The 72,089-nt window shown below is 37.8% G+C and overlaps 5 protein-coding genes across 5 annotated transcripts in view; all 5 read right to left on the reverse strand.

Moving 5' to 3' along the window:
• Positions 1-998: 998 nt before the first annotated feature.
• LOC137003926 (gastrula zinc finger protein XlCGF57.1-like) lies at positions 999-11,595 on the reverse strand. Its single transcript, XM_067364243.1, has 4 exons — positions 11,517-11,595; positions 4,777-6,004; positions 2,145-2,291; positions 999-1,161 (listed from the first exon to the last, which is right to left on the reverse strand). The coding sequence occupies exons 1-4, from the start codon at positions 11,593-11,595 to the stop codon at positions 999-1,001; spliced, it is 1,617 nt and encodes a 538-aa protein (XP_067220344.1).
• A 5,521-nt stretch (positions 11,596-17,116) lies between these two features.
• LOC137009276 (gastrula zinc finger protein XlCGF8.2DB-like) lies at positions 17,117-19,563 on the reverse strand. The gene is made up of 2 exons (XM_067371346.1): positions 19,292-19,563; positions 17,117-18,112 (listed from the first exon to the last, which is right to left on the reverse strand). The coding sequence occupies exons 1-2, from the start codon at positions 19,389-19,391 to the stop codon at positions 17,376-17,378; spliced, it is 837 nt and encodes a 278-aa protein (XP_067227447.1). The 5' UTR covers positions 19,392-19,563; the 3' UTR covers positions 17,117-17,375.
• Positions 19,564-26,903: 7,340 nt separating this feature from the next.
• LOC137009291 (gastrula zinc finger protein XlCGF57.1-like) lies at positions 26,904-39,078 on the reverse strand. Its single transcript, XM_067371370.1, has 2 exons — positions 38,837-39,078; positions 26,904-29,660 (listed from the first exon to the last, which is right to left on the reverse strand). The coding sequence occupies exons 1-2, from the start codon at positions 38,913-38,915 to the stop codon at positions 28,327-28,329; spliced, it is 1,413 nt and encodes a 470-aa protein (XP_067227471.1). The 5' UTR covers positions 38,916-39,078; the 3' UTR covers positions 26,904-28,326.
• Positions 39,079-46,494: 7,416 nt separating this feature from the next.
• On the reverse strand, positions 46,495-52,651 carry LOC137009283 (gastrula zinc finger protein XlCGF57.1-like). The gene is made up of 2 exons (XM_067371358.1): positions 52,386-52,651; positions 46,495-48,215 (listed from the first exon to the last, which is right to left on the reverse strand). Exons 1-2 carry the CDS (start codon positions 52,462-52,464, stop codon positions 46,867-46,869), a joined length of 1,428 nt encoding a protein of 475 aa, XP_067227459.1. The 5' UTR covers positions 52,465-52,651; the 3' UTR covers positions 46,495-46,866.
• A 17,179-nt stretch (positions 52,652-69,830) lies between these two features.
• LOC137009299 (gastrula zinc finger protein XlCGF57.1-like) overlaps positions 69,831-72,089 on the reverse strand; it is a 7,472-nt gene continuing 5,213 nt past the window's right edge. The window contains exon 2 of the mRNA XM_067371382.1: positions 69,831-71,326. Within this exon, the coding sequence (XP_067227483.1) occupies positions 70,242-71,326 (1,085 nt within the window). The 3' untranslated portion in view covers positions 69,831-70,241. The remainder of the gene's footprint in view (positions 71,327-72,089) is intronic.

Genomic DNA, 72,089 nt, shown 5'->3' on the forward strand with positions numbered 1-72,089 from the left:
GGTTGCTTCGAGCAGCGGCACTGATGATTTGAGGGTGACGGTGAGCGCGCTTCCGTCAGGGAACCAACCCCCTAGGAACCCTCACTCCTCCTGCACTCCACAGCTAGTAGAGCTGCCGGGGGAACGCAGTGGACCACCCCAGAGGTGTGTACCATCTGTATCCTTCGGGGCTCCCCAGGATGACAGGATGTCGATTGCTGCATAAGAGGGTGAGCCTGAAACTTCTGGGGATGATGATTCAGCGCAGCCGCCTACTTCTGGAGTGACAACTGTGCCCGATTCGGACCCAGAAATGATGGCTATGCTTTCCCAGGCCGCCAACAGCGTCGGGCTCGTGTGGAATCCGAACCCTCAAGGCTGGTTCTCAGCCCCCCACCCCAGTGCCATTCTTCCCGGAGGTGCATGTAGAACTCACTGGCACATAGATGGCACCTTTTCCTGCCCAAAACCATGTCGGTGGGTCCTCCTCCCTCACCACCCTTGATGGCGGGGCGGCTAAGGGTTATACCCCCTTTGGAACGGACCGTTGCCATGCAACTGTGCCCTAACTCCACCTGGCGGGGAGAGCCGTCTCTCCCTTCCCGGGCCTGTGAGTACTCGTCAGATCTTACTGGCAAGGCTTACCAGGCCTGTGGGGAAGCCGCCTCTGCCCTACACGCTATGGCGTTGTTGCACGAGGTTGGTCATGACCCGCAAGTTCTACAGGAACTTCGTGCTTCGACGGACCTCGCGCTTCGTGCGATGAGGGTCAAGGCGCGTTCAGTGGGTCGTGCGATGTCCACGTTAGTGGTCCAGGAACGCCATCTCTGGCTGTGTCTCGCGGACATGAGGGATACCGACAAAGTCAGGTTCCTTAATTCCCCCGTGTCCCCGCTCGCCGCCCCCGCGTCTCAGCATCAGCCTCCGCCCAAGCAGCGCCGTGGAGCCGGTCGTGGTCGGGGTGCCCAGCCCATCCAGGCCCCTGCCAAGAAGGGCGGCAAAGCCAAGAGTAAGAGGCCCTAGGACGGGCGACCCGGAGATGGAGAGGACTGTTCTTTGGGAGGTGGTGACTGCACCGCTCCCTCCCCCAGAGGAGGGCCGGGTGGAGAATCTTTCTTTAGTGACTGTTTGTGTTTGGTACCCAAATTTTCAATGAAAGAGCAGTTTCCTTCATCTCCGGGTCTGAAGAGGGCTCGGAGAGCAGTGGGAGGGCAAAAACCTCACCACTCTCATCCCCCTCTTCTGTCGCCAGCGGACAGCAGCGAGCAGCGAGTAAACAAAGCCTTGACTGCTCCCTCTGTCCAACCGTGGAACCAGGTAAGTGTTGCCCAGCACACTGTGACGCCGCTTCGGGCCGCCTCGCAAAGAGAGCCCCCCGAGCCGCGTCCCTGTGTTCCACCTCGCTGCCCCACTGTGGGTACGCCGGTGGTCCCTTTGGTCCTGCTTGTACGTTCTCTGTGAGCCTGGCTATGCGATTCATTTCACCCAGCGTCCCCCCAAGTTCAGGGGCGTCCTCTTCACTACAGTGAAAGATGTCGATGCCCCTGTCTTGCATGCGGAGATCGCAGTCCTACTGGTAAAGGACGCGATAGAGCCGGTCCCTCCAGCCGATATGAGGTCAGGGTTCTACAGTCCCTACTTCACTGTACCCAAGAAGAGCGGTGGGTTACGACCTATCCTTGATCTGTCTTAAATCTTGAATCGGAGCCTTCACAAGCTACCGTTCAAGACGCAGAAATGCATTTTCAAATGCATCCGTCCCCAGGATTGGTTTGCAGCGATCGGCCTGAAGGACGCGTACTTTCATGTCTCGATTCTTCTGCGACACAGGCCATTCCTGCGGTTCGCGTTCAAAGGACGAGCATATCAGTACAGAGTTCCACCCTTTGGGCTGGCCCTGCCTCCCCACGTCTTCACGCAAGGAGGGAACGGAGACATACGTCCTGTCGCCACAGTCGTTGTCCTGCTGATGCTGCCGCCTGCTTGGTTTGGCTCCAAGGCGAAAATCTGAAGATGCAACGCACCTGCTACTCATTATACACCCGCACTGCGAGACGAGCAGCTGATGCATATGATTGCATGCCAATGTGCATTGGCTCGTTGTAGTTACACTCGAAGTAGATTGGCCTCTCTAGCGAGATTCCTATTCAGTCTGTCCGACGTACGTCTCGAAACTCTTTCCACACTGAGAGCAGGTGAAAGGCTTTTCTCCAGTATGAATTAACAAATGATCATTAAGGTGTGATTTCTTTGTAAAACTCTTTCCACACTGACAGCAGGTGAATAGCCTTCTGACTTCTGTTATTTGAAAGCTGTTTTGTGAGCAACTGTTTTCAGTTTTGGAGCAACTCAGTGGTTTTTCTTCAGCGGTGTCATCATGAGTTTTCTGAAGCTAATATTTCTCCTCCACTTCATTCACTTCTTCTCTTTCCTCTTTCACTTTAATCAGGCCTAAAATAAAAACATTAAAATGATAAAAATCAATTGGGACAATTAGAAAACAAAAGGAAATAGGCTTAAGTGGCAATTGATGGTGGAGAGTAATAGGCACTATATGTAATGTACTGGTGGTGATAGCCTATTGCGCTGTCGAGGCTCACGCAACCTCTTGAGAAGAATTCAAAACAAATGAAGAGTTATTCAGTTATCAAAAGAAACTTAGTTATCATGTTGCAATAAAAATTAAATATATGGGGTTTTTATAGCCTATTTAGAACATATGATAAAGTTAATCACACAACGAAAAGTGCTGAATTCCTGAATATCACCTTAATTGAAAATGTGACTAATTTCGTACAACAGTTCAATAAACAAGTAGTTAATACTAATCACTTATGTTTTAGGTGCAATCTTGCCTGTTTATTTTATTGTAGCAGTGAAAATGGTCCCAAACAAAGCAGAACCAGCGCATCTCGCAGCTCAGATGTTTTGATTGATTCAGCATTTTAAATGAATCGGTTGAGTGAAGATTCAATGGCCCAATCATAAACAACTGCTTCATTCTCAAACAATTCAGCCTTTTGAAGAATCGTTTTAATAAATGACTCAGTGGCTCACTCATTAAGACAATCACTTGCCGCCATCTACGGGTGGTTTAATTAGAAAAGTATACATTTCCCACCAACATTTCTTATTTGTATATTGAAAAATATTTAAAGAATCTCATTACATTATTGAATGCAGTTGTACTTTTTTCAGTGTAAATTATTTAATTTGGTAACGTCCCTATAATGTCGTACTATTTATATTTATCAAATGTAAGAATTTGAAATAAAAGATGAAACATAAATTTAATTAGATTGGGTATACCCTTTATAAAGGTTAAAAATGCCATTAAGGGTAAATATCACAAATATTCAGATTTAAATTGCTGATAAAACATTGATGAGAATGTTGCTTGCTTCAGAATAAATTATATTTACAACAAGCTACAGACAATCTACTTTTTTACTCAGAAAAGTAAATGACAAATGTAGCTGTCCAAATGACAAGCACAAAACAAGGCTTGATGTTGAGCACTTTTGTATTTATATTCCCTCCTTTAATGGTAGCATCACTCTTATATTTGATACTGATACAAAGGAGAAGGCACAGGCCTACAGAAAGATTTTAATGTCATCAGATGTAGCTTTGCACACTACCAGCATCTATAGAATTATTTTGATCTGCATTTTATTGTTCATAGCAGAGGGCTCTCTCAGTGTGTTATATTTTAAAGTTTTGTCAATTGATACCAAGTCTTTACATGCACCCCTGAAAAACCTGAAACCACAGAGCCCCCAACACACATAACAAATCCCAATTACCCCTGCGCATGACATCACTATTTCCACAAATTTGCATTGTTGTAGTTGTTTCTTAAGTCTGCTCATGCTTCATTTCAAATCCAATTATGTTATCTCTAAAACTATTAATTTTATTAAACATTATATCACACCATGTCATGTGAGTTTTTAGAGAAGGCTGATAAGATGCTAATAAAATATCGTATTACCCTGTAAATGCATTTGCAGTCTATCGTCTAAACAGGCCCAGATTGGCTAATCGGGAGCACTGGGAGAACTCCCGGTGGGCCAGTCTGTTTATTTGCCCGCAAGGGCCGGTGTTGTCATGGCACAGGGTTGAAATATGGATGCTCTAGAAACTGTGGACGCGGCCAAATGTACGAAGCTGAGTAGCCTAAATTTTTCCTAAAAAACCTTCAGTGACGGATTTAGGCCTGGACGACATGGGCACCCGCGCAAGAAACAATAGGGTTTTTACCACTCACTTGCACGTAACGTCACTGATATCATGTCACTCTGTGGGTAAATTAACCTGGTCAGGAGGGACTCGGAGTGTGCGCCCGGAGAAAACAACTCACTCAAAAGTATGCTTCTTCATCGTTTTTATTTTAATCAATTTAAACACTGATTAATACAAATTATTTTCACAAATACATACAGTCTCACACCCACACAAAACAGTTTTGAATTGCGTGCTGGTAATGTGCTCCAATTTCATTCATGCCATATATGTAAACTTGACTGTGTATATATATACATTCAAGTTCACACAACTACATAATCATGGCCTTATATATATCCTCACACTATCAGTGATCGGCACGGAAAGTTGCTTTTATCTTCTTTATAAAAGTCTCACTCTTAGAAAGGTCCTACTCTTTACACTTGCATTGTAAATGCAGCCATTTAGATGAAAACATTATCAAAACCACGCATCTGTGAAAAATATTCTCATGGCGTTATACAGTGAGAGTAGGTGAAATGCCCTTTTCAAGTATGAATTAACATGTGCCTTTTCAGGCTTCTTTTATGTCTGAAAGTGTTTCCACATTGAGAGCAGGTAAAAGGCATTTCTCCAGTATGAATTAACATGTGATTCTTAAGACTTCTTTTACGTCTGAAAGTGTTTCCACATTGAGAGCAGGTAAATGGCATTTCTCTAGTATGAATTAACATGTGCTTCTTAAAGCTTCCTTTATGTCTGAAAGTGTTTCCACATTGAGAGCAGGTAAAAGGCTTTTCTCCAGTATGAATTAACATGTGACTCTTAAAGCTTCCTTTATGTCTGAAAGTGTTTCCACATTGAGAGCAGGTAAAGGGCCTTTCTCCAGTATGAATTAACAAATGTTCCTTAAGGTTTCTTTTATGTTTGAAAGTATTTCCACACTGAGTGCAGGTACAAGGATGTTCTGAAGTATGAATTAACAAATGATTCTTAAGGTTTCCTTTCTTTTTAAAACTCTTTCCACACTGAGAGCAGCAGAAAGCCTTTTCTCCAGTATGAATTAACATGTGCCTTTTCAGGCTTCCTTTATGTCTGAAAGTATTTCCACACTGAGAGCAGGTAAAAGGCTTTTCTCCAGTATGAATTAACAAATGATATTTAAGGTGTGCCTTCTTTAAAAAACTCTTTCCACACTGAGAACAGGTGAAAGGCTTATGTCCAGCATGAATTTTCATGTGATTCTTAATGCTTTCTTTACGCGTGAATGTTTTTCCACACTGAGGACAGGTGGAAGGCTTTTCTGAAGTGTGAATTAGTACATGTCTATTAAGGTGTCCTTTTTGTGTAAAACTCTTTCCACACTGGGAACAGGTATAAGGCTTTTTTCCTGTGTGAATTATAACGTGAGCGTTAAGGCTTTTTTTACGTGCGAAAGCGATTCCACACTGAGAGCAGATGAAAGGCTTTTCTGAAGTGTGAGATACCAAATGATAATTAAGGAGTGATTTCTTTATAAAACTCTTTCCACACTGGGAGCAGGTGAAAGGCCCTTTTCCCGTATGAAGTAACATGTGAGTCGTTAGGCTTCCTCTATGTTTGAAAGTCTTTCCACACTGAGAACATGTAAAAGTTTTTTTGACTTCTGTTATTTGAATGCTGCTTTGTGAGCAACTGTTTTCAGTTTTGGAGCAACTCAATGGTTTTTCTTCAGCGGTGTCATCATGAACTTTCTGAAGCTGATATTTCTCCTCCACTTCATTCAGATCTTCTCTTTCCTCTTTTACTTTCACCAGACCTAAAAATAAAACATTAAAAAGATGAAAATGAATTGAGACTTGGAAAGTTTTTCCTTTTTCCTTACTAAAAAGTTACAGACAACAACATTGTCAAAACAATCCCAACGTCAGTATAGATTACGGCGATAAGGTCCGGAAAAATTACCTCAGGTAATAATCCCATTCGTTTAGATCTGCTGTAAATATGTACAGTAAAATTCCGTCATTTCCTGTTTATCTCTTGTGCATTAAAAAAAAAAAAAAGTTACACATAGGTGCAAAATGGACAAAAATGTCCATGTCCAAAAACTGTCATAAAAATATGATTTATTAATATTTTTTTCCACTTTCACTGATGACCTCTGTTCTACCCATAGATACCAAACATTCATTCATTTTAAGAACTGTAACCCTTTAAATGCTGGTTTGTTTACATAATACCATAGGTGTTTTTTATGAAAAAATTAAAAATAGTAGTTTATTTTCATAAACTAAATGCTAAACAGAATTTTTTTTTTCTTTGCTTATTAGATTCTTGGGTGTGTCAATGAAGAACAACATTAATTTTGAGGCATTTGTATTTTTTTATGTAGTGTCAGAATTTTTACAAAAACTAACAGGTCCATAATGGACAAAAATGTCCATGCCAAAAACCGGTCATAGAAATTATATTAATTTTTTTTTTTTTAATCAGTATCTCTTCTATTCATAATTACCAAACATTCATTCATTTTCAGAATTGTAATGCTTTACAAATCGATTTCTTTACATCCTCAGCTTCTAATGCACCTGTGTGCTCAGTGTCAGTGGGCAACACTAGCTTCAGAGCTTCCTCTGCTGAGTAACGTCTCTTCAAACAATGAAATGATCAACCCCTCAAGCACCACATATTAATAGTTTTGGCTGTGAGGACACCTGTGTGAACTCAAACTTTGTATAAAATCTACCAGACTAAACAGTCAGCATTTTCTTGTGGTGAAAACTAAAACAATGTGTTTAGGGGCTTCTGAACTTCTACTTCAAATTCAAGTGCACCTTTTATCTCCGTACAAAAACAATAACAAGTGAAAAAAGTGCAATCAAGGGTTAAGATGTGTGTTTGGGTGAAAAAGAAAAGCTCATTAACCTTCTTTGCCCCTTTTCATAGTTTTTACATGGCCCTATGACCCTGCCAATGCTGTCATACATGGAGTGGGATTTTTGATTGCCAGTACAATATTTCTTTTAAAATTAGTTTTCTGTGCATTTTTCAAGCAAGGAAGCACTTGAAGAAACATTCACAAGTCTGTGGCAAACCTCAAGTATTTGTTTTACATACCATTCAGAGCAAAAAGAAGAAAGCACTTGTCAAAGGCACAAAACTAATTTTATCTTTAGCTAAGTGCCTATTACCATCACAATCCTATCAAAATTTAATTAATCGTTTAACCAGACCTAACTCTTATAGGCCTAGCTTATATATTTAGATTATGTGTGTTTTGCGCACATGGTATGAGAAAGCAACATATACCCACATGACAACAGGGAAGTCACGGCGGTGCATAAATTGAACAATTAACAATTTTTGGTTCCCAGAACATTCTGGGAACGTTCTCAGAACATACATCCTAACGTTCTCTGTTGGTTAGCCAGGAAAGTTTTCGAGTGGGGGTTCAATCTTCAACTGGCTGGCGGCAGCAGCCACTGACAGGTCACATGACCTGGTGGCAGCTGCCAGTCTGATTCTGGCAGGTCACGTGACCTGCCAGTGGCGCTGGTGGCAGCTGCCAGTCTTGATTCTGGCAGGTCTGTCAGCGGTGGCTGGCAGAGTGTAACGCGTTCCTTATTTCTATCGTTGCATGGAAATACATAATTGTATTATTATTAATATAATCTTATGACTCTATTCTTTTGTATAATTCACGTTTTAGATGGGTTTATCTCAATTAAAGCAGTCAAATGACCGTGATCTCAACTGGTGGAAAATGACGCATAGCCCAGCCAGCCACTGCTGAGACGCGAGTATAACGCGCTCTCTAATCACTCTCTCTGCATGAAAATACATAATTTTATCATTATTAATATCATATTATGACTATATTGTTTTGTATGATTGACGTTTTAGATGGGTTTATCTCAATTAAAGCAGTAAAATGACCGTGATCTCAACTGGTTGCTATGCTTTGCTGGACGCTCAACCATCCAGCCACTGTTGCCTGTCATTCCAAAGAAATCATTCTAATTTGTATGCATACTGCTAATAGTTGTGACGATTTTATGTTTTGTAATAACACAAGTTATGCAATAATATATAGCATAAAAATGGCAATTAAAATGTGAATTATTCTAATAATACGACCCTTTCTCAACATTAATCCTAAATCTGGATACAATCATTTTAGCGGCTGTGGGGAAGTTTAGGTCTCATTTCTTGATTTCATTTTAAAAAGGTGTGTTTGATGTAAATATTTAGATACATTGACTTTGTTCATTTCTTTTAAGGTCACGGGCAGCATAAGCAACATGACCACCTGTAAATCTGCTTGTTTCACAAATATGTTTCACATATTTACAATATTTGGAGGGGACTTGCATGTTTAAAAAGTTGTTGTTGAGTGTTAGCTTGTAAGTAAGTGTAAGATAAAAATTTTGTGGAATGCAGCAACTTTTGATTTACCTAATTATTCATGACTCTTTTTTTTAATGTTAAAAATAATAAAATACATGTTTACATTTTTTAATGTTAATGTAAACAACAGGCGTTTGGGTAACATTTATTTGTCCATTTCTCATTAATTATATATATATCGGAGGATGTACAGTTTGTACAGTATAAATAAAAATCATGAGTCCCAGTGCATGTGTGTATGAAATATGATACCTCAAAAGTATGTGCATGTTTTTGTTGTTGAGCATCATATTTATACATCAGGCTTTTATAGCTCAATTTTTTGAAAATCAATCATAATAGAATGTTCCCCGAAAGCATGCTGTGTTATATTTGACATTTTCCACCAGTTGAGATCACGGTCATTTTACTGCTTTAATTGAGATAAACCCATCTAAAACGTCCACCATACAAAACAATATAGTCATAATATTATATTAATAATAATAAAATTATGTATTTCAATGCAGCAAAATTGATTAGAGAGCGCGTTATACTCGCGTCTCAGCAGTGGCTGGCTGGGCTATGCGTCATTTTTCCACCAGTTGAGATCACGGTCATTTTACTGCTTTAATTGAGATAAACCCATCTAAAACGTCCACCATACAAAACAATATAGTCATAATATTATATTAATAATGATAAAATTATGTAATTTCATGCAGCGAGAGTTATTAGAGAGCGCGTTATACTCGCGTCTCAGCAGTGGCTGGCTGGGCTATGCGTCATTTTTCCACCAGTTGAGATCACGGTCATTTTACTGCTTTAATTGAGATAAACCCATCTAAAACGTCAATAATACAAAACAATATAGACATAATATTATATTAATAATAATAAAATTATGTATTTCCATGCAGCGAGAGTGATTAGAGAGCGCGTTATACTCGCGTCTCAGTAGTGGCTGGCTGGGCTATGCGTCATTTTCCACCAGTTGAGATCACGGTCATTTTACTGCTTTAATTGAGATAAACCCATCTAAAACGTCCACCATACAAAACAATATAGTCATAATATTATATTAATAATAATAAAATTATGTATTTCAATGCAGCAAAATTGATTAGAGAGCGCGTTATACTCGCGTCTCAGCAGTGGCTGGCTGGGCTATGCGTCATTTTTCCACCAGTTGAGATCACGGTCATTTGACTGCTTTAATTGAGATAAACCCATCTAAAACGTCCACCATACAAAACAATATAGTCATAATATTATATTAATAATAATAAAATTATGTATTTCAATGCAGCAAAATTGATTAGAGAGCGCGTTATACTCGCGTCTCAGCAGTGGCTGGCTGGGCTATGCGTCATTTTTCCACCAGTTGAGATCACGGTCATTTTACTGCTTTAATTGAGATAAACCCATCTAAAACGTCCACCATACAAAACAATATAGTCATAATATTATATTAATAATAATAAAATTATGTATTTCAATGCAGCAAAATTGATTAGAGAGCGCGTTATACTCGCGTCTCAGCAGTGGCTGCGGCTGGGCTATGCGTCATTTTTCCACCAGTTGAGATCACGGTCATTTGACTGCTTTAATTGAGATAAACCCATCTAAAACGTCCACCATACAAAAGAATAGAGTCATAATATTATATTAATAATGATAAAATTATGTATTTTCCATGCAGCGACAGAGATATAAGGAACGTGTTACACTCTGCCAGCCACCAGAACCTCTGACAGACATGCCAGAATCAGACTGGCAGCTGCCACCAGGTCACGTGACCTGTCAGTGGCTGCTACCGCCAGCCAGCTGAAGATTGAACCCCTACTGAAGTTTTCTTAACGTAAATAGATCGTTCCCTGTTGGTTTGGAGAACGTCCCCCAGAACCTTCCCAGAACGTTCCCTTAACCTTCATAGAACGTTCCCGGAACATTCCCCTAACCTCTTTTTACTCCGATATAATTTACACTACACTACACAGCTGCTTTGAAACAATTACCAATTGTAAAAGCGCTATATAAATAAATTTGACTTGACTTGACTGACTACACTAGATATCACTCCGCGTCCCATATGATATAAGCGGCAAAGAAAATGAAATGAATGGACGTCAATAATACAGACCATGTCTTGTTTTGAACTTTTATTTAATTCTCTTTAGGTTATAAAAAAAAAAAACTTGCAGGGAACGTTCTGGGAACGTTCTTTTTAGGTTGCAAAAAAAAAAAGAACCAATGGAGAACGTTACCAGAACGTTCTTATTTGGTTCCCACAAAAAATAACCGACCGGGAACCATATGGGAACGTTTGTGTTTGCTGGGAATAGTTACCCCTCCCACTTCTGCTAGTTTTACTGAGATGTCTTCCTTTGCGAATTTGCCAATTAATATTACTGACGTCCTGTGGTAAAACTACTTTACTCCACCTCCCCATGTAAAACTAATCGTCCGAATAGGGCTATTATTGTCCGTAATGATTACTGAGATGGCACATTCGGACGGGACTAAAATCACTGACAAGCTCTGATAATAATTACTTTACCCCCACCTCCCCATGAATAAGGCTAGGGGAATCAGTATGTTACATAAGAGAGCACTTTACAGTGGACAGTGCGCGTTTTGTGGACGAACAAAGGAAATCGGCGCGGAGAATTGAAATCAGGTTAACTTTATGGTAATGAGCTATGACGCGGTTCGGCGGCAACCAATCGGAATGTAGAGGTCCTCGCTTGAAAGGCTTCGGCGGCGGTTTGAACCATAGATATACATAATAAAGGCATATGTCTATATCTATGGTTTGAACGAACAGTACAGCATTGCTGGCAGGGCGGCCAAGGCGAATGTTGACGCTCTCGCCGGCGGCGGTGTGAACGCACAGTAAATGTAGCACAACAGTTATTAAATATGAATGAAGAATAGACACCAACCTCCTTGTTCCTCGTGTTTTATTCTCCAAGGTTCTGGTTTACTCATTTCCTCCTCGCTCTCCTCTTTAACAAACACCATCTTCACAGCAGCAGATCTCATTTCAGTTGATACTCCTCCAGATATTCCTGCTCACTTCAAACCTACCGTCTGTGAGGTATTCACTGAATAGTTTGTGTTATGCCAGTATCCAACACAACACCAGAGATCATGCTGAAACTAAACTTCTTCCTCTGGGGTTTAATGGTGGTTGACAAACACACGCATGTGTCTTACCGCCACCCACTGGACTGGAGTGTGGAGCGTCCATAGGCGGGAAAATAATTTGGCATGGGGGAAGGGGAACCGTTTCTTTTCCTTTTAAAAATATTTGCATAACGAAATGAAAAGGGCTTTGAAGTGTGAGATTTCGGCGGCGACGGGGGTTTGGGACGGGGCCTGATATGAAAAATGACAACATTCGTACAAATAAAAAAATATTTATTTAATTCAGCATTTTTGTGTGTATGTGAGTCAGTGAGTGAGTGTGAGAGATAGATAATGGTAATATAATCATACACATTATATTGTTGTTTTTCCTCAACATTGTAATGTGAAACAATATAAACATGGTAACCATATTCCGACTCTAGTGTACCTTATATGTACGTTACGTTCGGCACGATAACTGGCGAGCTCTGCTTTACCAGTGCTTTTTCCCGCTCGCTGCTTGAGCCTATAATGCTTTTGTTCTTTAGGCCTATATTTTTTGTTTACACATATAGTTTCCCTGATAGCACACGTACATCTCGGAGACGTCTATTTGATGTGCGTGTTTACGTCTGGAAGACGTATTATTTAGGGTGTTTGCTCATCTGGAATACGTCTATAGGACGTATCCTGTCAGATGTCAAATAGACGTTTAGAAGACGTCTTTAAGATGTTAATGATTTAGAATGCATGTAAAAATGACATCTTATAGACGTCTATTAGATGTTTGTAAACAGCAGATGCTTTCCAGATGAAGTGATCTTTAACAGACGTCTTGCAGACGTACGTGTGCTATCTGGGTTAATGTTTTAAACCGAATGAAAACCTTAAGATAAAACACAAACTTGTTGTGTATTACCTAATTATAAGTTTGTTCAGAAATGGTGACGACAACTTGAATAAAAAAATAATCGTAATTTAAAGCTGCTGTCCGCTATTTTTGGCCCTCTAGCGGTTAATAAACAGAACTGCACGCGTCTTGCGGAGGAACATTCTAGCCGGAGCTACTTTTCTCCGTGTATGTCTCATGGTATGTCTATGGCGAGTCCTACCAGTCCAGTCTGAAATAGTCAGAATATAAACACTTATTATAAGTGTACTATAATGATTCAGGATAAGACAGAAACATGGTTTGGAAAATGGATTCATCCCTGATAGCACACGTACATCTCGGAGACGTCTATTTGATGTGCGTGTTTACGTCTGGAAGACGTATTATTTAGGGTGTTTGCTCATCTGGAATACGTCTATAGGACGTATCCTGTCAGATGTCAAATAGACGTTTAGAAGACATCTTTAAGATGTTTATGATTTAGAATGTATAAAACTGACATCTTAAAGACGTCTATTAGATGTTTGTAAACAGCAGATGCTTTCCAGATGAAGTGATCTTTAACAGACGTCTTGCAGACGTACGTGTGCTATCTGGGATGTTGTATATTCTCATTATATAATTTTTGTACATTTTAACACAAAAAAAGTTGCGGACTGCAGCTTTAAATACATAATGGTAAATATTACAATATCAAAGCACAACAACAGTGATCAGCAATAATACAAACAATAAAAATAATATAGATCATAGCAGTCTTAAAGGTAAGAAGTGGATTATCCTTCACCTGAAATTTTTGTCTTTTCATCCAGAAATGCAGGGCAAGTGTTGTATCACACTAATTAGGAGTTTCCACAAATCCTTTCACTGGATTGATATGAGGCTCAGTTCTGCCGTGGCTTTCGTTTGAACAAGAGATGCGCTGATTGCAATTTTCTTGGCTGATTCCTATTTCCAATTTTTGGATAGTGTGTCTGCCGATACCTATTTTTGCCGATTCTGATTTTCTTAACTATAATTGACAGCATATACAAAAAAAAATCTACCTTTCTTCAACGCAATGTTTTATTGGTGTAGTATACTTTGAAAGACGCGCGGAAGTGACTGCGCGCGTGACGCGTCTGGGCGCGGAAAGTGAAGTATACCCGGGGCTTTAAAGGGCACCTATTATGCAAAATTCACTTTTACATGCTGTTTGACCATAAATGTGTGTTGGCAGTGTGTGAGCAAAACCACCATAGAATGAGAAAAATCCACCCAGTGTTTTTTTTACAATCTCAATAATTCATAAGCACTGTCTCAGAACGCCCTGTTCTAAGATTGCTCTCACTGTGACGTAGAATTGCGCTAAGCCCCACCCATGTGGTTTGATTGACAATCTGGTTTTGGCATAGACCCCGCTGTCGGTGATCTGTCAACCATCCTCCATTGTTTCAACGACAGCCGGTAATGTCTCCTAAGAAACATAAGTGTTCTGTTGTGGGATGTAATAATGAACATAGTAGTTTTCACTTACTTCCGACATCAGAGCAACTGAAAACGCAGTGGATGGATTTTATTGACGAAGGAAAGGCGCCACTCAGAATTCCAAAATACGTTTATGTTTGCGCAAATAATTGACTGTTTTGAGAACGAGGGTCAATTCAAAGCAGGTCTTGCTTCAAAGTTAATCCTCAAGTGTGGATTGTTGCCTACTGTTCGCGATCCAACGTCACCTCCAGAAGAAGTAACGTTAAGTGTATTTAATGTTTTTTGAGCAAATAGTCATTTCAGTCGATGTCAGCCAATTCAATAACAATGCGTCTAAAGTTGTTGTCGTCGTCGTAGAATGTCTGTGTATATAATTTAAACCTTGTTTGTATAGTGTTTATCTAACGTACTTAGCAAACGTTATCACAGTATTTGTGTTTGTAGTTTCAAAAAATTGCGCAAACGTTATCACAGTGTGTGTGTGTGTGTGTGTGTTGCACATCCATAATTGCAAAGGGGACGCGATTAAAACTCTATAAGTACATAAATGTATCAAATAACCATTCAGAGACGTCCTGCTCCATTCTCAGTTGTGTTTCTTCTGCCGGAGTCTCTTCATCATCTGGGTCTGATTCCGGTTCAAACATGTACGGCTGAATGCCATACAAAACAGCGGGGGTGCTTCTCAATATCCCTCCTCGTCTCCTCGCTTCTCCGTCCTCCATCCTATGACCCGGAAAACGATCGAGCTCAGCCATCTTGAAGGACATCTCAATTCTCTAATTGCATCGCGAGGAGGCGAGGAACGAGGAGTGAGGAGGCTTCCTGAGGAGTCATGAGCGAGGATACACAGGTGCATCCTTTGCGGAAGTCTTTCTCATCGAGTAACCTGACGCACGCATAATTTCTCCTCCCCCTTCTTATCTGTCACAATAATTTAAATGTATGCTTTACTTTTACAGATTAAATAAACTTTATATCTCATACATTTCAACTAGGCATCTTGCTTTATTAATATTTATTATATTTTTTTAAAATAACCAAACTTTAACAACATGTGATTTATCATTTCACTTGATTCAATTCCTCCGTCCTCTCGTCTTTTCCTTGTGTCCTTCCCTCGCATCCTGGAGGGGTGGAGCTAAGACGCGAGGAAAGGAAGCAAGGAAAGGAAACGAGGATGCACAAATAAGAGGTGCGTTCCATTCGACCGTAAGTGGACTGTGAAGTGGACTTCACACAGTATTTCGCCATCTTAAGTGAGATTCCATTCCGAAAGGAGCGAACATGTTCCGTTCGAAGGGCACTGCGAACGGCATAGGGAATAAGGGAACATCGATATATCACTTCACAGGAAGTAGAGAGGTAAAATTACCCAACTGTCATTGCGCACCACGTCACCATTCAGAACTACGACGAAGCAGAGCCGTTGAAAGAGTTTAACGGCTCTCTGGTTTTGAGTATTCATATTTTATACGAACGAAAGTATGAATGGTTATGGCGACGAGTGTTACATTTGTATATTTTATTGTATGAATAGGCAATGTCCCGTAAATGTCCCGCGGGCCGGCAGTTTGAAACCATTGCTTTAAAAGGTTGTTGTGTCGACCTTTATTTATTGTAACATTAAGGTGTTCAGTTTTATTTTGATTTTATAAAATAAACTTGATTTCTCATCTTACAAATCAATTATTTCTTATTTTCACTGAGAGTCTCTCAGAACTAGTGCATCTCTGAGCCTAAATTCAGCATGAGTAAAATACTTAAGTAGGCTACTATTAAAATCAGATACTTTAAGACTTTTACTCAAGTCGTATTGGAATTGGTTACTTGTAACTTGTAGTGGAGTCATTTTCGATGTAAGGTATCAGTACTTTTACTCAAGTATGGCTTTCAGGTACTCTTTACACCTCTGAAGTTTACTCAGAAAAGTCAATGCTATAGTACACAGAGAAAGAATATGCACATTTATATGTATACATTACATTTATTTGTGTAGCAATGTGTTACATTTAAACTTAAAATTCACACTTGCATGTCTATTTTTTGCACATTTCTTTCACGAGAAGTCATAATATAGTGATTGTTCTTACTCTTTGTAGACATGTGCCAAAACACATGAATTTGTCTAAACAATGAGTTCACTTTCAAATGAAAATTACTCACCCTTAAGCCATCCTAGGTGTATATGACTCTCTTCTTTCTGATGAACACAATCAGAGAAATATTAAAAAATATCCTGATGCATCCAAGATTTATAATGGCAGTGAGCGAGGATTAACAAGTATGAGCTGAAGAAAATCTCTTCATCCACATCCATCCATCATAAACTCCACACAGCTCCGGGGGTTGATAAAGACCTTCTGAAGCAAAGCAATGCATTTATGTAAAAAAATATCCATATTTAACAAGTTATGAAGCAAAATATCGAGCTTCTGCCAGACCGTTTTCTGTATTCAAAGTACAAAGAAATGTAAACATGGATATTTGTTTTTACACAAATGCATCGCTTCACTTCACTTCACTTCACTTCAGAAAGCCTTTATTAACCAACCCGGAGTCATGTGGAGTACACATTTATGATGGATGGATGGATGTGGATGGAGGCACTTTCTTCAGCTCATACTCATAAACCATGTTCACTGCCATTATAAAGCTTGGATGTGTCAGGATATTTATTAATATTTCACAGATTGTGTTGTTCAAAAAGAAGAAAGTCATATACACCTAGGATGGCTTGAGGACAAGCAAAGCTTGGGATAATTTTCATTTCAAAGTGAACTAATCCTTTAAATTAATGAGAAATTAAAATCTGGTATGAACAGGAAACTAATTGTTGAGACCATAGTTTAAAAAAAAAAAAAATATATATAAATATATATATATATATATATATATATATATATATATATATATATATATATATATATATATATATATATATATATATATATATGCCATGCATTTTTAGGCCGCCAAAACACCATTATCATGTAAATGAACTGTTCTTTTCCAGTGATTTTCTTGTGATCTATTGTAATGTCTCTCAGCCATCTGTTTTTCTAATTTTTTTCCCCTTTCTCACTCTCTCTTCCCCCATTATGAGCCGACACGCCCCCAACTGCTGATTGGCTTAGAGTTTCTCAGAAATTGCTTACTGTACCTTTGAACTGCCTTTCTGCAGAGTGAGAATAGTGCTCCATTTAAAACTCTTCTCACATGAATGACGTGTGTAAGACTCTCTTCAGTGTGAATTCTCATGTCGTTCCACACTGAGAGCAGGTGAAATTCTCTTCCTTTATGGCATTTTTCAAGTATGAATCAACATGTGCTTCTCCAGGCTTCTTTTACATGTGAAAGTCTTTCCACATTGAGAGCAGGTAAAAGACTTTTCTGAAGTGTGAATGGACAAATGATACTTAAGGTGAGCTTTCTGTGTAAAATTCTTTCCACACTGAGAGCAAACGAAAGGCCTTTTTCCAGCATGAATTAGCATGTGATTCTTAAGGTTTTCTTTACGTGTGAAACTCTTTAAACACTGTGAGCAAGCGAAAGGCCTTTTTCCAGCATGAATTAACATGTGATACTTAAGGCTCCCTTTACGTGTGAAAGTGTTTCCACACTGAGAGCAGCTGAAAGGCTTTTCTGAAGTGTGAGATATCAAATGATCATTAAGTTGTCTTTTTGTTGTAAACGTCTTTTCACACTGAGAGCAGGTGAAAGGCTTTTCTCCAGTATGAATTAACAAATGATCATTAAGGTGTGATTTCTTAGTAAAACTCTTTCCACACTGAGAGCAGGCGAATGGCTTTATTCCTGTATGAAGTAACATGTGACTCTTAAGGCTTCCTTTATGTTTAAAACTATTTCCACACTGAGAGCAGCTGAATAGACTTGTGACTTCTGTTATTTGAATGCTGCTTTTGTTTTCAGTTTTGGAGCAGCTCAGTGGTTTTTCTTCAGCGGTGTTATCATGAGCTTTCTGAAGCTGATATTTCTCCTCCACTTCATTCAGATCTTCTCTTTCCTCTTTCACTTTAATCAGGCCTAAAATAAAAACATTAAAATGATAAAAATCAATTGGGACAATTGGAAAACAAAAGGAAATAGGCTTAAGTGGCAATTGATGGTGGAGAGTAATAGGCACTATATGTAATGTACTGGTGGTGATAGCCTATTGCGCTGTCGAGGCTCACGCAACCTCTTGAGAAGAATTCAAAACAAATGAAGAGTTATTCAGTTATCAAAAGAAACTTAGTTATCATGTTTCAAATAAATATATGGGGTTTTTATAGCCTATTTAGAACATATGATAAAGTTAATCACACAACGAAGTGCTGAATTCTTGAATATCACCTTAATTGAAATTGTGACTAATTTCATACAACAGTTCAATAAACAAGTAGTTAATACTAATCACTTATGTTTTAATAAGACAAGCTACTTTTTACTCAGAAAAGTAAATGATAAATGTAGTTGTCCAAATGACAAGCACAAAACAAGGCTTGATGTCGAGCACTTTTGTATTTATATTCTCTTAATGGTAGCATCACTCTTATATTTGATACTGATACAAAGGAGAAGGCACAGGCCTACAGAAAGATTTTAATGTCATCAGATGTAGCTTTGCACACTACCAGCATCTATAGAATTATTTTGATCTGCATTTTATTGTTCATAGCAGAGGGCTCTCTCAGTGTGTTATATTTTACAGTTTGTCATGATAAGAAGTCTTTGCATAGACCCCTGAAAAACCTGAAACCACAGAGCCCCCAACACACACAAATCCCAATTACCCCTGCGCATGACATCACTATTTCCACAAATTTGCATTGTTGTAGTTGTTTCTCAAGTCTGCTCATGCTTCATTTCAAATCCAATTATGTTATCGAAACTATAAATTTTATTAAACATTATATCACACCATTTCATGCGAGTTTTTAGAGAAGGCTGATAAGATGCTAATAAAATATCGTATTAGCCTGTAAATGCATTTGCAGTCTATTATTTGTCTAAATATAAAGCTCTCGCGCTTCAATAATGCGCTCTCGACATTTGTAAATAACAGCAACGATGGGAAAATATAATTTTTCATATGTTCAGTTGTATTATAAGACCTTTAAAACATGGATTTAAGACATTTTAATGTTAATTTACGCCTATTTATATTAAACAAATTAGGACTTAATGTAGCACAACAGTTATGAATGAAGAATAGACACCAACCTCCTTGTTCCTCGTGTTTTATTCTCCAGGGTTCTGGTTTACTCATGTCCTCCTCACTCTCCTCTTTAACAAACACCATCTTCACAGCAGCAGATCTCATTCAGTTGATGCTCCTCCAGATTTCCTGCTTGCTTCAAACTTTACTCACGTCTATGAGGATGATTTATTGACCTGATTCAAAATGTATCTTTCTAAACTAAAAGTACATTTCTAACAGTTTGTATTGAGTCATTATCACAACAACACCAGAGATCATTCTGAAACTAATCTTCTTCCTCCTCTGCGGTTTAATGGTGGTTGGCAAACACACGCATTTGTCTTACCGCCACCCACTGGACTGGAGTGTGAAGCGTCCATAGGCGGGAAAATAATTTGGAGTAGAGCAGGGGTGGCCACTTTTTTGCGTGATCTACTTTTAAACTGATAAAAAAAAAAAAAAAAACGCAGTTTAATTTCTTGAAAAAGCCTACATTTCAAATGCTTGTTACTTCAACTGCATGTATGTAGCCTAACCTCCTGAAAAATCCAGCTAAAACCAGCCTAAGCTGGTCAGGCTGGTCATAGCTGGTTTTAGAGGGGTTTTGACTTTTGACCAGCTTAAACCAGCTGAACACCTGCTAACTCAGGCTGGGAGACCAGCTTGACCAACTAAGCCAGGCTTGGAGACAAGCTAAAACCAGCTACTTCCAGCTTAAACCAGCTAAGACCAGTCAACCAGCTTAGGCTGGTTTTAGCTGGATTTTTCAGCAGGGACATGGAATTCAGGAGAAAAAAATATTAATAAATGTTCATTGTTGTTCAATTTTTACACTAAAATCAAAACACCTACAGCACAACATCACAATAGCCAGGGGATTTAAGTTACCTTTTTCTGACAACTTGCACTGAATCGAATCTGACAGTTTTGCATAATCTGGGCAGTAGCTGCTGATAGCTAGTCTCAAACAGGCCTCCAAATTGTCATTAGTCATGGTTGACCGGTGTTTTGATTTAATAATCTAAATGTGAGAAAAGGCTGCTTCACATAAATAAGTTGAGCCAAACAGTGCAGTTAGTGAGGTGGCACATTTTCTGAGATTTGGATACTTTTCTTCTGCGAGAAGGTTCCAAAACTGTCCACTTACCCTTGCCTTCACCTCAATGTCAGACTGCAGTGCTAAAATCTCATCCTGCAATGCTGACGGGTTGATCTGAAACAGATTTCCCATTTCTGAGGCCAGGGAATCAACCTCATGCTCATCTCCAGATGGAAAGCACATGAACGTAGCGATTGGCTCAAGTAAAGCAAAGACTTAAAACATTTGTCAAAGTCTGACCTGAACTTTTCAATTTGCTCAATGTAGCACTCAGTTGTACAGGCTCCTTTCCTTGCATATGCAGTTCAGAAGCAATGTTTTGGAAGTTGCCTAATTTGTGACACTGCAGCTTAGATGTGAGTAACTGCAGTTTTTCGTTTGAAAGCATTAACTGAGCTGATCATGTTGACCACCATCTTCTCTTTACCTTGTAGCTCTAAATTTAGCTCATTCAGCATGTTGGTCAGGTCAGTCAAAAAAGCCAAATCTAAAAGCCACTGCTCATCCTCAATTTGTTTGTATTCTGTATTTTTTGTAGATAGGAGAAACTCTTTTATCTCAGGCAGCAGCTCGCGAAATCTTTCCAAGAATTTGCCCCTGCTTAACCACCTGACATCTGTATGGAGCAGGAGATCGGTGTGGCTGCTGCAGTCGGCTTCCTCCAAATGGGCATGAAACAGCCGTCTCTGAAGTGAGCGTGCACGTATTGAACCAATGATTTTCATGGACACATCCATGATCTCTTTCATGTTCAGCATTTTTGCACATAGAGCTTGTTGGTGTATAATACAATGATAGTTTAGGAAGTCGGGAAAAGCATCATCCACCCTGCACTTGGCAACGAATCCGTTAGAATGGCCGACCATCGCAGGTGCTCCGTCAGTTGTGATTGACACCAGTTTACACATGGGATGGGAAGCTGAGTTTTGTCGACAAAGTCCTTTATTGACCAAAAAATGTCCTCGCCCCGAGTGTGTTCTTTCATAGGCAAAAGTGTTAGCATTTCCTCTTTCACTTTCATGTCTTTAAACACCATCCGCACAATTGCGCTGTATCGTCTGTGCATTCATCTGACTGCAGCGAAAAACATTCACAGTCAGTTATGTCCTTTCTCACTTGTTGTGTCAAGTCATTAGCCATCATTTCACAATGACGTGTAACTGTATTCCATGAAAGCTGGACAGCTTTGATAGCGGACACAATCTCAGGTTTGTTTTTAAAATCCCGAAACAATAAATCTGCTGCCTCGACAAATGCATCTTTTATCATTTGTCCATCTTGAAATTAATTTTTATGTTTGACAATGGTGTGACTCACCCGGAATGATGCCTCCATGGCTGCCTTTGCTTTTAGGCCTGGTTGAGTAAAAAGTGACTGTTGGCCAGTTAATTGAGATTTCAGTTCTTTCACCTTTGTTCTTCTGAGCTGGATTTTAAGCAATCTATTGAATAATGTGATAAGAAGACATGACTGGAGTGCTTCTTTGCAGAGCTTGTGCTAACACACCCATGTTATCAGACGCTTTTCTTATGCTTTCTATAAAAATACTTTTTTGTGTTTTTGCATTTTGGTTGTTTTTATTTTGTTACTGAGAAGAAAGTGTACGGCATATTTACATAGGCTATACATATAATCGTCGCTCTCAGTGTGGGCGGCGTCAGATGTTCGTTTACAGTATATGGCTGGGTCCGTGTACTTTTTTCCTTTTTTAAACCAGTAATGAAATATGGAAAATGCGGTTTCTTAGTTTTTTTATTTTAATTAAAGATACAAGCTGATTTTCTTTATGCAAGATTGAGTCATTCTACGAAACTGCTGCCATTTCCACTTTGCATTTTTCAACATTTTCATTATGAACAAACTTTTTTTTAAACAAACCTACAAATTGAAAGATATGTTAATCCTCCAAAAACATATTTTCCCACCTCAGGCACAAAATATTTATTAATAATATCCTTTTTTTGCAGGCAAGAAAGCCATTCTTGTACCACCCCGTCACGGACAATAGAGTGCCCCATATGGCGCATTTTTGTTAGCAAAACCCGGAAGCGAGTTAGCATTTTTTGGAACTTCCGGTTCCAACGCCGTAAAGTCTATGGGTTTTTTTGAATGGGTTTTTGCTAAATCGCCTAAAATAAGGTCTGTTAACAAAGCCTCTAAATGCTTTCACGTTTTGATCTATGACATAAAACACACTAGTTATAACCCACTTGTGATGTTTTAAACTTTTACTGTGTCTTAAAATCGGCGTTTGCTAACAAGTTGCTAAAAGGGACTACTTCCTTTGGCGGGGACTTTAGACGTCATCATTAAAAACGGGACATTTGGACAGCATTTCTCATGAAAAAGTGGAAAAGTATTCATAAAAGCACCGATCATAATCAGCGAGCATGTTTTTAAATAGAGTTGTTTTTTAAATACAGTTTGAGGAAGCTTGGTGGTGTCGACGTTGATCTGCGACCATGGTGTGCTGTAGTCCGTAAGCCTACTGTTAGCCTTTTATATCTGACGACTTTATTTAGGCTTCAAAATCTATAAATTTTGTGTTAACTCGTAAAGATTATCTTGATAGACAAAACGTGTAAGTGTCATAACCCTTTGTTAAACACAGAGCTTATTTTCTGCGATTTTCCAAAAGTCTATGGGGAAAATGCTTTCAACCGAGGGAACCCGTGTGCCGCTAACTTCCGGGTTGGCCTACAAAAACGCGTCATCCCTGGGGCACTCTATAGGTATGTATGCAATTGGAGTATCCTAGTAAAATAAGAAATGGATTTTTAAAATCTAATTGTAACCAGCCCAATTCTGGCTACTGTTCAATCTGCGTTGTGTGACAGAAGACAAGGAGACAACTGGAAATGCTGCTGCTGTGGAGTTTATTCTGGCCCTCTGGATGGATTAAAGAGCAGAGTATGAGAAATACAGTCTGTCTGTGATTTTTATCTCCTCTCAGCGCGCTCAATGCGGTCTGAGCAAACATTACAGTGATAACAAAATGCACAAAACATATAAATAACATTAAGTGCAAAATTAATTGTTACAAACATTCAAAATAAACTAGTTTTCAATCGATTATAAATTGGAAAAAGAACAAATTAATACAAAATGAATACATTGGAAAATAAGAACAAATGTAAATCGTACCTGGATGGATTAAAGAGCAGAGTATGAGAAATACAGTCTGTCTGTGATTTTTATCTGCACAAATTAAAGGCAGTTATTTAATTTGTTAATCACCACGTTCTGCTGGCGCACACACACATATACGCACACACATACTCAAACCACTGTACATGGCAACTACTAAACTACTAAATCCAATCCATCCATACGCAAAACATTTCTCAATACATTTATAACACTGAACAATTATATTAATGCATATTACTGGCTTAATCAGACTTTTAGAACTTTTATAAGTCTATATTGAGAGAGCACCATTGACTGCCTACCTCCTCTCAGCGCGCTCAATGCGGTCTGAGGAAGCAGCGCGGGCTGAACAGAAATGATGTCACCACGTAAGAGAAATATAAAACTTTTTTCCAAAAATAGCAAAAATAAGGTATAAAACAAAATGATGAGGTTTTCGTGGACAAATTAATACTAAGAAAATCAATAAAAATTGAAAGAAAGGATGATTAGTGAAATACATTAAAGTATTTACATAAAGTACATGTACATACTTATTAACATCCGTCACATAATGCTTTCCTAATAGAAATAGAATGTCCCTTTTTTGGAAACCATCAATAGAAAGTCTGTAATTTAATATATTAGAAATTAGATTTTTCATCTTGAAACATGAATTTGACCTTTCAATGGCCTCATTGTTTGTACTGAAAAAATTAATTTACTTAAAAAATACAAATAAGGTTACATGTAATTGATCAGTCCACACAACAAGAACATCATTCAACATTAATTTATGTAATATTTCATTTTCTTTCCATAAACATTTAACAAACTGATCATGTGACGGGGTGGTAAATGTGACGGTGTGGTAACTGATGTGATGGGGTGGTATGGACAAAGTGTTTCTCTATATGATCTGCTGGTTTTAAACTTTAAAAAAACTGGGGGAGGGGAGACCTTCAAATTGACTAAAAAGTGTGTGAGTGAGTGAGTGAGTGAGTGAGTGAGTGAGTGAGTGAGTGAGTGAGTGAGTGAGTGAGGGAATGAACCAAACAGCATTTCACGGACCATAAGGGAACCATTTCTAATCTTTTTGCTTTAGAAAAAAGAGAAGAAAACAAGAGATAATTCCAAACTTATTCCAATCAAATATTTCAGTGAAAATCACAGAATGTTCCCCAATGTTTAATTATGTTTAACTTATCATAATCATGAACTACATTTTGCAGCATGACTGACATTACATTTAATAATAGAGGTGAAATAAGCAAAATAGGGACACTTTTTTGGTAAACTGTATTAAATACAAATATTCCACACTACTTATATTTTATACAAATGCTCAGGTTGTCTTTTATCTCCAACTATGATCTTGGAAGGAATAAGACTTCTTCTGAAATGTTTTAAAAATGGATCACAATTTTTAGTTTTTTAAATTTTTAAATCAGTTTCACAGATGGTCAGGTGTCACATTTTGGCTTTGTTTCTCTTTCATTTTCTTTATGGATGTAGGTTGCTTGTCTTTTCTCCTTTGTTCCTGCCTACATTAGTTGTCATAAGGGTTATACATTAGAGCACATCTGTTTTGTATTTAGCTCCTTTGCCTGTGTATTTAAACCATTCAGTTATTTCTATTCATTGTCTGGTGCTGGTTATGTTGATTCTTCTGTTATTTTATTAAAGTTGATTGACTATTTGAGGTAAGAATACTCTCATCTTCATCTTTATGGACCAACTCGTAGGGCTCATTGCTACATTATGATTGAGGGTAAACCTTATTAGCAAAATTGCATACATTTTATTCGAATTGTTTAAAAATTTTGAAATACTATATGGCCAGTGGAAATGAATGAATCAACATTTTAAAACATCTGAAGTATTTTATACAATTTTGTTTTAATGGATATTTTGATATATTTATTCTAAAACATAAAAAGGACATTGGATCATTTTTATCAATGTAGTGTATTGCACAAATTACATTTATAGTCCATATGTAATATTTTCCATTGTGTTGTACCTTTGATGGTGTTAACCATGGTGTCACGTGGACGGGAATATGCATGGAAATGATATGCAGATGAGGTTATAAATAGTAAAAATAGGCGTCATAAGCTCCATATATGGTGATTTCGGGGAGGAGACAGGGTGGAGATGCACGTACGCATAATCTTCTGCTGACTGGGATTTAAAAAGGGATTTGTGCGCAGGTTCTGGCATACGCATGGTTTTATAAATCAGAATTTTTTTTTGTGCGTACGCAGAATCTAGCTTTTGCACGTACATACACTTTTAGGATGAAATCTACGCAAAGTTTTATAAATGAGGCCCCTGGTCTGTTCTGCAGGTTTTCTTTGACTAACTTTTGACATCCTTGAAGGCATGGTCGTCATCATGTGGACAAACTAATTACTCACCAAAAAATTAAATGCGTAACCTGTGCGTAAAAGTACGTGCGGTTATAGAAATCCAGCAGCGCGCATAAAGTACATGCATACTCTTCTGATGACGAAATTTGCGTCACATGACACACTGAACTCTAATCCCTGTGTAAGCATAAAAAAGGTTAGTTCACCAAAAATGAAAATTCTATCATTAATTACTCACCCTCATGTTGTTCCAGACCTGTAAGACCTTTGTTCTTCTTTGAAACACAAAATAATATATTTTTCGATAAAATCAAATGGCTCAGTAGGGCCTCCATTGACAGCAAGATAATTAATACTTTCAAACACCCCAGAGTGGTACTAAAGACATATTTTAAACAGTTCATGTGACTAAAGTGGTTCAACCTTAATATTATGAAGTGATGAGAATATTTTTTGTATGCCAAAAAACGACTTTATTCAACAATATCTAGTGATGTGCGATTAATATTATCATCAGAAAGTCATATACACCTATGGCTTGAGGGTGAGTAAAGCTTGGGCTAATTTTCATTTGAGAGAGAACAAATCTTTTAAATGAATGAGAAATTCATATCTGGTGGGAACAGAAAAATAATTGAAGTAAGCTAAGTATAAAGGTATGATAACACCACAATGAACTAAAAACACTGTATTGTTCATGCCAGACCAGTAGTTGGCGATGTCACTTTGTAAAGAATCACTACGCAGCTATACTGAACAAATAATATGCACAATATCACCGTTTTCACAAATTTGTATTATTGTAGTTTACATGGAGAACATAACAGTACCCTTTAAAAAACGTACACTTTTTTAAAAGTTTTTTCATTTTTTAGGCCCCCAAAAACCACCGTCATGTAAATGAATGGATAAAATCATGTTCTTTTTCCAGTGATTTTCCTGTGACCTTTTTTCTTTTATAATATCTCTCAATAGAGCTGAATGATTAATCATAAAAAGAATAAAATTGCAGTAATGAAACAATTTGCCCATGTCTTTTAAACCTTTAATAAAATCATACCAGAACATTCAAATCTGTGTTTGTGCTGCCAGAGCCACAATTTAGTTAGTTTTGTGTTACAAATATTTAAATTATCACAGAAGTACTTTGAAACTAACTTGGCTCATCAAATAACGGTTGTATCAATTACATCTTATGCCACTAGTTGGTGAATAATGACTGTTAAAAATGTATTTGTCATTGAATCATTCATTCAAAGGATTTGTTCAAAAACATGATTCATCCTGTAATGAAACAAGTAATGAGTCATGCCTTGAGTAAACAAGACAATGAGTTATTGAATTCATTCAAAACCATTTTTAAATAATTCATTCAAACATTTTCCAGCAATTAATATTTTTATCTTTAAATTACATGTTATTTTGTTTGGATGTATATTCAGAATTGTGGGACAATCATGATCTCTATTTGAAACCAAAAAAATTGTGATTCTCATCTTATCCAGAATTGTGCAGCCCTAAAGACCCCAAGTGTACTTCAAACAAAGTTCTTTTTCGTTCTTCGTTTAGGGGTAAAACAAAGTTCGAAATGTGTGACCAGCAATATACTGTAAACGAACATCTGACGCCGTCCACACTGCTGAGAGCAAAGGTTACATTAATATGTAAATATGTACCGTGCACTTTCTTCTCAGTAACAAAATAAACAACAAAAATGAGTAAACAGCAGGCATTTATAATAGAAAGCATAAGAAAAGTGTCTGATCATAACATCGGTATGTTAGCATGAGCTCTGCAAATTAGCACTCCAGTCACGTCACGTTGCTTAAAATCAAGCAGCTTTACAGAATCAAACACTAGACAGTGTTAGTGCCTCATTTTATCAAAAGCACAACTTCATTTTGTACTATAAAGTGGCTATCTAGTGTTGTTCATGTTTTCACCCGCGGAGATCTTACCTCAACGAACTCAAACACACGAAATGAGTCAGAGATGCGCTCCACGCGAATGAAAGAGGAGCCTCAGCGCACACCTCCTATTACGTTATCGTCACTGACCAATGGTAGTACGAAGGTGTTTTGCAGCTGGAGCAAACTTTTCCTGAAAGTTCGCTTTGGCAAACTGTTTCAAACTCCCAAAAAGAACACAAAACAAACTTCGTTTGGCATGATTTTGTTCAATATTACATCACATCAATTTGTTCTTTGATTTAATTCGAAGTATACCGGGGCCCTAACAGTGTTTCTCAGAAATTGCTTACTGCTCCTTTAAATTGCCTTTCTGCAGAGATTGGTGCAGATGAGCTTGTGATCCATTTAAAACTCTTCTCACATGAATTATGTGTGTAAGGCATCTCTTCAGTGTGAATTCTCTTGTCTTTCCACACTAAGAGCAGGTAAAATTATCTTCCTTTATATGTGAAAGTGTTTCCACACTGAATTCAAGTAAAAGGCCTTTTTCAAGTATGAATCAACATGTGCTTCTTAAGGTTTCCTTTACACGTGAAAGTGTTTCCACACTGAGAGCAGGTGAAAGGCTTTTCTGAAGTGTGAGTTACCAAATGAACATTAAGGCTTGCTTTCTGAGCAAAACTCTTTCCACACTGAGGGCAGGTGAAAGGCTTTTTTCCAGTATGAATTAACATGTGAGTCTTAAGGCATCTTTTAAATGTGAAAGTTTTTCCACACTGAGAGCAGGTGAAAGGCTTTTCTGAAGTGTGAGTTACCAAATGACCTTTAAGGTGTCCTTTCTGTGTAAAACTCTTTCCACACTGAGAGCAGCTGAAAGGCTTTATTCCGGCATGAATTAACATGTGCTTCTTAAGGCCTTCTTTACGTGTGAAAGCTTTTCCACACTGAGAGCAGGTGATAGGCTTTTCTGAAGTATGAGATACCAAATGATCATTGAGGTGAGCTTTCTGTGTAAAACTCGTTCCACAGTGAGAGCAGGTGAAAGGCTTTTTACCAGTATGAATTAACATGTGAGTCTTAAGGTTTTCTTTACGTGTGAAAGTGTTTCCACACTGAGAGCAGCTGAAAGGCTTTTCTGATGTATGAATTAACAAATGATCCTTAAGGTGTCCTTTCTGTGTAAAACTCTTTCCACACTGAGAGCAGGTGAAAGGCCTTTTTCCAGCATGAATTAACATGTGCTTCTTAAGGTTTTCTTTACGTGTGAAAGTGTTTCCACATTGAGAGCAGGTGAAAGGCCTTTTTCTATTATGTATCAATATGTGAGTCTTAAGGTTTCCTTTCTGTGCAAAACTCTTTCCACACTGAGAGCAGGTCAAAGACTTTTTTGCAACATGCATCAATATGTGAGCCTTAAGGCTTCTTTTAAGTTTGAAAGTGTTTCCACACTGAGGGCAGGCAAAAGGCTTTTCTGAAGTGTGAATTAACAAATGATCATTAAGGTGTCCTTTCTGTGTAAAACTCTTTCCACACTGGGAGCAGGTATAAGGCTTTTTTCCTGTGTGAATTATCATGTGAGTTTTAAGGCTTCTTTTATGTTTAAAAGTGTTTCCACACTGAGGGCAGGTGAAAGGCTTTTCTGAAGTGTGAGTTACCAAATGATCATTGAGGTGTCCTTTCTGTGTAAAACTTTTTCCACACTGAGAGCAGGTGAATAGCTTTTTGACTTCTGTTATTTGAATGCTGCTTTGTGAGCAACTGTTTTCAGTTTTGGAGCAACTCAATGGTTTTTCTTCAGCGGTGACATCATGAACTTTCTGAAGCTGATATTTCTCCTCCACTTCATTCAGTTCTTCTCTTTCCTCTTTCACTTTCATCAGGCCTAAAATAAAAACATTAAAATAATAAATCAATTAGGACAATTGGATAAAAATAATAGGAAACACATTGAGAAAACTTAGTTGGCCAACGAACAAAACCTGCTCGACGGCCGACCGTCGGCTTGGTGTGTTCCTGCCTTAATGCACGTTCATGACAATGACATCACTTTGTTTCACAAATTTGCATTGTTGTAGTTGTTGAAGCATGAGCAGACTTGTGGCTACATTTCAAATATGAGGATGTTATCTCTAAAACTATGAAATTTTAAACATTTTATCAAACCAAGTCATGTTGGTTTTTATGCTAATAAAATATTGTAATACCCTGTATAACACCCATCTGCAGTATATTGTCTAAATAAATAAAATAAATAAATAAGCAAGGTAAATTATCAAATAAGTATGCCCCCTCGCCCCACAAAATATTGTGTATCGCTAATTACACAGGCTGAAAATATGACGATATGAAAATTGACCATATCTTCTATGCATGTGACGGTATCAAATTTTCATGTTGATATGATTGCTGAAGCTTTTATGACGGTATACGGTATTATCACAATATTGAAATAAGTTGCAAAAAAAAGTGCCGTCATAGTATAACAGGTTTAAGAACTATTTTTGTAATAAAAAGAACTTTGAATGTTTAAATACAATAATACAACACATTATTTAAAGCAGTAGTTCTCAAACTTTTTACACCAAGTACCACCTCAGAAAATATTTCTCTCTCCAAGTACGACCACAATGACCAACATTTAAATACAGTAGCGTAGTAGGCCTAACTATTCAGCTAAATTTAAAAAACGAGGCAGTTTATTCCAAATAATTATATTTATTATTGTTAAACACTGTAAATGCACAGTTTGAACATCAACACTGCACTTACATACAGGTAAATTCAAACCCTATTCCAAAAAAGTTGGGACACTGTACAAATTGTGAATAAAAAGAATGCAATAATTTACAAATCTCATAAACTTTATATTTTATTCACAATAGAATATAGACAACATATCAAATGTTGAAAGTGAGACATTTTGAAATGTCATGCCAAATATTGGCTCATTTTGGATTTCATGAGAGCTACACATTCCAAAAAAGTTGGGACAGGTAGCAATAAGAGGCCGGAAAAGTTAAATGTACATATAAGGAACAGCTGGAGGACCAATTTGCAACTTATTAGGTCAATTGGCAACATGATTGGGTATAATAAGAGCCTCCCTTAAAAAAGTGTCTCTCAGAAGTCAAGATGGGCAGAGGATCACCAATTCCCCCCAATGCTGCGGGGAAAAATAGGAGCAATATCAGAAAGAAGTTTCTCAGAGAAAAATCCAAAGATTCAGAGAATCTGGAACAAATCTCTGTGCATAAGGGTCAAGGCTAGAAAACCATACTGGATGCCCATGATCTTCGGGCCCTTAAATGGCACTGCATCACATAGAGGAATAATACTGTAATGGAAATCACAACATGGGCTCAGGAATACTTACAGAAAACATTGTCGGTGAACACAATTCACCGTGCCATTCACCGTTGCCGGCTAAAACTCTATAGGTCAAAAAAGAAGCCATATCTAAACATGATCCAGAAGCGCAGGCGTTTTCTCTGGGCCAAGGCTCATTTAAAATGGACTGTGGCAAACTGGAAAACTGTTCTGTGGTCAGACGAATCAAAATTTGAAGTTCTTTTTGGAAAACTGGGACGCCATGTCATCCGGACTAAATAGGACAAGGACAACCCAAGTTGTTATCAGCGCTCAGCTCAGAAGCCTGCATCTCTGATGGTATGGGGTTGCATGAGTGCGTGTGGCATGGTCAGCTTACACATCTGGAAAGGCACCATCAATGCTGAAAGGTATATCCAATTTCTAGAACAACATATGCTCCCATCAAGACGTCGTCTCTTTCAGGGAAGACCTTGCATTTTCCAACATGACAATGCCAGACCACATACTGCATCAATTACAACATCATGGCTGCGTAGAAGAAGGTTACGGGTACTGAAATGGCCAGCCTGCAGTCCAGGGGTCTCATTTATAAAGCGTGCGTATGCACAAAACGGGGCTGGAAACGTGCGTACGCCAGTTCCCACGCAAAGGTTGTGATCTATAAAAAGAAACTTGACAGGAGAATGTGCGCACATTTAAGCAAACTTTGAGCTGTGCGTACGCACATTCTGGAGACAAAAGTGATATGAATTGACACGCTGTTTTAATGACAGTGAGGAGTGCTGGGAGCACAATAATTCCTCTTTAAACTACAATGCAGATGTTATGACAAAATATTTTTTCGAGAATGACGATCAGTGATGCACACTTAACTTAGATATTATGGAAGACACTGCTGGATTCGGTGGTCGAACGGTCCGTTGTCCAGTTTGAATAGGTCCAATAATATCTTACTGTACCACAGCTGCAGGAGGTGATGATGTCGTGTGAAGGATCTTCAAACAATAACCATTTGAAGGATATAATTTGAGGAAAACTGTAAGATTTGCATGTTTCCTTTTTAAAATACTTCAGTGAAGCGCCGAGAAAGACAATTGTATTTACACTGCAATAAATAAGTAGGCCTATTTGTTTCCACTAAAAATAGCTTATAAACTTTCTAAAAGATATGTTCACCTTATCAGCAAAACTGCATTAATTTGATTTGAATTGTTTTATACTATTAAAATACTATTTGGCCAGTGGAAATGAATAAATCAACTGTATATTAAAACCTTTATCTTAAGTATTTAATACAATTTTGCTTTAATGGATATTTTGATATATTTATTCTAAAACAAAGAGGATATTGGATTATTTTTTTTTAATCAATGTAGTGTATGGCAGAAATGGCATTTATAGTCTGTATCTAATATTTTCCAATGTCTTGTACCTTTGACGGTGTTAACTATGGTGTCACATGGATGGGAATATGCATGGAAATGGTTAGTAAAACTAGGCGTCATAATCTCCATACATGGTGATTTCGGGGAGGACACAGGGTGGAGATGCACGTACGCACAATCTTCCGCTGACTGGGATTTATAAAGGGATTTGTGCGCAGGTTCTGGCATACGCATGGTTTTATAAATCTGAATTTTTTTTGTGCGTACGCAGAATTTAGCTTTTGCGAATTTACACTTTTAGTAGGGAACCTACGCACAGTTTAATAAATGAGACCCCTGATCTTTCACCCATAGAAAACATTTGGCACATCATAAAGAGGAAGATGCGAAAAAGAAGACCTAAGACAGTTGACCAACTAGAAGCCTGTATTAGACAAGAATGGGACAACATTCCTATTCCTAAACTTGAGCAACTTGTCTCCTCAGTCCCCAGACGTTTGCAGACTGTTATAAAAAGAAGAGGGGATGCCACACAGTGTTAAACATGGCCCTGACCTAACTTTTTTGAGATGTGTTGATGCCATGAACTTTAAAATCAACTTATTTTTCCCTTAAAAATTATACATTTTCTCATTTTCATCTATGTTGTATTCTGAATAAAATATTGAAATTTGAAACTTCCACATCATTGCATTCTGTTTTTATTCACAATTTGTACAGTGTCCCAACTTTTTTGGAATCGGGTTTGTAAAAAAAAAAAAAAAAAAAAAATGTATTGAACTTAAAAGTTAAATAAAAAGTCTACTGTACTTTAAATGTTTAAATAAAAATGAACTTAAATAAAGATCAAATTAAAATGTGTTGTACTTAAATGTTAAGTAAACAATTTACTGTACTCATTAAAAAAAACAACACAGGCTGTATGTGTAATTGCAAGTAACAATAACAGCTGTAACATAACTGTATTAAATCATATGAAATTAAAGTAAGTCGCAGATGCATAACACACTATTATCTTCATTAAAAGCAAGGAGACCTTACCAGTGCTGTTGCCGCTCTCTCCTATTGCGTTCTTTGATTTTGAAATTAACTGATGGTCAATAATAAAATGCACCTCATATTTCTTGCTTTCGGTGACGTGAACTCTATTAAATGTACATATATTGCAGGAACTGAAGATCGGATTTATCCGTTAACCTGCACTTAACATTTTCACGTGCATTTTGTTTTCAAATAAGACCAATATCGCAATGTATCATCATAGGATTGTCTGGCAATATATCGATTATCGCAGAATCACTGACTCGCGATATTATCGTTATCGTGAGCCATTTATGGTGATCGTATCGTATCGTATCGTGAGGTACCATCCGACATTTGAGGTTACACGGAAATAAGTAAAGTCCCACCCCACGACTGTCTAAAATAAAAAGTAAGGGCTTGATCTGCGCGCAGAGGAGATGCCATGCACACGCAGGTTTAAAATGAGCTTGCGGACTCCCGCGAGAGGATAACAGATATACACGCGAGGAAACGGAAGTGATTTACTGCGTGCGAAAGCATCAGTTGTGCGCTCAGTCATTATTGCCATTATAATGCAGTCATAGACAGATTAATGAATTATTAGAAAAACACTAGGGCTGGGACGATACATTGATTATCGATCGATACAATGAATCTGGATCAATCCTGATATTGTCCCTTTCTAATCGATTCTGAGCTTAGTTTTAACAGCAGATGGCACTCTAGGCTAGTTTTTAACCACACCAGTGCTTCCCACACATACCCTTTACTTGGGCAGGCCGCCCAGGTATATTAATGGCTGCCCAAGTATATCTGGAGACACATTTATGCTTTTATTATTTTTATCCTTGTATACTTTTGTATCCGCCCAAGATAATGAAACTATCCACGACCAATTAACTAGTGGAAAATCTCCCCTCGCCCTACGTGTTTTGTACCTGCTCATTATGTGTGCGTCACAACTGTTTACTCCTGCTGACATTCCCACAGGCGCTGCAGAGATATTTCACAAAGCCCACAATTGTGTAGATATTTCAAAATAAGAGTCCCGGTTAATTTCGGGGTTGTTTATAATTAAAAGTCACAAGCTACGTTTTTTTTCTTCTTCTGGACATTATTGGTACTTTGGTTACAAAAATTTTATTTAATTTAATGCATAGTAAGAAAAGGCTAAGAACATTATTTGACACATATTATTCATTATTTAAATTTTACTAGTAAAATCTGTGTCCCATTCACTGAGTGAGACACTATATGACATAGCAAGGAGAACATAGGAAAAGGAGAACTATTTAAATGCCGTAATTTTGCATAATTTACAATACATAACAATACTTTGGTTCCCTGGTCTGTTTAAAGGTGCCGTAGAACGTCTTTTTAAAAGATGTAATATAAGTCTAAGGTGTCCCCTGAATGTGTTAGCTCAAGTTTCAGCTCAAAATACCCCATAGATTTTTTTTTTTTAATTCATTTTTTTTAACTGCCTATTTTGGGGCATCATTAAATATGTGCCGATTCAGGCTGCGGCCTCTTTAAATTCTCGTGCTACCCGCCCCCGGAGCTCGCGGTTGCCTTAAACAGCATAAACAAAGATCACACAGCTAATATAACCCTCAAAATGGAACTTTACAAAGTGTTCGTCATGCAGTATGTCTAATCGTGTAAGTATGGTATTTATTTGGATGTTTACATTTGATTCTGAATTTGATGGTGCTCCGACACTAAAGCTAACATTACACACTGTTGGAGAGATTTATAAAGAATGAAGTTGTGTTTGTGCATCATGCAGACTGCAAGTGTTTAAAAAATGAAAATAACAGTTTTGTCCTTGTGAATACACTAAGAAACGATGGTAACTTTAACCACGTTTAACAGTACATTAGCACATGCGAACGAAACATTTAGAAAGAATTTACAAATATCACTATTAATATCATGTTATCATGGATCATGTCAGATATTATTGCTCCATCTGCCATTTTTTGCTATTGTCCTTGCTTGCTTACCTAGTCTGCTGATTCAGCTGTGCACAGATCCAGACGTTAATACTGACTGCCCTTGTGTAATGCCTTGAACATGAGCTGGCATATGCAAATATTGGGGGCGTACATATTAATGATCCCGACTGTTACGTAACAGTCAGTGTTATTTTCACTGTACTGTATTATATATGTTTCAAAAGGCAGCAAGATTTTTTTTCACCTTTCTTTACTTCTACAGAGAGAGGTGGACTTTTGTTTGTCTTTATTATTTTCTGTTGCTGTATTATTTGGTTAGTGTTATTTCAAAAGGCAGCAATAAATGACACTTTAAAAGCTAAAGTGTTCATGTGATTTTATACATTAGTAGTGTTATTAGTAGTAATTGTGATAATCTTAAAACATCTTAAGAATATGATCATACCAACAAAATCTATAAACGTTGCATCCCTAACGCGAATCAAGATTCAATGTATTGTCCCAGCCCTAATGCACACCCGAGGTGGGGGTGTGCTTCATGTCATGGCCGTTACACCTCGAGTGTGCATTATTTTCTAATAATTCAATGGTCTGGAGTCAATTATTCTGCTTATACTATGGTTACCACACCTCAAGACACTATTCAGATGTTATTTTTCAAGATATTTTTTCAGGTTTTTGTCCATAATACACTCTTGTGTGGGGGACTAATTTCTTACAAATCTCATCCCAAGCCTCCGTTGCCAATTCCAAAATGTAATTTCAGAACTAGTAACGAAGGCTTGAGCCATTGATAGCAGACTATACAGTTATTAACACACTTATGAGAGAGAGACTAAGCATATGTGAATTAAGGTCCTAGAGAAATAACTGAAATCATTTGGTTAAGTAATATGGAACTGCAATTTGACCAAGACCTGCTAGAACTACTTTAGCCATGCTGTTCCCTGAAAATAATTGCACACCTTATTCGAGCACTCAACAGCCCTGTGGTATACATAGAATGTAATGTTACGATATTATAACTAATATGTGAAATTCACAATGGTGGTATATTTTGTCTTTAAGATTATCTTAAATCAGAAGATATGTTTAACATATTTCATAGAGTATACAAGTGTACACTGTACACATTTGTTTTTGTTTTTTTTTTCTAGATAAATTGTTCAGAGGGGTTTGACCTGTGTGTTGCAGTTAGACTAGGTTATTTATATGTACAAATTATCCCAGATTCCCAGCCAATAAGATTCCATGTAGCATTTTCATCGGTCAGTCGGAAGTATATAATGATTGTTTAATAACTTTTGACAACGTTAAAAGCAAAAATAAGTAATTTATAGTGTAACATGGAGAGATTCGAGCGTGCAGTTCATAAGAGACTATATAGCTGGTTTCAGCGGCAACATAAACTAGGGTGACCAAACGTCCTTTTTTCCCAGGACATGTCCTTTTTCATGTCCTGTCCTGGCCGTCCTGTTTTTTTTATTTTTTATAAAGTGATGAAAATGTCCGGGTTTTCATTATTTTTCATTGGGCCATTAAATTGACCGGTGTTACGAGATTTTCGGTTTCTGTGATTTTCGGTTTCCGAAGGCAGAGCATATACATTAATATTAATGAGTTTCGCAGACATGCGCGATTGCACGTGCAACTGAGAATATTAGTAAACAGGATTATTCCATAAAAGTAAATATTCTCAGCGTCGCGGCTGACTTATGGCTAAACTACAGTTGTTTACCTCTAGGTAAGAGTTTATAATGTTTTCATTAGTATGCATGATTTGTGCAGTCGTCTGTAACTGAATAACATACTTCGTGTAACCGCAAAGCAACCTTCAGCTCGTCTACTGCTCGTTGTGCTCTTCCTTTGTTGCGATGTATACATTTGTTTTTTAACTTTTTAACATGCCTAAGCTAATTTGATAACCAAAAAAAAAAAAAAAAAAAAAAAAATGCTGGGAAAGATCAGCTAAATATAGAAGGGTAAGCAAGAAGGATGAGGAAGAAATACAGGATGAAGAGGAAAACGAGGATGAAGAAAACCAAAGATATAGACAATTTTTGTTAGTTTTTGTAACTTTGTGAGAGCTATTTTTGTTAAATTTGGATTGCTAATATAGCAGAGGTATTTAGTTATTTATTATTTATTTTTCTAATACAGAAGAGACATTAACTTGTCATAATAAAACATGTTGAATAACCTCTGAGAATCCTATCTGAATTTGTGTATTTGGTTATAGTGTTTTGTAAAATAACAATTTTATATCCATACAGAGGAGGCATATTTTAAATGTATTGAAAAGGCATCTTTGAATAAACTTCGAGGTATCATTTGAGTATTGCCGGGCCGAGTGTCCTGGATTTTGGTAATCAAAATATGGTCACCCTAACATAAACCAAGGTTTTAGCATTGGTTGTCAGCGTGAATGCCGCGAAAAACACATCCAAAACGGCAAAGAGCTAAGTGATTGACTGTACAAATAGCTTTGACACAAAACCTGAGGTATATACAGATTGCTGAAAGCTACAGAAAAAAGAAAAGATTGCTGCAAGAGACAGCTGGAATCCAGGCACAGAAACATGTTTTGCAATTTGTGTCAAAACCATTTCATTGTTAGATATTGTGCTGACAACTCATCGATTAAATATTTACCCTCTTATATTCTGCATAATTGGGTGTTTTTATATAAACACTGACAAAAACTATACAAGTTTTAGTGCTGGACGATTTGACGATATATATAAACCTACCTACATTGTAGTTAGCATTCACAGACAGATTTGCTTTAATGTATTTCCCCGGCGTCGAAATCAGGCACATATAAATGTCAGGAAACACGACTCTTGGCTGCATGTCAATATCCATGGATTTTTGACAATTTGCAAGAAACACTTTCGAGCCAAGTGTAATCGTTTGTTTTACTCGCGTTTTCGCAGTTTCCTCTATTAAATCCAAACATTCAGGTTCTTTTGCCATTCAGTCCAGCTGAGGGAGCGCGTTCTGGCGGGAAAGTGACACGTTCAACAAACACAGACCGGAAGTTAACTTCGGGCTAGTGCGTAACCGCGGCAACGCGCCTGCATCCAGTTTTGTGGGCGAGCAAAGAAAATCCGCGTGCTCTCGCGTTACTAAAAACAAAGTATGAAAAAAACAAAGTCTGTATGATGATCAACACAAGTTTTAAGATTCAAAAAAACAAAATCTAATTCATATTGATCCCGTTAAGTTGCATTTTTTTTTTCACATGTGAAACGTAGATTTAAGACATTTTAATATTAATTTACGCCTTGTTTTACATTAAAGAATCTAATACTTAATGTAGCGCAACAGTTATTAAATATGAATGAAGAATAAACACCAACCTCCTTGTTCCTCTTGTTTTATTCTCCAGGGTTCTGGTTCACTCATGTCCTCCTCACTCTCCTCTTTAACAAACACCATCTTCACAGCAGCAGATCCCAGTTCAGTTGATACTCCTCCAGATATTCCTGCTTGCTTCAAACCTTATTACCGTCTATGGGGATGATTTATTGATGATTCAAAATGTATCTAACAGTACACTAATAACAGTTTGTATTATGCCAGTATCACAACACAACACCAGAGATCATTCTGAAACTAATGTTCTTCCTCTGAGGTTTAATGGAGGTTGGCAAACACACGCATGTGTCTTACTGCCACCCACTGGACTGGAGTGTGGAGCGTTGATAGGCGGGAAAATAATTTGGGGTACACTGAAAAAAATGATGTGGACTTAAATACATATACACCATTTCCGCATAACACTTTTTAAGTAAATCCAACTTGAAGCAAATTTATGTAAAACTAACAAGAAATCCTTTGTTATAGGTACTTAAATATATTTGTTTATTCAACATTCTTTACTTAAAAACATAAGTTGAATTTACCAAGTAATAGCAAGTTGTGTTAACTTAACATTTAAGCTAATTTACATTAAAAAAAGACAGTCAATTGAGTTGAACAAACTTAAAATTTTAATTAATTTTAAAACATTTAGCTATTTGAATAAATGTACTGTACTGCTCTAGAACATTCAATGACTTAAAATAAGTACAATACATACAATTAACAACAGCATTTTACTTCATTTTTGGACAGCATTTCAACAAAAGGGTTTCACACAATTAGTACAATTAGTAAAATCAGTACAGAAATAAGGCATTTTAGATTTTCTGACAGAGACTGCAATATTTGTCATGATCACCAGTGAGAGTGCCCTTTCAGCCACTAGAGGGCACTCCATTCCGGACTCTCGTTTCCACCCATTGCATTCACTACATTACCCATAACGCACTCCCCGGACTCATTATCCCATGTTCATTGCACCAGCTGTTTTGTATCACATCATTAGTGTCTGTCTATTTATACCTGGTTTGTTTCTGCCTTTGTTTGTGGTTCTTTGTTTAATGTTACGTGTACTTCTGGTTCTCTTGTTTGGTTTTCTTTGTGTTAATTTTTGTACCTGTTTGTGTTGGACTGATTTTATGGACTTTGACCCTTGCCTGTTTGGATTACGTCTGGATTACCCTAATAAATTGCTGCATTTGGATCTGTCTGCGTCTTCGTGTGTACCATGACAGAAATAACCACCATGCAGAGATCCAGCAGCAGGAGACTCCGGTCATCAGTGGGGGCTGAGGAGGCTCAGGCGCTCCAGCCCATGACTCCGCTCCAGACGCAACAAAGGAGGTGGGCACTGAGTCTCTGCTTCCCACATCTAAAAGGAGGAAGAGGAGAAGGAAGGCTTCCATCCCCCAAGACCCGGAGCCCACTCCGGAGCCCGCTCCAGCCAGGGAGCCCACTCCGGAGCCCGCTCCAGCCAGGGAGCCCACTCCGGAGCCCGCTCCAGCCAGGGAGCCCACTCCGGAGCCCGCTCCAGCCAGGGAGCCCACTCCGGAGCCCGCTCCAGCCAGGGAGCCCACTCCGGAGCCCGCTCCAGCCAGGGAGCCCACTCCGGAGCCCGCTCCAGCCAGGGAGCCCACTCCGGAGCCCGCTCCAGCCAGGGAGCCCACTCCGGAGCCCGCTCCAGCCAGGGAGCCCACTCCGGAGCCCGCTCCAGCCAGGGAGCCCACTCCGGAGCCCGCTCCAGCCAGGGAGCCCACTCCGGAGCCCGCTCCAGCCAGGGAGCCCACTCCAGAGCCCGCTCCAGCCAGGGAGCCCACTCCTTTGGTCAGTCCTGCCATGGCCCAGAAGGCTGTCTTCACCTTCTACGCCTTGATTGTCCTACGCGCCTGGAGGATTTATTCAAGGTTTGTCGACCATAGTCCAGTCTGCCAGCCCGAGCCCACTGTCGTCCCGAAGCAGCCTGAAGCCGCTGCCGTCCCGGAGCAGTTCGAGCCCGCTGCTGTCCCAGAACAGCTCCAGCCTGAGGCCGCTGCTGTCCCAGAGCAGCTCCAGCCTGAGCCTGCTGTTGTCCCAGAGCATCCAAGCCTTCTGCCCTGCCACTGCCGCCCAGGCTTTCTGCCCTGCCGCCACTGCCCAGGCCGTCTGAACCGTTGGAATCTGCCTGGTCAGTTCCTCCGGCACCACCCTGGCAATCAGCCAGGACTCCAGACCCGCTGGAACCAGCCTGGTCAGTTCCTCCAGCGCCACCCTGGCTTTCAGTGGGGCGCCCTGGATCTGGCCCGCCATCCCTCCCCCTGATCCTCCTCCGGTCCACCTCCCTCCTGAGTTTTTGTGTTTTGTCTGGTGGAGCGTCTGGTAGCCGCTCCTTTGAGGGGGGGTAATGTCATGATCACCAGTGAGAGTGCCCTTTCAGCCACTAGAGGGCACTCCATTCCGGACTCTCTTTTCCACCCATTGCATTCACTACATTACCCATAACGCACTCCCCGGACTCATTATCCCATGTTCATTGCACCAGCTGTTTTGTATCACATCATTAGTGTCTGTCTATTTATACCTGGTTTGTTTCTGCCTTTGTTTGTGGTTCTTTGTTTAATGTTACGTGTACTTCTGGTTCTCTTGTTTGGTTTTCTTTGTGTTAATTTTTGTACCTGTTTGTGTTGGACTGATTTTATGGACTTTGACCCTTGCCTGTTTGCATTACGTCTGGATTACCCTAATAAATTGCTGCATTTGGATCTGTCTTCGTCTTCGTGTGTACCGTGACAATATTACTTTGGAAACAGTAACTTAAATAGCCTAAAATCATGACTGTAGTACTTCTGAAAAAAGTGACAATTTCACCAAAAGAAAGTTCCAGTCTTAAAAGGATCATCCATGAAGCCATCATTGTGATAATCCTGTGTGTGCTGTTCCAGTTCCTTTAGGTCACCATGGCTATCCTAAAGAAAAGCATATGTGTACTTACTTACTTTACTTAGTTTCAGATTGTTTTACAGTGGGAAAAATATAATGTATTTATGCTACACATATTGAGAGAATGTTTTGAAACAAGAAATCACCTTTATATTTAATAAATAAAATGTTTATAATTTCATTACTATTTTATTTTACTCTAAACACTGTCACGGGTGGTTGCAGGTGAACATACAAAGATCCACAAAGCTTTAATAACAATAATCCAAATGACAGGCAAACAAAATGCAACATGCTTAACTTAGGGGCTGTTTATACAACACCGTTTTCAACTAAAAATGGAAAACTTTTTTGCAATTATGGCCGTTCATTTACACAACAGCGTTTTGGTGGCCTGAAAACAAACTTTTGGGTTTTAAATGGGTTTAAATGGGTTTTCAGTCTATCCACCGTATTTTTCAACGCAAAGGTTCACGTTTTATTTTGGCAAAGCCAATTTGTCAAAATCAATTAATAGTCAAGTGTGAAATTAACAAAAATTGTATACCTCAAAAACAGGATGCACCATATCCTTCTACTGCTGCACCACAACTGTTCACACTGGAAAGATGGAGAAAAACAACAGTATTAAACAACGTAGAAAATGATTAAGATAGCTTTTTCAATTTTGATTGTATTATTTTTGGAGCTGTGTGAAAACTCAATTGTGTCTTTGTGAATACAAACGCATAAGAAAACAATACGCACACACACACACACACACACACATATATATATAGGGGCATATATATATGCACTTCTGAAAATGTGGCGCTGTGCTGCCAGTTTACGAATACACCCGCTAACACAATAAACGAGTGTTAATGAATGTTAAAAAAGTCAAAATGTTACTTTGTTAACATAAAGCTATAAGCTTTAGCTTACCTCTTATCTCCGTCTTCACCAAATCGAACTTCAGAAAATGTTGTGTTGGGCTTCCAGTTTAAGAATACACCCAATAACACAATAAACAAGTGTTTATGAATGTTTTAATTGTCAAACTCTAATATTTTATTTAGTTTTCTTTAAAGACAGCTTACCTGACAGAGTACTCACTGTCTTCACAACATTATGGTTCCAAATGGCTCCAGCTTCCCTCATTGGCTGGATAGAATATTTGCATATCACGTGCCTCACAAATACGTAATTTCTTTTGTTAGGTTTACTTAATTTTAACCAAGTTTTAATGCTCGTTGATGTTACTAAAATTTTTTCATTTACTTTATGCAAACACTTATGTTCACCTTTTAATTTACATTTTTGTGTTGCATACACTAGAAAATATTAAATAGAGCTTGAAATGTTATGAAAATATAATTTTTTGAGTTTATTCTGTTTATTTTTTATAAGTAATATGTTGAGCCAACGAATCACTTTTTACAGTGTAGAGGGTCCGTTTCTAATCTTTTTCCTTTAGAAAAAAAAGGAGAAGAAAACGAGAGATTCCCAATTTATTCCAGTCAAATATTTCAGTGACAATCACAGTATGTTCCCCAATGTTTAACACTACATTTTGCAGCATGACTGACATTACATTTAATAATAGAGGTGAAATAAGCAAAATAGAAACACTTTTCGGTAAACTGCATTAAATACAAATATTCTACACTACTAATATTTTATACAAATGCTTAGGTTCTCTTTTATCTCCAACTATGATCTTGGAAGGAATAAGAATTCTTCGCAAATGTTTTAAAATGGATCACAATTTGATCAGAATTTTTTTTTAACCACAGATTGTCAGATAGCACGTTTTGGCTTTGTTCCTCTTTCATTTTCTTTATGGATGTAGTTTGCTTGTCTTTGTTCCTTTGTTCTCGCCTTCATTTTGTCATGATTACTAATTAGAGCACACCCATTTTATCTAGTTCCTTTGCCTGTGTATTGAAGCCCATCAGTTCATTGTCTGATGTTGGTTGTGTTGATACTGTTATGTTGATTCTGCTGTTATTTTATTAAAGTTGATTGACTATTTAAAGTACGACTACTCTCATCTTCATCTTCATCTTCATGGACTATCTTGTGACATCAGGAGTGATGGAGGTCCTTCAAGTGTTTTTACACTGGGGCTCAATGCTACATTATGATTGAGGGTAATAAATCTGCACAATTCAATTTGATCAGATTTTTTACAGATGGTCAGGTGTAACTTTTTGGCTTTGTTCCTCTTTCATTTTCTTTATGGATGTAGCAGGTTGCTTGTCTTTGTTCCCGCCATCATTAGTTGTCATGGAAATCCGGCAGCGTGCGTAAAGTACATGCATACTCTTCTGATGACAAAATTTGCATCACATGACGCACTGTACTCTAATCCTCGTGTAAGCATAAAAAAGTGAATAATACTTTGGGCTGAAAAGGTTAGTTCACCGAAAATGAAAATTCTATCATTAATTACTCACCCTTATGTTGTTCCAGACCTGTAAGACCTTTGTTCATATTTGAAACACAAATTAAGATGTTTTTGATAAAATACGATGGCTCAGTGAGGCCTCCATTGACAGCAAGATAATTAATCCTTTCAAACACCCCAGAGTGGTACTAAAGACATATTTTAAACAGTTCATGTCACTAAAGTGGTTCAACCTTAATATTATGAAGTGATGAGAATACGCCAAAACACGACTTTATTCAACAATATCTAGTGATGGGCGATTAATATAATCATCAGAAAGTCATTTACACCTATGGCTTGAGCTTGGGCTAATTTTCATTTGAAAGAGAACAAATCTTCTAAATGAATGAGAAATTCATAGCTGGTGGGAACAGAAAAATAATTGAAGTAAGCTAAGTATAAGGGTACGATTAAACCACAATGATGTATATAGATGACAACATCAAAACAATCTCATTCACACACATCTGGGAAAAAACTAAAAACACTTATTGTTCATGGCAGGCCTATGGAAGCCCGTTTCCGCCACAAAAAAAAAAAAAAACCTCCACTAAAAAAAAAAAAAAAAAAAAGATGAATTGCGAGTTTATATCTCACAATTACGAGTTATAAAGTCAGAATTCTGAGATATAAAGTCGCAATTGCGTGATAAAAAGTCAGAATTCTGAGATATAAAGTCGCAATTGCGAGTTATAAAGTCAGAATTCTGAGATATAAAGTCGCAATTGCGTGATAAAAAGTCCGAATTCTGAGATATAAAGTCGCAATTGCATGATAAAAAGTCCGAATTCTGAGATATAAAGTCACAATTGTGTGATAAAAAGTCAGAATTCTGAGATATAAAGTCGCAATTGCGTGATAAAAAGTCAGAATTCTGAGATATAAAGTCGCAATTGCGAGTTATAAAGTCAGAATTCTGAGATATAAAGTCGCAATTGCGTGATAAAAAGTCAGAATTCTGAGATAAAGTCGCAATTGCATGATAAAAAGTCCGAATTCTGAGATATAAAGTCGCAATTGCGTGATATAAAGTCAGAATTCGGAGATATAAAGTTGCAATTGCGTGATATAAAGTCAGAATTCTGACTTTTTTTCTTGCAATTAACTGATGGTCAGTGTCTCTGTCTGTAACAGTGCATCCAACGATAGCCGTGCTGCCGTGAAGTCTGAAGCTGTTGGTGTATAAAATGTGCCACTTCAGCTTTGTCTGATTTATTGCGCCTCCGGCCACAGCTGATTCTTCTTCTTCTTATGATTATTATTATATTGTTATTATTGTGTAAAATTCATTAGTGTATCCATTCTGTTAAAAATAACTTTTATAGCCCAAATACCTCGACTGTAATTTGCAGAATTGCATGATTCTACCCTTGAGTTGCAAAGTTAATGAAACATGATAGGTATTGGTTGTTTTAGTATTAAGCCCACTAGATGGCAGTAAAAGCTGTTTTTTTCTCCTTGAAACGCTGTGTACAAGGTTACCATGGAAACATTCTATATGCATATTCCTGCATAATGCATATGTCCGGAGACTACTTGATATCACACAATTGCAAGTTTATATCTCAGAATTCTGAGATAAAAAGTCACAATTCATCTTTTTTTTTTAGTGCCTTTTTTTTTTTTTATGGAGTTTTTTTTTTTGTGTGTGGCGGAAACGGGCTTCCATACAGGCCAGTAGTTGGCGATGTCACTTTGTAAAGAACCACTACGCAGCTATACTGAACAAATTATACACATCATATCACTGTTTTCACAAATTTGTATTATTGTAGTTTACATGAAGAAGATAACAGTATCCTTTACAAAAAAAATACACTTTGAAATCTGTTTTTTAAAATTTTGCATTTTTAGGCTGCCAAAAACCACTGTCATGTAAATGAACGGATAAAATTGTTTTTTCCAGTGATTTTTCTGTGACCTTTTCTCTTTTATAATGTCTCACAATAGAGCTGAATGATTAATCATAAAAACATAGCAATTTTATTAATGAAACGATTTGCCCGCGTCTTTTAAACCTTTAATAAAACCATACCGGAACATTCAAATTTGTGTTCGTGCTGCCAGAGCCACACAGTAGTTATTTCTGTGAAATAAATATTTAAATTATCACATAAGTACTTTGAAACTAACTTGTTGTCTGTTGTCATTTACATCTTATGCCACTAGTTGGCGACAAGTGACTGTTAAAAATGTATTTGTCATTGAATCATTCATTCAAAAGATTTGTTCAAAATCTTATTTCATTACAGGATGAATCAGTGCATTTATTAACGAGTCATTGAATTCATTCAAAACCATCTTTAATTAATTCATTCAAACATTTTCCAGCAATTAATATTTTTATCTTTAGTAAATTACACATTATTTTGTTTGGTTGTATATTCAGAATCATGGGAGAATCATGATCTCTATTTGAAACCAAAAACCAGAATCATGCAACCCTAACAGCGTTTCTCAGAAATTGCTTACTGCTCCTTTAAATTGCCTTTTTGCAGTGAGAATAGTGTAGATGAGATCAGAGACTCGTGATCCATTTAAAACTCTCCTCACATGAGTGACATGTGTAAGACTCTCTTCAGTGTGAATTCTCTTGTCTTTCCACACTAAGAGCAGGTTAAATTCTCTTCCTTTATGTGTGAAAGTATTTCCACACTGAGTCCAGGTAAAAGGCCTTTTTCACATATGAATCAACATGTGCTTCTTCAGGCTTCTGTTACATGTGAAAGTCTTTCCACACTGAGAACAAGCAAATGGCTTTTCTGAAGTGTTAATTAACAAATGATATGTAACAATGTGATACTTAAGGTTTTCTTTACGTGTGAAAGTGTTTCCACACTGAGGGCAGGTGAAAGGCTTTTCTGAAGTGTGAGATACCAAATGATCCTTAAGTTGTCTTTTACATGTAAAACTCTTTTCACATTGAGAGCAGCTGAAAGGTCTTTTTCCAGTATGTATCAATATGTGAGTCTTAAGGCTTACTTTTTGTTTGAAAGTTTTTCCACACTGAGAGCAGGTGAAAGGCTTTTCTGAACTGTGAGTTCCCAAATGGACATTAAGGCTTGTTTTCAGTGCAAAACTCTTTCCACACTGAGAGCAGATGAAAGGCTTTTTTCCAGTATGAATTAACATATGAGTCTTAAGGTTTCCTTTACGTGTGAAAGTGTTTCCACACTGAGAGCAGCTGAAAGGCTTTTCTGAAGTGTGAGATACCAAATGATCCTTAAGTTGTCTTTTACATGTAAAACTCTTTTCACATTGAGAGCAGCTGAAAGGTCTTTTTCCAGTATGTATCAATATGTGAGTCTTAAGGCTTACTTTATGTTTGAAAGTTTTTCCACACTGAGAGCAGATAAAAGGCTTTTCTGAACTGTGGGTTCCCAAATGGACATTAAGGCTTGCTTTCAGTGCAAAACTCTTTCCACACTGGGAGCAGGTGAAAGGTCTTTTTCCAGTATGAATTGACATGTGAGTCTTAAGGTTTCCTTTATGTGTGAAAGTTTTTCCACACTGAGGGCAGGCGAAAGGCTTTTCTGATGCATGAATTAACAAATGATCCTTAAGGTGTCCTTTCTGTGTAAAGCTTCTTCCACATTGAGAGCAGGTGAAAGGCTTTATTCCGGCATGAATTAACATGTGCTTTTTGAGGCTTCCTTTACGTGTGAAAGTGTTTCCACACTGAGAGCAGCTGAAAGGCTTTTCTGAAGCGTGAGATACCAAATGATCATCAAGTTGTCTTTTACCTGTAAAACTCTTTCCACAGTGGGAGCAGGTGAAAGGATTTTTTCCTGTGTGAATTATCATGTGAACCTTAAGGCTTCTTTTATGTTTAAAAGTCTTTCCACACTGAGAGCATGTAAAAGGTTGTGTGACTTCTGTTATTTGAATGCTGCTTTGTGAGCAACTGTTTTCAGTTTTGGAGCAACTCAAAGGATTTTCTTCAGCGGTGTCATCATGAGCTTTCTGAAGCTGATATTTCTCCTCCACTTCATTCAGATATTCTCTTTCCTCTTTCACTTTCATCAGGCCTAAAATAAAAACATTAAAATGATAAATCAATTTGGACAATTTGAAAAAAAAAAAAAAAATAGGAAATTAGGGTATGTTTACACAACATTACTAAAAATGGATCCTTGTTCACGCAGATCCACAAAAATAAATAAATAAAAAAACTATTATTCATGCCAGGCCAGTATTTGATGTCACTCTGTAAAGAATCATATAATGCACATGTGAATGACATTACTTTTTGTTTTCACAAATTTGCATTGTTGTAGTTGTTGAAGCATGAGCAGACTTGTGGCTGCATTTCAAATATGAGGATGTTATCTCTAAAACTATAAAATTTTAAACATTATCCAACAAAGTCATGTGAGTTTTTAGAAAAGGCTGTTATGATGCTAATAAAATATTGCATTACCCTGTATAACACCCATTTGCAGTCTATTGTCTAAATAAATAATTAAGCAAGGTAAATGATCAAATAAGTATGCCCCCTTGTCCCACAAAATAGTGTAATCACACATATGAAAATGAAGCATATCGCCCAACACTAATTGTGATAAATTCAACTGGAACAATGACAGTAATAAATAATTATGTTTCCAATCAAATCGACATTAAATGTAACAATACATGTAATGCACAAGATATCACAAATGCTCTAATAGAATCGCTTCTTGTAATTTTTTCATTAAAACCCACTTCATATTAGCTCTATTTTAATGACACACTCCTCTATATCATTGAATATGAGAGTTACAGGTCACTACATTAAATATGGAAGGAACAAATGGCAATCGACCATTGAATTATTAGAAAAACACTAGGGCTGTCTGTGTCTGAGATCAATACAACAAATCTGGATCAATCCCGAGATTTTCTCTGTCTAATCGATTCTGAGCTTAGTTTTAACAACAGATGGCGCTCTAGGCTAGTTTTTAACCACACCAGTGCTTCCCACACATACCCTTTACTTGGGCAGGCTGCCAAAGTATATCTGGAGACACATTTATGCTTTTATTATTTTTATCCTTGTATACTTTTGTATCCGCCCAAGATAATGAAACTATCCGTGACCACTTAACTAATGTAAAATCTCCCCTCACCCTATGTGTTTCGTACCTGCTCGTTATGTGTGCTTCAGAACTGTTTACTCCCGCTGACATTCCCACAGGTGCTGCAGAGATATTTTACAAAGCCCGCAATTGTGTAGACATTTCAAAACAAGAGAATTATCGCGAATTAGGGATGCAGTGATTAACTGATTTTACTATTAACCGTGCTTTAAAACGTAACTGTTGTAATAGTAATAGTAAAGGCTCTGCTACACCGCGTTTGAGTTGCATGGAACGAAACTGTCGCAACTTGCAAGAAACTAAAACAAAGTTACACCAATGGTGCACCAGCTTAAAGTGACATGCGTATCAGAGACTCGGAGGATACTATATACACACACTAGATTAACTATGACAGAGGGGCCGAACAGTGAAGCTCTGTTTCCAACAAATAAAAGTTGGCAGTGTGGGAGCATTTTGGGTACACCAAGAATGACCAGGGCATCAATGAAAATGTTGGATCGCTTGTGTGCAAAACAAGTTTTAGTTTCATAAAAAGCAATTAACTGAACAGCCAATCAGAATGATCAGATGGCCTGACAGACCAACGAGCTCCGACACCGATTCAACATTTCGAATTGGCCAAAAAAAACCCGGACGAGGACCAACTTCAGCCCACAGTGCGGAACACAGAGAAAACTTAGTCAGCCGACGAACAAAAACTGCCCGACGGCCGACTGTCGGTTTGGTGTGTTTCTGCCTTAAGATAGTCTGTATATAGTTACAACAGACAATGCCAGTAACAAGCTTTGGTTCAAGGGTTTTCTCAAAGCTGGAAACAGAAAAGTGAGCTTCAAAAGAATTAGGCAGAATTGAACATCCCTGAGCATTCACTGATACACGATGTGGTCACCAGATGGGGATCCACATTTGAAATGATTTCCAGGATCTTGGAGCAGCAGCAGGCCATCTGTGAGGTGCTAGAAGGAGACAGAAGCACCTGGCATCTTATGCCTAAAGACATTCACATCACTGTCCTGGAGAAAGTAAGCCAGCTCCTTTGTCCTTTCCGTGATTTCACTGATGTCCTGGCCTCAGAGAAACAAGTCACACTTTCCTCCCTGAAGCCAGTCTTGGAGCACATTAGCAATGAGATACTTCAAGATAAAGAGGAAGACTGCACTCTCACTAAACAAATGAAACATGTAATCAGGGTCAAAGGAAGAGAGAATCTGGATGACACAGTCAAGGCATGCAGTGATGAAGCAATGGCACTTGCATCACATCCAGAGATTCCAGACCCAGAAGATCCTCCAGCAGCAACCACACAGAGCACCTCCTCCACCACTACCACCAAAAAGAAAGGTAAGAGCCTCACTAGCTTCAGGACAAACAATGCCATCAATCCAAGAAAAACTTCACTAGCAGACTATACAGTTATTAACACACTTATGAGAAAGAGAGAAAGAGATAGAGAGAGAGACTAATCGTATGTGAATTAAAGTCCTAAAGAAATAACTGAAATCATTTGGTTAAGTAATATGGAACTGCAATGTGACCAAGACCTGCTAGAACTACTTTAGCCATACTGTTCCCAGAAAATAATAGCACACCTTATTTTGGAGCATTCAACAGCCCTGTGGTATAAATAGAATATAATGTTACGATATTATAACTAATATGTGAAATTCAAAATGGTGGTATATTTAGTCTCAGGTTTTTAAGTATTTAGGGAACTGATCTGACACTGAACTAAATAAGATTCTTAAATCAGAAGATATGTTTAAGATATTACAAAAATACACAAAATAATTTTTTATTTTTTTTTAAAGATAAACTGTTCAGAGGGGTTTGACCCGTGATGTGATGCAGTTAGACTAGGTTATTTATATGTACAAATCATCTCAGATTCCCAGCAAATAACTCCCAGCAATTAAGATTCCATGTAGCATTTTCATCGGTCAGTCGGAAGTATATAATGATTGGTTAATAACTTTTGACAACGTTTAATCCATAAGCAAAAACAAATCATTTCTAGTGTGCGAACATGGAGAGATTCAAGCATGCAGTTCATAAGAGACTACATATATAGACGTTTCAACGGCAACATAAAGGTTTTAGCATTGGTTGTCAGTGTGAATGCCACAAAAACACAAAACGCATCCAAAACTTAGTGATTGACTGGACAAATAGCTTTGACACAAAACCTGAGGTATATATTTACAGATTGCTGAAAGCTACAGAAAAAAGAAAAGATTGCTGAAATTCACAGAAACAGCTGGACTCCAGGCAAAGAAAGATGTTTTGCAGTTATTATTGTGCTTCTAAACCATATACTGTATTGTTAGATAATATTGTGTTGACAACTCATCAATTAAATTTACCATCTTATATTCTGCATAATTGGGTGTTTTTATATTACTGACAACAAATACAAGTTTAAATGCTGGTCGATTTGACGATATATAATATATATAAGATATAATATATATAATATATGATCACTCGGATTTAAAACCTATACTGTAGTTATATAAAGCATTCACAGACAGATTTGCTTTATGTATTTCCCCGGCGTCGAAATTAGGCACATAAATGTCAGGAAACATGACTCCTGACTGCATGTCAATATCCATGGATTTATTTGACAATTTGTAAGAAACACTTTCGAGCCAAACCGTTAGTGTAATTGTTTGTTTTACTCGCGTTTTCGCAGTTTCCTCTATTAAATCCAATCATTCAGCAGGTTATTTTGCCACTCAGTCCAGCTGAGGGAGCGCGTTCTGGCGGGAAAGTGACACGTTCAACAAAGACCGGAAGTTAACGTCGGGCTAGGTGCGTAACCGTGGCAACGCGCGTGCATCCATTTTTGAGGGCGAGCAAAGAAAATCCGCGTGCTCTCGCGTTACTAAAAACAAAGTATGAAAAAACAAAGTATGTATGATGATCAACACAAGTTAAGATACCAAAAAAAAAAACAAAATCTAATTCACATCGCTCCCGTTCAGTTGCATTTAGACCTTTGAAACGTGGATTTAAGACATTTTAATGTTAATGTTTAATGTTAGTTTTTCCATTAAATAATTTAAGACTTAATGTATTGCAACAGTTATTAAATATGAATGAAGAATAGACACCAACCTTCTTGTTCCTCGTGTTTTATTCTCCAGGGTTCTGGTTCATTCATGTCCTCCTCACTCTCCTCTTTAACAAACACCATCTTCACAGCAGCAGATCTCAGTTCAGTTGATACTATTGATATTCCCGCTTCAAACCTTACTCACCTCTATGAGGATGGGAATATTACTATTGACCATTCAAAATCTTTGTGAACTAAAAGTACACTTCTAACAATTAGTCAGTATCACAACACAACACCAGCGGTCATGCTGAAAACTAATCTTCTTTCTCTGAGGTTTACTGATGGTTGGCGCACACACACGCATGTGTTTTACCGCCACCTACTGGACTGGAGTGTGAAGCGTCGATAGGCAGGAAAATATTGGCACAAAGAAATGAAAAAGACTTTGTGAAATTTGTTAAAATTTGATAAGCCTGATTAATATAGCCTAACTATCATAGGCTGAGTGAGGAGAAGAAAAGAGAAACGAGAGATTCTAAATTTATTCCAGTCAAATATTTCAGTGAAAATCACAGAATGTTCCCCAGTGTTTAATTATGTTTAACTTTTCATAATCATGAACTACTAATTATGATGCAGAATGATTGACATTACATTTAATAATAGAGGTGGAATAAGCAAAATAGGGACACTTTTTGGTAAACTGTAAAATTAAATAGCCTATCACTCTAAGAAGAAAAGGTTAAAAAATGAACCTTTTAAGGTTCCTGGCGATTGCAACTGTGGGGGAACCTTAAAGGTTCATTTTTGAACCTTTTTAAAAAGGTTCTAATTGGAACCTTCACTTAAAGGTGCATTAAAGCCTCATTAAGGTTCCACTTTGAACCTTTTCCTTTTAGATAGCAATAACATATATTAATAATAATTATTAAAATATAATATAAATTATACATTAACTATATGTCTTATATATAACTTATATAACTATATCTTAATCCCATTTCAAAACATTGAATACAGAACACAATGATTGTCTATAAAATGTTTAATACATAAATATAATGAGCACAGGCACCAATGGACAGAGAAAAAAGGAATATTGTTTTTTATCATTCAAATAAATAAATAATCAAATAAATCATTTCATTCATTAATCTATAAATTTCCATCAACCTTTAACAGAATGTAGCTGAATATCTATAATTTTTATATTATTTTTAATCATTTAATTTTTAATTTATATATAATTTTTAAGATAATGTTTAAACAGGACATTAAACAGGACATTTTTATTTTTTCAAAGAATGTTAGAGTGTTTCTCGGCTTTGAAGCATATTCAAGGTTGAAGATGAAGTACATTGTGGTGACCTGGTCATATCGTCTAATTAACAGACCTTCTCCCCTTGCATCATTATTTCTAAAACAGACTGCATCCAAGGCACATCCATTTACAGTATATACAGCACAGGGTTAGGTGTATGTGGTTCCTAAACAAGAAGAGAATAATGTTATATTCAATATAATATGTATGTATTCAATATAAACGTATTAAATGATACATAATTTCCATTATTATTTGCTTTTAAGTCATAATTTGAAACACAATTTTACTCACAACTGAGGGGACATTTAGGGCTGGATATCATGATAATATTTCCTTTGTGGAGTGATGTTTCATATAGTCTGTCCTCTCACTCTTTGTCCGTGTCATTTAGTCCTCTAAAAGGATTTGGTGATCTCCAAGCATTTGGTTTTCATTTTATCCAAGTGGATCCCAATGCGTTAATCATCTTCTCCTGAATAAATCTACCCACAAAAACATGTCTGCTATTCTTAAAAAACTTAAGTTGATTCTGTCTGGGACACTTACCCCTACTGCCCTTGACCTCTTTTGATACACATCTTGGTAAGACAGATTGTCCATCTACAAAAACAAAAGAAATATATTATTAAGCAAGTGCGTAATTTTAGAGAATGCTGGAGAGTAAAAACAGTTCTCTATATTTCCAGGTCTCCAACAAGCGAACAATTCAACAAGGTGTGTTCAGCCATTGTTACAAAATACCAGTGCCCAGTTGCATAAAGCACCTTAAGTGTAATTTTCCCATAAGATCGCCCTTATGTTTCCCTTAAACTTAACGGTTATTTTCTGCAACACCCTTAAGTGTTACTTAAGGGTTTCTTTAGGTGAAACATCATAAACCCTAAGAATTTCCCTTAAGTAATCCTTTTAAAAATGGTGTTGCATAAAGCCCCTTAACTGTCATTTCCCTAAGTATAACATAAGGTTTGGAAAACTTCACCTTAAGTGTTACAAGGAGTGAGCAGGTTCAAAGAGCTTTAAATGATACCAGATGAGGAATAAGGGTCTTATCTAGCTAAACGATCGGTCATTTTCTAATTTGTTTTTAAAATGTATATGCTTTTATATAAACAAATGATCTCCTTCAAGTGGTTCTGCCACTTCCGTATTCTTCAAACAGCATACCCTGTACGTCCTTCGCCTTCCCTATTCAACTTATGGAACCAATGCAGCGCCAGTTCCGTTTTTTTTTCCGTAAGTAGAATAGGGAAGGCGTAGGACATACAACATACAGCTTTTCGACTGAAGAAAGACATGAACATCTTGGATGACATGGGGGTGAGTAAATTATCAGGAACATTTTATTTGAAAGTGGACTAATTTAAGATATTTTTGTTGAAATCCGATGGCTCAGTGAGGCCTGCATAGCCAGCAATGACATTTCCTCTCTCAAGATCCATAAATATACTAAAAACATATTTAAATCAGTTCATGTGAGTACAATGGTTCAATATTAATATTATAAAGTGACAAAAATATTTTTGGTGTGCCAGAAAAACAAAATAAGGACTTAAAATAGTGATGTTGAGTGTGTCGAATCAGCGGTTCGGAGTGCCAAAGTCACATGATTTCAGCAGTTTGGTAGTTTGACACGCAATCCGAATCATGATTCGACACGGGTATAATGCTATATTCTGACTTATTTACACTGTTAAAGAATTGGATTCTCATGCTAAACGTGGCCAAAGTTTCAAAACACAAGTTGGACGAATGACGGAGTACTGTATTTCTGTGCCAAAAATACTACACAGGCTTGTAGTAAGTGTTTTGAATTCGGCCATCACTAAATAAGTTGTTATTTAGTTTTTTTGGCGCGCACCAAAAATATTCTCGTGGCCTTATAATATTAATATTGAACCACTGTACTCACATGAACTGATTTAAATATGTTTTTAGTACATTAATGGATCTTGAGAGAGGAAATGTCATTGCTGGCTATGAAGGCCTCACTGAGCCATCGGATTTCAACAAAAATATCTTAATTTGCATTTCGAAGATGAACGAAGGTCTTACAGGTGTAGAACGGCATGAGGGTAAGTAATAAATGACATTATTTTCATTTAAGGTGCTTTATGCAACCGGGCACAGTTCTTAAGAGACAAGACTGGAAGATTGTATGTAAGAACATGTCAAAGAGACCTTCAGTTTATATATATTAGCTATGTAAGTGAAAAGGTGTTCTTTCATTTGACATACTTACATTTACAATACTTGCCATATTTTTAGTGTCACAAGTCCTTGGACCCTTGGTAAAATAACCCATTTCCTTACTTTGCTAAACCTGCTACGAACTTCATTTAGTTTTTCAATACCAGTCAAATGTGATCTTTCTTGAATTAGTTTTTAAGTATCTCATGCCATGTGTCACTTACCTGGCTTCTTACCTGTTCGTCTCATAATTGAGATTCCTCACCTTCATCGTCCTTTGTCTTCAGTCCAGACCAATCCGCTTACCATCATCTACAAATACAAAGAGACTGTTATCATCCAGCTAAGTTCATTCAACCTGTCATCATTCAATCTACTAACCTGTTTATTCTCCCCATCTCTGCCACCTGCAATAATAAACCTTTATGAACTGTATTACCTCTGTTGTCTCCTTCTGTCCGTGACACCATGACTCCTTTAAAAATAATATTATTTAAAATACTATCAAAGGCTTTATGAAACTGCAGGGCTCTTTGACACGTTCTTACATACACTCTTCCAGTCTTGTCACTTAAGACTTTTTGCTAACCAGGGCTAAACTAACCTTGTTGTGTTGTTTGCTTGTTTTACCTGAAATTAAAGAAAGGCAATTTTACCCTCCATCTTTCTTTAAAATTATGCACTTACCTGTACTTCACTGTGGGAATTAACATATATATGTGCACATCTGATCAAACAGATTATTTTTTAACTCCATTTGCTTTGTGATAAAAAAAAAGTAATAAATACATTTTATAAAGAAAAAAAATCTCCACTCTCCTCAAGTTTTTTTGTATTGCTAGTGGGGTAGCTGATACATTTCTGGTCACCCTGTTTGAGTAATACGTTGTGTTGAGATTGATCCATGTGAAATACCAAATCAAGTCCTACAGAAACAAAAAACTGCAGAGAGGCACATGTTATAATGGTAATAACAGCTCAGTAATTTGTAATGATAGCAATATAGTTTAGCTAAAAGTATGTGGAAACCTAACCATCACACCTATACAAGTTGATGGGCATCCCATTCCAAAACGGGAATGCAATATAAGTTTAAAGCAATGTAAGTTGTTTTGGATAACAGTGTCAACTAAATACATACATGTGAGAAAATGCTAGTCACTGAAATCTTCAGTACAACCTATTAAGTAATTAAAAAATGTTAATAATAATTAATAGAGGTGTCCACAAACTTTTTAAAACTTTAAGAGTAGATGTAATAAACTTACACATGAATGGTGTGTGTGGTCTTGGTAGGCATCTAGGTCTTTAGGTTTTCTTCTAATCTTATGAATTTAACTTGATCCTTCAATTTAAGGAATATTTTAGGTATCATAGTTTTCAGTTAGGTTCATTCAAGTGTCCGCATCAATTCCATTGTCTGTTAAAACAACAGGATTCAATAGGAGAATGTCATATCTGCTTAATTGTGAAAATGTCTGTTTTGCTGCAATGGGGAAGTTAAACAGAGCGTGCATTTTTGTGAGATAAACCTTGAAATGTAGGGATGATCACCTGAAACTGTTGCCATCAACCAGTCAGCCACATGGATTTTCCAGTGAATCAGCTCTGAGCTCATTCTTGCATCTATATGCAGAGAAATATTGCAATTTAGAAAACAATGCGTTATAAAATATGAATAAATATAAACTTTTCATTTTTACTAAATTCTCTCTCTCTCTCTCTCTCTCGGGCGCGCGAGCACACACACGCGCACACACAGTAAGGATAAAAAACGGGAAATATCTTGAAATAGTAACATGTGGAAAAGGTGTAGTAAGTGGTACACCCGGAATTATTTCTCCAGGCCGTTAAATTGACAATATTGTGGCCGCATTAACACGACGTGTCTGCTTAGGCCCATCGTCATGTATTCATTACCACACACCTTAAAGTTATTATGACATTAAATAGGTGTTTCATAGCTTTTTCAAAAAGTTAATAGTTTATTTGAGACGTTATGTTGTCTTACCTCAGATTTTTGTGTCGTTCCGCTCTTTCCCACTCGGTCCCGCTGCTGCCGCTTCAAAATTTGTAACGGTTTTCCACGTGACCACTGACATCATTGCGCGAGAGAGACTTGTGGAGATTCAGTGCATTGCGTTGCGTACCAAAGCCCAGATGAAAGCATTTAAAGCATTTTGAAGGATTTGCTTATTCATGCTTAAAAACGAAACAATATTAATAATCTCGTTTACTTTTAGTGAAAATAATGTACTTTTGAATTGCTAGTTATTTGTCAGTATTCTTATTTTGTAAAAACGTTTAGGCACAAGCAATCTCAGCACATAAATGATTAACAACAGTTGTAGTAAAAGCAATAGTAGTAGTAGTAGTAGCAGGCTAGTAATGATGATAATAATAAACTAAATAAAGATAAAATAATCTTCCTGATGAAACCTTGTACAATACAATTATGAAATGTTTTCTAAAACATGAGCTAATAACAAAGTAGATAAAGTTGGAACAGAAGGAGAGATAAAACACGTAAAATAAATTGTCTGTGCATCACACCTTACTTGTGATTTTTGCTCCAAAACTGCATCGTGTCCTTTTCAATTGGGGAATATTTATACGGTTGTCTAAGCGGAAGATATTGAACACAGTCTATTTTTAGGGCTAAGATTTTCACGTCACCTCTCCATTTGACATTGAACAGCTTCTTGTCCATTTATGAATGTAAAACTGAATTTTTATTCTTGGTCTTCTTAGTTTATGCTTTAAAAATGGACAAAAAACATGGTGTCTTTCAATGTTAAGATGCAATTTATAGAAATGTGCGGGGAGGTCGGGGGTACAGATGAAACACTGTATAGACTGTACACTCCATAGAATCCAATCATATTAGAAAAGGTTCATAAATGAACCTTAACTACAAACAGGTTCTAATATGAACCCTGTTACCACAACAAAGGTTCTAAAAAGAACTTCCAAATACCTGTAAGTTCAACTTTGAACCTTTTTGATAGTTAGAAGTTCATATTTGCACTATAAAGTTCTTTATTGAACTCCAAAGGTTCGACCTCTTTTAAGAGTATACAAAAAATTAAATAGCCTACAAATATTCTACACTACTAATATTTTATACAAATGGTCAGGGCTGGGTCTCCCGAAACCTTATTAACTCTACATCATTCTTTTTATAATTATACCTTAAGCTGTACTTAACATTAATACGTTAAAGCTGCAGTCTGCAACTTTTTTTGGTTAAAAATTATCCAAAATCAACTTTTGAACAAGTACATAACCAGCCAGTGTTCAAAACTATCTAATTATCTTGTCTCGATACACAACAGTAAGCTTGTAATAATGTTTTATAATAAGAGCGACATGGATTTCCGCAGGAAATTCAAGCATGCAGCAGTTCGTCTGTGCCTCATTATGTCACGTCCGTAAACAAATGAAGGAGTCCCAGGCTAGTCCGTTATCATGTGAGGAAGCTGCTGGTAGCGGCACATTTATAGCTTTTTCTCACAGCAGCTGAAATAATTAAACTTATCATTTTGATGGCGGATTGTAATCCAGAAAGATCTAAATGACAATCATCAGTGACAACTGGAGATTCACAGATTGTCAAAAAGCAAGACTTGGACTGTGGAGTGGCTACAGAAATTGAAATCTACAGGTAACGCTAATACACACTAAATACACAGTCACATAATGCTGATGTTGTTAACATTAACAATTTAAGAACAAAGTATAACAATAATTAAAGCTGCAAGCAACGATGAAAGGGCCCTTGCACCCGGGCTCACCGCCACCTGTTGGCCTTAGGAAAACAGTGAACAGTGGGCGACATGCATGTAAGCGAGTGAATACAGGAGAATTATGCCAAAGTCATTTCGAAATGCCACACTTCCTGCTGTCAACAGATGGCGCTTTGACCGTAACTGAATATTGCTATGTTGATGTCTTCAGGCCAGGACTTTTATCGAACATGTGAAGTTTGGAGCAGATCGGACATTGTATGCCTGAGTTACAACAACTTCCTGTTTCTTTAGTGGCGTTAATCGCATAAATTAGCACTCAGCCAAGTGTTGCATGATTTAACGTGTTTCTAGCATGTTTCATACTTCGTGGCATAATGAAATGTGAATCTGGTAGTGAATTACAATGTAAAGCATGCCGTTTCCTGTTGCCAGCAGGTGGCGCTATGGCTAACTGAATATTGTCATATAGATGTCTTTAGGCCAGGACTCTTATCACACATGTGAAGTTTGGAGCAGATCAGACATAGTATGCCTGAGTTACAGCAGCTTCCTCTTTCATGGCAAAACATCAGACTTTGTCAGGCCGCCACAGACACGCCCTTCACCGAAAACTCAAGATCTTTGATATTTATCATTGCTACGGTCTTAAAATGATAACATTTGATGTTGATCTGGTTAAATCTCTATGAGAAGTTAATCACAGTGTAAAACATGTAATTTCCTGTTGACTACAGGTGGCGCTATGATTGTAACTGAATATTGTTATGAAGATGTCCTCAGGTCAGGACTCTAATAAAACATGTGAAGTTTGGGGCAGATCGGACATTGTTTGTCTGAGTTACAACAACTTCCTTTTTCATGGCGAAACATCAGACTTTGTCATGCCGCCACAGACACGCCCTTTGGTGAAAACTCTAGATCTTCGCAATTTAACGTTACAAAGGCCTTTAGATTAGACTGACCAAATATGATGTTGATCTGATTAAAGCTCTAGGAGGAGTTAATCACAGTGTAAAACATGTCATTTCCTGTTGCCAGCAGGTGGCGCTATGGCTAACTGAATATTTTCACATAGATGTCTTTAGGCCAGGACTCTTATCACACATGTGAAGTTTGGGGCAGATCAGACATTGTATGCCCGAGTTACAACAACTTCCTGTTTCATGGCGAACTTTGCCTGGCCGCCACGGACACACCCTTCAGTGAAAACTGTAGATCTTCGCAATTTAACGTCACAAAGGCCTTTAGATTAGACTGACCAAATATGATGTTGATCTGATTAAAGCTCTAGGAGGAGTTCATTAAAGTACAACGTCTGGAAATGGCAAAAACTGCACACATTTTGCAAAGAAAATTCAAAATATCTGACTTCCTGTTGGTTTTCAGATTTCACTCCAAGAGACTTTTTTTTAGGTATTGGGCTGTTAGATGTGTGTACCTAATTTCATACCTGTATCAGGGGCACTTTTTTAAATTTTTTTAGGTGGCGCTATCGAGCCATTTTGCCACACTTAATTCTGAAACCCATATCAGACGTAAATTTTCACCACTTCTGACGCATCTGCAAAGTTTCATGAGTTTTCGAGTATGTTTCGGCCCTCAACAAGGTGATTCACCTTACATGGCGAAACATCAGACTTTGTCGGTCACCACGGACACGCCCTTCAATGAAAACTCAAGATCTTTGATATTTATCATTGCTACGGTCTTAAAATGATAACATTTGATGTTGATCTGGTTAAATCTCTATGAGGAGTTAATCACAGTGTAAAACATGTCATTTCCTGTTGCCCCCAGGTGGCGCTATGACTGTAACTGAATATTGTCATGAAGATGTCTTCAGGTCAGGACTCTAATAAAACATGTGAAGTTTGGGGCAGATCAGACATTGTATGCCCGAGTTACAACAACTTCCTGTTTCATGGCGAAACATCGAAATTTGCCAGGCCACCACAGACACGCCCTTCATCGAAAACTCTAGATCTTTGCAATTTAACGTCTCAAAGGCCTTTAGATTAGACTGACCAAATATGATGTTGATCTGATTAAAGCTCTAGGAGGAGTTCGTTAAAGTACAACATGTGGAAATGGCAAAAACTGCCAAAATTGTGTAGAGAAAATTCAAAATATCTCACTTCCTGTTGGGTTTACAAACTTTGCACCCGGGGCTTTTTTGTAGGTATTGGGCTGTTACATCTGTCTACCGAATTTCATAACTGTACGTGAAATGCAGCACGAAGGGCGCTTAATTGAAATTTTGTAGGTGGCGCTATCGAGCCATTTTGCCACACCTAATTCTGAAACCCATATCAGATATAAATTTTCACCACTTCTGACGCGTGTGTAAAGTTTCATGAGTTTTTGAGAACGTTTAGGCCCCAAAAATGCGATTCATTTTGGAGAAGAAGAATAATTGGCTGAGCAATTCCAATAGGGTCCTCACACCATCGGTGCTCGGGCACTAATAATAATTTGCACGGTTTGGCATGATCCGAGCTAAGCGATCGTTAGATTTAATCATCATTGGCAGCGTGATTTATTGTAGGCGTAATGCTTTTTTCCTCAGTTGGTCAGAACAAAAGTGGCAGACATGTTACTTACTTGTTCAGATGATATTTTCCAGTGAAAATTCTTATATTGGTCATACTTTCAAGACATAGAATCTGTGATTCTGAAGTTCAGTATACACACCGGTGCGGTGACTGACAACAAGCATTAGATTCATCCACGCTGACGCACAACGCACGTACAGATAACTGTTCCACATATGACTGCAATCGCATGTTTCAAACAGAGATGGCGACAAAGAGGAAAAACTGCGGACAGCAGCTTTAATATATGTTTCCCAAAACGTTCTTAGCTAAGTATACCTTCTGTAAGTCATACTTTAGTAAGGTTGGTCTGGAGCACTCTAGTTATACCTTATCACTGTTGACAGTTCACTCCACTAGTGGCCACCACTGTGCAAAAAGCTTTTTTTACATCTCCGTCTATATGAATATAATTCTGAAGCTGTAATAACATACACCCAGTGTTAAATTAGGCTAACTGAAGTGTTTTCATAAAAACAATAAAATTGTCATTACACTGATAGTTGTTAGATATTTGTATATATATAATATTACCCGAAGGTACATCAGCTGGTAAGCCATTAGACAGTAAAGGCTTAGGAGTCTATTTAAAGGCAATGATTGTAGTGGGGAGTTTGAACTATGGCAGTGATACAGCGGATAGTTGTGCTAAATCAAAGACGGCCCGTCCGCGGAGCCATTTAGTATATGTACACTATTGCATACATGAAAACTTTAGTCCCCTGGATACCATGTCAGAAGCTGCAATTCTAACAAAATTCGCCTGCCATGGCAGCTAATACAGCAGTTTTTAGATCTTATTGGTCCTACTTTGTTAAGACAAACTTGATGGAGCTACCCCTCGACCCAGAAATTCAGCTGCTGGCGGTTCTCCGTTTTTATGCAGTGGGGAGTTTTCTGGAGGTGGTTGGGGATGGATATGGGCTGAGTAAAACCTCGGTGTGGTGGTGTGTTCACTCAGTCATGGACATTCTGCTCTGTCATGCCACAGTTATCCATATGCCTTCCGCCAGGCATGAAGTGATGGAGGAGCATCAAGGCTTCCATGCCATTGCTAGTATTCCGCGGATAATAGGCCTTGTCGACGGGACACTTATCCCTATCGCCAACCCATCAGCGCTCGACCAGCCCTTCATTTATCGTAAGAGCTTCGCGGCCATCAATGTCCAGGTGGTGGTGAACCACAGGGGAATGTTTCCAGACGTGGTGGCAAAGTGGCCTGGTAGCACACATGACAGCTTTGTGTGGGCCAATTCAGTGGTGGGTCAAGACGCCGAAAGAGGGGTTTTTCTTCTTTTTCTTCCTCCGGTGCCTGCATAAATCAGCTGGAAGGTTGCGTATGAACCCAGAAAGATGTTGTGCAGTAGCAGTTGTTACAGCCATGCTACACAACATTACAGTCAGTGGAGGTGCAGCTTTGCAAGAAGAGGAGGAGGAGGAGGAGGAAGATCATTCTCACTGTTTCTGGTTAATGTATTATTTGTTAATGTATTTTTTTTTTGTCAGTTAATGTATTGTTGGTCAGAAATTTAGTATATGAGTAATAGGACTCAACACTTGTTTCATTAACATAATTCCCCATTGGACATGCTCAATAAGATAAAGCATCCTTCAATATTATGTGCCATTCATCGTTGCGCAATAAATTCTTTAAAATAAAGATGTTTTGCAGATCTAACATCGATGACAGCAAGTTTGTGTTTAATGAAATTGATGTTTATTAGAACAAACATTGAACACATTGAAAATATTAGAACACATAAAAAAAAAAAAAAAACATAATTGAAAAGAAAAAGTTGGCTTTCCTGGAGCCCGCAGTCACTGGTGATGGTTCCTCTGTAATGTAATCACATTTGTTAAAAATAAGAAATTAACACACAACACTCGACTCTACTATCATAATCATGCTTACCTTGACCTGGCATTATGATTGGCACTGAGATGGTTGGTCTTTGAAATTGTGCTTCTGATAAAGCATACTGTTTCTCCTTCACCTTCTTCACCTCCAGCGTAGCCCAGGCGAGGTTGTTGGCCTCTTGTAAACTCCGCTCGATCTCCCTCAGCTCTACCAGCTCTTGACTGCAGTCGCATTGTATAGAAGGACGCTTTTCTGGAGCCACTGCTGGATTGCTGGTGCTGAGCGACCACAGTGGAGGCTGATGCAGGTGCAGACGGCTGTGGTGACGCCGGTGCCGGAAAAGCCCTGCCGCTGCTGGCAGGGGAAGAGGGCAAGGATGGCCTGCTCTGACAGCATGGAGTGGTATCAACACCTGCTCTCAGATCTATACCCCCTGAGATACCCTGTGATTCTGCTTCTCTGAGTATTGCCAGGGCCTTTTCCTCATCGGGACTGAGTGCAGGCACAGAGCTGGGCCCACCACCTGTTCTTGCCCGGTCTCTCCAGACTGCAGCACTTAACGCTTTTTTAGCGGCACTGGCAAAATCGTGCTGCTTTTTATGCACAACTTCCCACTCTCACTGTGGGTGGGAACTTGATGCTGCCATTTTCATGGCTATGCTTTCCCATATATCTTTTTTTGTTTTGTTTGTAACTGTTGTCCGGAAATTTGAAAAAGGTGTGTCTTTGTGGAGTAAAGCTGGGGGCTCTCCTCTTTCTCAGTTTTTTTCCACCATAGTAGCTGTTGAATATATGTTTTGTGTGTTGCGCTTTTATTGAGTAGGTCATCCAATTACAGAAATTAGTGATTTACACCAATAGTGTGATGCAGCTGCTGGTCAATCAGGGGTAGAATACATTATGACAAATATATTATGATAATATAAATTAAACTTTAAACGACAATTGAAGGCATACTGCCAGTTAGTGTAGCGGGGTTGAGGCACAATATGTTTGGCCATGAGGTTGCGGGTTCTCGCACTCATTTATAAATTATATAAAATATCATTTGGATTTAGTTTGCAATTTGGATTATTTTTGAGTCCTGATAAATGCAATTTCAACTATTTCTGAAGTGCTTCTGTTATAAAGAACACTGCTTTCTCACATAATGCAGTGAAGCAGCCCCTGTATAGAGTGAATAATCGATTCTCGAGCCATTGATATCAACCAATTCAGCACCACTGCCGTGGACAGCACCTGATAACATTGCACTTAAGAAGGTGTACCTTAAGCAACCTCCTAAGCGATAGTTCAGGGAACACGCCTACAAACGGTATATCTTCAGTTAAGGTCTACCTTTAGAGTCTTCGTAGCGCACTAAGCGACAATGTTATCGGGAAACCAAGCCCAGGTTCTCTTTTATCTCCAACTATGATCTTGGAAGGAATAAGAATTCTTCGCAAATGTTTTAAAATGGATCACAATTTGATCAGAATTTTTTTTAAACACAGATGGTCAGGTACCACGTTTTGGCTTTGTTCCTCTTTCATTTTTTTAATGGATGTAGTTTGCTTGTCTTTGTTCCTTTGTTCCCGCCTTCATTAGTTGTCATGATTACTAATTAGAGCACACCCATTTTATCTAGTTCCTTTGCCTGTGTATTGAAGCCCATCAGTTCCTTTAGTTCATTGTCTGATGTTGGTTGTGTTGATTCTTCTGTTATTTTATTAAAGTTGATTGACTATTTGAAATACGGCTACTCTCATCTTCATCTTCATCTTCATGGACTATCTTGTGACATCAGGAGTGATGGAGGTCCTTCAAGTGTTTTTGCACTGGGGCTCAATGCAACATTATGATTGAGGGTAATAAATCTGCATTGTACCATGGTATAGTAATAATAATCTCAGCAATATTCAAAGATTCGGCAATCAGCAGGGGCGTCACTCCATTTCAGGAGGACTTTAGTTATCTCTTGCCATGAGTTACAACCCATGTAAACTTCTTTGTATTCTTTCATGCTAGAGTAGTTTCTGACCTCTTCACACAATCTCTCATCATAGGCCTCCATTGTCACTGTAGCTTGCATGTGTTCTGGTCTGTTCTGTTTATGCAGGTTTTCTTTGACTAACTTGTGATTACATTTAAGGCACAGTTGCCACCTTGTGGATAAACTAATTACTCAACAAAAAATTAAATGTGCATGTGCAACCGCGCGGTTACAGAAATCCGGCAGCACGCATAAAGTACATGCACTCTTCTGATGACGACATTTGCATCACATGACGCTAGTGCTGTAGTACGGACTCGATACGTTTTTCTGTGTTTCGGACTCGTCTCGGACTCTGTGATATTTGCACACGGACTTGTCTCGGACTCGGTGATATTTGCACTCGGACTTGTCTCGGACTTGGTCATTGGTCTCGCCACAAGTCCTAACTGGTCTCGACCGAGTCCAGTTTTTCAGTCTCACTTCTTACCGATTCCGAGCCGATCTTTTTTGTTACCAGCGGCACAGGCAGTAACGTCAGCTGCGCATTCTCGCTCTCTTCTCTCACGGTGAAGTTACACACACTCGCGCGGGCGCCTCCTCTCTCTCTCTCTCTCTCTCTCTCTCACTCGTCTCATTCGCTCCGGTTCCTGCAGGTTTCGTGCTCACACCAAAAGCGTGCGCACCACTGATCACTCGAATAAGCTACGCTTACTGTGTGTTCACACCGCCGGCGGCGAGAGCGTCAAAGTGACGCTAGTCATTCATTTTCAATGAGAGCCGGCGGCGAGCTCCGGCGCGGGTGGCGCGTCGCGTCTTGGACGGTGAGAGCGGCGAGGAGAGTTGAAATCAGGTTAACTTTATGGCAGGGATGGAAAACTTCGGTCCTGGAGGGCCAGTGTCCTGCAGAGTTTATCTCCATCCCTGATAAAAACTCACTTGCCTATAACTTTCTACTAATCCTAAAGACCTTGATTAGCTGGTTCAGGTGTGTTTGATTAGGGTTGGAGCTAAACTCTGCTGGACACTGGCCCTCCAGGACTGGAGTTGTCCATCCCTGCTTTATGGTAATTAGCTATGACGCGGTTCGGCGGCAACCAATTAGAATGTAGAGGTCCTCGCTTGAGAGGCTTCCGATTGGTTGACGCAACTTGTCATTTACTTTGGCTCTGCTTTGACCCTCCCGTCGGCAGCGGTTTGAACAAACAGCACAGCATTGTTGGCAGGGCGGCCAAGGCGAATGTTGACGCTCTCGCTCTCAAACAGAGACAGAAGTCAAAAAGAGTCACAATTACCAAAATGAGTGGCTTAATGCACTTAAAATATTAAATACATACAAAATTATGTCAAAATGTTCGTCTTGGCAATTATTCAGATAAACACAGTCAGTTTTGGATCATTAAATAGCTAAGAGAATGCAACTCTTAAAGGGACAGCAGTCCAATATTCCTGCTGCTGTCTGACATGTTATTTAAAGAACATAAGACAAAGAAAATCACTTTCTGCTCTTGACTGAATACATTTTTAACTTTAATGGTAAGAATAAGTCTGTATTTAATATTTACAATAAAAAATACAGAAATTAAGGTAACCAACATGGATGTGTTATTTTACATATGATTACTTTAATTTCTGTAGTATTTCTTATCTAAATAAAAACCTACTTAACCTGAAAAACTTAGTTTCATTGCTCTCTATTCTATTGCCTTTATTTGCTGTTTGGAATTTTTTTATTTGTTCTTATTTTATTACTGAGTTTTACTTTTTTTATGAAAATAAAACTTTGTGTTGAAGAAAGGTAGATTTTCGTTTGTATATGCTGTCAATTATAGTTCTTAGAAAGAAAATCAGAATCGGGAAAAATAGGTATCAGCAGATCACACTATCCAAAAATCGGAAATCGGAATCAGCCAAGAAAATTGAAATCAGCGCATGTCTAGTTCAAACAAAAGCCACAGAAGAACTGCGATTCATATCGATGTTTTGTGAACAAATCTGTGGCTGTGTAAAAACCATGAGAGTCAATGATTCAATTACCCTTTCAAAAATTCATCCACTTGTGTCGTTACTGAATGAATGAATGAATGAATGAATGAATGAATTGAATGACTCAATGACTCACTCATTAAGACAGTGACTTACCGCCACCTACTGGCAGTTTTAGTTCAATTTAAAAGTATCACACATTATAACATCATTGCTTATTTTTCTTTTGGACATTTTTAATTTAAAACATTGATTTATTTTATAAAGGTATTTATAGAGCTAAAAAAAAGCACTGTAATGCACAATCAGTTTAAAGGGGAAAATATTGTCCCTTAATGGAAAAGGTGTGACTGCAGCAGTCTAAGTGGAAGAGAAGGGGTATGCAGAAGAATGTTAAATGCCTCAGGGTGTACGCGACTGTAAAATGTTTGGGAACCACAGTTGTAGAGAATTTAAAAACGTAATAATGCAAAAAATAATAATGCAAAATTATTATTTTAGAATCTAAGATATGCTGTCTCTCACATCACATAAATTATCAAGTTATGTACGAAGGTCTTGAAGAGGATTCTTGTTTTTCTGTCTCTGTCTTGACTGTCTCATTTGGACTCGGACTTGACTTGGACTCGAACCTTTTGGACTTGGACTTGACTTGGACTTGAACCTCTTTGGACTCGGTCTTGACTTGGACTCGAACCTTTTGGACTTGGACTTGAACCTCTTTGGACTCGGTCTTGACTTGGACTCAAACCTTTTGGACTTGGACTTGACTTGGACTTGACAAAGGTGGACTTGACTACAGCCCTACATGACGCACTGTACTCTAATCCTCGCGTAAGCATAAAAAAAGTGAAGTATACTTTGGGCTGAAAAAATGAAATTCACCAAAAATGAAAAAAAATTCACCAAAAATGAAAATTCTATCATTAATTACTCACCCTTATGTCGTTCCAGACCTGTAAGACCTTTGTTCATCTTTGAAACACAAATTAAGATGTTTTTGATAAAATACGATGGCTCAGTGAGGCCTCCATTGACAGCAAGATAATTAATCCTTTCAAACACCCCAGAGAGGTACTAAAGACATATTTTAAACAGTTCATGTGACTAAAGTGGTTCAACCTTAATAATATGAAGTATTATTAAAAGAATACTTTTTGTGCACCAAAAAATGACTTTATTCAACAATATCTAGTGATGTGCGATTAATATTATCATCAGAAAGAAGAAAGTCATATACACCTAGAATGACTTGAGGGTGAGTAAAGCTTGGGCTAATTTTCATTTGAAATAGGGCTGCCCGATTAATCGCATGCGATTGTCACGCGCATTTTGTCAGTAAAGCCGATTCCCTGATTACCGCTAAATCGCCATCACCTGCTTTCAAATGGAGCGGCATTTAATAGACAGAGCCGTAGATCACTGAAAAGCCACGCAATATCGCGTTCATATCGCAGATGAATCGCCTTCGATAATGAACGTGATATTGCATGGCTTGTCAGTGATCTACGGTTCTGTCTATAAAATCATACCGAATAAAATTAATAAAATCATAATAAAATCATACCGAAACATTCAAATTTGTGTTCGTGCTGCCAGAGCCACAAAGTAGTTATTTCTGTGTTACAAATATTTAAATTATCACAGAAGTACTTTGAAACTAACTTGGCTCATCAAATAACGGTTGTATCAATTACATCTTATGCCACTAGTTGACGACAAGTGACTGTTAAAAATGTATTTGTCATTGAATCATTCATTCAAAAGATTTGTTCAAAAACACTGATTCATCCTGTAATGAAACAAGTATTTATTAATGAGTCATTGAATTCATTCAAAACCATTTTTAAATAATTCATTCAAACATTTTCCAGCAATTAATATTTTTACTTCTAGTAAATTACATGTTATTTTGTTTGGATGTACATTCATAATCATCATGATCTCTATTTGAAACCAAAAAAAATGATGTGAGAAAGTTCATGATTCTCATATTATCCAGAAACACGCAGCCCTAACAGCGTTTCTCAGAAATTGCTTACTACTCCTTTAAATTGCCTTTCTGCAGAGTGAGAATAGTGCAGATGAGATCAGAGACTCCTGATCTATTTAAAACTCTTTTCACATGAATGATGTAAGGCATATCTTCAGTGTGAATTCTCTTGTCTTTCTACACTAAGAGCAGGTAAAATTCTCTTCCTTTATATGTGAAAATGTTTCCACACTGAGTCCAGGTAAAAGGCCTTTTTCAAGTATGAATCAACAAGTGCTTCTTCAGGCTTCTTTTACATTTAAAAGACTTTCCACACGGAGAGCAACTGAAAGGCTTTTCTGAAATGTGAGTTACCAAATGAACATTGAGGTGAGCTTTCTGTGTAAAACTCTTTCCACACTGAGAGCAGGTGAAAGGCTTTATTCCAGCATGAATTAACATGTGATTGTTAAGATTGTCTTTACGTGTGAAAGTGTTTCCACACTGAGAGCAGGCGAAAGGCTTTTCTGAAGTATGAATTAACAAATGATCCATAAGGTGTGCTTTCTGTGTAAAACTTCTTCCACACTGAGAGCAGATGAAAGGATTTATTCCGGCATGTATTATTAACATGTGCTTCTTAAGGTTTTCTTTACGTGTGAAAGTTTCTCCACACTGAGAGCAGCTGAAAGGCTTTTCTGAAGTGTGAGATACCAAATGATCATTAAGTTGTCTTTTACATGTAAAACTCTTTTCACATTGAGAGCAGATGAAAGGCTTTTTTCCAACATGTATCAACATGTGATTCTTAAGGTTTATTTTATGTTTCAAACTCTTTCCACACTGAGGGCAGATGAAAGTTTTTCCTGAAGTGTGAGTTACCAAGTGATCATTAAGTTGTCTTTTACGTGTAAAACTCTTTCCACACTGAGAGCAGATGAAATGCTTTTTTGCAACATGTATCAATATGTGAGTCTTAAGGTTTCTTTTAAATGTGAAAGTTTTTCCACACTGAGGGCAGCTGAAAGGCTTTTCTGAAGTGTGAATTACCAAATGATCATTAAGGTGTGATTTCTTAGTAAAACTCTTTCCACATTGAGTGCAGGTGAAAGGATTTTTTTCTGTGTGAATTATCATGTGACTCTTAAGGCTTCTTTTATGTTTAAAACTCTTTCCACACTGAGAGCAGCTGAAAGGTCTTCTGACTTCTGTTATTTGAATGCTGCTTTGTGAGCAACTGTTTTCAGTTTTGGAGCAACTCAATGGTTTTTCTTCAGCGGTGTCATCATGAGCTTCCTGAAGCTGATATTTCTCCTCCACTTCATTCAGATCTTCTCTTTCCTCTTTCACTTTCACCACGCCTAAAATAAAAACATTAAAATGATAAATCAATTGGGACAATTGGAAAAAAATAATAGTACAACAATGTACTAAAAATGGGAACAATTTTGCTTGGCAATTAAAAAAAAGAAAAAAAAAAAAAAAAAAAGAGTTTCAAGTACAGACGATAACATTGTCAAAACGATCCTTGTTCACGCAGATCCACAAAAATAAATAAATAAAAAAAACTATTATTCATGCCAGGCCAGTAGTTGGTGATGTCACTCTGTAAAGAATCAAATAATGCACATGTGCATGACATTACTTTTTGTTTTCACAAATTTGCATTGTTGTAGTTGTTGAAGCATGAGCAGACTTGTGGCTATATTTCAAATATGAGGATATTATCTCCAAAACTATGAAATTTTAAACATTTTTTCCAACCAAGTCATGTGAGTTTTTAGAAAAGGCTGTTTTGATGCTAATAAAATATTGCATTACCCTGTATAACACCCATTTGCAGTCTATTGTCTAAATAAATAACATAAATAAATAAGCAAGGTGAGTTATCAAATAAGTATGTCCCCTCGCCCTGCAAAATAATATTGTGTATTACTAATCACACAGGCTGACGATACGACGATATGAAAAAGAAGCATATCGCCTATGCATGTGACGGTATATCGAATTTTCATGTTGCGATGATTGCTGAAGCTTTTATCACGGTATATTGTATTACGGTATACGGAAATCAACTTATAAGTATTTTTCGTTGTCAGTTTGGTAATAATGAAGGTATGTTTT

Source organism: Chanodichthys erythropterus, chromosome 3 (assembly GCF_024489055.1).
Source record: "Chanodichthys erythropterus isolate Z2021 chromosome 3, ASM2448905v1, whole genome shotgun sequence".
NCBI lineage: Eukaryota > Metazoa > Chordata > Actinopteri > Cypriniformes > Xenocyprididae > Chanodichthys > Chanodichthys erythropterus.

Coding starts and splice junctions, on each gene's coding strand:
- LOC137003926 (XM_067364243.1), bottom strand. CDS start 11,595: ATGGTGTTTGTTAAAGAGGAGAGCGAGGAGGAAATGAGTAAACCAGAA. Junction 6,005..11,516: donor AAAACACGAGGAACAAGGAG/GTTGGTGTCTAT, acceptor TTTTATTTTTAG/GTCTGGTGAAAGTAAAAGAG. Junction 1,162..2,144: donor TGTGGAAAGAGTTTCGAGAC/GTACGTCGGACA, acceptor AGCCCTCTTCAG/ACCCGGAGATGAAGGAAACT.
- LOC137009276 (XM_067371346.1), bottom strand. CDS start 19,391: ATGAGATCTGCTGCTGTGAAGATGGTGTTTGTTAAAGAGGAGAGTGAG. Junction 18,113..19,291: donor AAAACACGAGGAACAAGGAG/GTTGGTGTCTAT, acceptor TTTTTATTTTAG/GCCTGATTAAAGTGAAAGAG.
- LOC137009291 (XM_067371370.1), bottom strand. CDS start 38,915: ATGGTGTTTGTTAAAGAGGAGAGTGAGGAGGACATGAGTGAACCAGAA. Junction 29,661..38,836: donor AAAACAAGAGGAACAAGGAG/GTTGGTGTTTAT, acceptor TTTTTATTTTAG/GCCTGATGAAAGTGAAAGAG.
- LOC137009283 (XM_067371358.1), bottom strand. CDS start 52,464: ATGGTGTTTGTTAAAGAGGAGAGTGAGGAGGACATGAATGAACCAGAA. Junction 48,216..52,385: donor AAAACACGAGGAACAAGAAG/GTTGGTGTCTAT, acceptor TTTTTATTTTAG/GCCTGATGAAAGTGAAAGAG.